General features: G+C 41.6%; 9 protein-coding genes across 16 annotated transcripts; 3 read left to right on the forward strand and 6 right to left on the reverse strand.

Moving 5' to 3' along the window:
• Positions 1 to 380: 380 nt before the first annotated feature.
• On the reverse strand, positions 381 to 17,107 carry LOC132264527 (actin-binding LIM protein 1-like). 3 transcript variants are annotated; one of them, XM_059764764.1, is made up of 9 exons: positions 16,376 to 17,107; positions 5,811 to 6,121; positions 5,332 to 5,642; positions 4,036 to 4,399; positions 3,742 to 3,804; positions 1,972 to 2,492; positions 1,324 to 1,497; positions 855 to 997; positions 381 to 657 (listed from the first exon to the last, which is right to left on the reverse strand). In XM_059764764.1, the coding sequence occupies exons 1-9, from the start codon at positions 16,377 to 16,379 to the stop codon at positions 518 to 520; spliced, it is 2,031 nt and encodes a 676-aa protein (XP_059620747.1). In that variant the 5' UTR covers positions 16,380 to 17,107; the 3' UTR covers positions 381 to 517. The 3 variants fall into 3 exon arrangements, with proteins under 3 accessions (XP_059620747.1, XP_059620746.1, XP_059620748.1); XM_059764763.1 differs by having other exon boundaries at positions 1,324 to 1,500; XM_059764765.1 differs by lacking the exon at positions 3,742 to 3,804 and having other exon boundaries at positions 1,324 to 1,500.
• Positions 17,108 to 17,229: 122 nt separating this feature from the next.
• LOC132264529 (ubiquitin thioesterase trabid-like) lies at positions 17,230 to 20,984 on the reverse strand. The gene is made up of 5 exons (XM_059764766.1): positions 19,543 to 20,984; positions 19,236 to 19,480; positions 18,882 to 19,093; positions 18,021 to 18,169; positions 17,230 to 17,934 (listed from the first exon to the last, which is right to left on the reverse strand). The coding sequence occupies exons 1-5, from the start codon at positions 20,982 to 20,984 to the stop codon at positions 17,856 to 17,858; spliced, it is 2,127 nt and encodes a 708-aa protein (XP_059620749.1). The 3' UTR covers positions 17,230 to 17,855.
• Positions 20,985 to 21,765: 781 nt separating this feature from the next.
• On the forward strand, positions 21,766 to 22,563 carry LOC132264530 (ATP synthase subunit C lysine N-methyltransferase-like). Its single transcript, XM_059764767.1, has 3 exons — positions 21,766 to 21,890; positions 21,951 to 22,151; positions 22,224 to 22,563. Exons 1-3 carry the CDS (start codon positions 21,824 to 21,826, stop codon positions 22,550 to 22,552), a joined length of 597 nt encoding a protein of 198 aa, XP_059620750.1. The 5' UTR covers positions 21,766 to 21,823; the 3' UTR covers positions 22,553 to 22,563.
• Positions 22,564 to 22,717: 154 nt separating this feature from the next.
• LOC132264526 (protein O-GlcNAcase-like) lies at positions 22,718 to 26,782 on the reverse strand. The gene is made up of 7 exons (XM_059764762.1): positions 26,532 to 26,782; positions 26,417 to 26,468; positions 25,740 to 26,349; positions 24,200 to 25,180; positions 23,637 to 24,117; positions 23,480 to 23,565; positions 22,718 to 23,415 (listed from the first exon to the last, which is right to left on the reverse strand). Exons 1-7 carry the CDS (start codon positions 26,605 to 26,607, stop codon positions 22,723 to 22,725), a joined length of 2,979 nt encoding a protein of 992 aa, XP_059620745.1. The 5' UTR covers positions 26,608 to 26,782; the 3' UTR covers positions 22,718 to 22,722.
• A 256-nt stretch (positions 26,783 to 27,038) lies between these two features.
• LOC132264503 (uncharacterized) lies at positions 27,039 to 28,629 on the forward strand. The gene is made up of 3 exons (XM_059764739.1): positions 27,039 to 27,207; positions 27,279 to 27,624; positions 28,521 to 28,629. Exons 1-2 carry the CDS (start codon positions 27,069 to 27,071, stop codon positions 27,608 to 27,610), a joined length of 471 nt encoding a protein of 156 aa, XP_059620722.1. The 5' UTR covers positions 27,039 to 27,068; the 3' UTR covers positions 27,611 to 27,624; positions 28,521 to 28,629.
• LOC132264502 (sepiapterin reductase-like) lies at positions 27,623 to 28,488 on the forward strand. The gene has a single exon (XM_059764738.1). It carries the CDS (start codon positions 27,631 to 27,633, stop codon positions 28,420 to 28,422), a length of 792 nt encoding a protein of 263 aa, XP_059620721.1. The 5' UTR covers positions 27,623 to 27,630; the 3' UTR covers positions 28,423 to 28,488.
• Positions 28,630 to 29,824: 1,195 nt separating the features above from the next.
• LOC132264501 (mitochondrial Rho GTPase-like) lies at positions 29,825 to 36,899 on the reverse strand. 6 transcript variants are annotated; one of them, XM_059764732.1, is made up of 8 exons: positions 36,329 to 36,899; positions 36,056 to 36,264; positions 35,840 to 35,992; positions 33,927 to 34,715; positions 32,713 to 33,119; positions 32,428 to 32,466; positions 31,662 to 31,745; positions 29,825 to 30,508 (listed from the first exon to the last, which is right to left on the reverse strand). In XM_059764732.1, exons 1-8 carry the CDS (start codon positions 36,519 to 36,521, stop codon positions 30,367 to 30,369), a joined length of 2,016 nt encoding a protein of 671 aa, XP_059620715.1. In that variant the 5' UTR covers positions 36,522 to 36,899; the 3' UTR covers positions 29,825 to 30,366. The 6 variants fall into 6 exon arrangements, with proteins under 6 accessions (XP_059620715.1, XP_059620714.1, XP_059620717.1 ...); XM_059764731.1 differs by having other exon boundaries at positions 32,404 to 32,466; XM_059764734.1 differs by lacking the exon at positions 32,428 to 32,466.
• A 52-nt stretch (positions 36,900 to 36,951) lies between these two features.
• Positions 36,952 to 49,349, reverse strand: LOC132264507 (lethal(2) giant larvae protein-like). Its single transcript, XM_059764742.1, has 4 exons — positions 48,081 to 49,349; positions 39,096 to 40,540; positions 38,026 to 38,801; positions 36,952 to 37,529 (listed from the first exon to the last, which is right to left on the reverse strand). The coding sequence occupies exons 1-3, from the start codon at positions 49,248 to 49,250 to the stop codon at positions 38,048 to 38,050; spliced, it is 3,369 nt and encodes a 1,122-aa protein (XP_059620725.1). The 5' UTR covers positions 49,251 to 49,349; the 3' UTR covers positions 36,952 to 37,529; positions 38,026 to 38,047.
• Positions 49,350 to 49,728: 379 nt separating this feature from the next.
• On the reverse strand, positions 49,729 to 50,835 carry LOC132264508 (ubiquitin-like domain-containing CTD phosphatase 1). The gene is made up of 2 exons (XM_059764743.1): positions 50,605 to 50,835; positions 49,729 to 50,539 (listed from the first exon to the last, which is right to left on the reverse strand). The coding sequence occupies exons 1-2, from the start codon at positions 50,783 to 50,785 to the stop codon at positions 49,749 to 49,751; spliced, it is 972 nt and encodes a 323-aa protein (XP_059620726.1). The 5' UTR covers positions 50,786 to 50,835; the 3' UTR covers positions 49,729 to 49,748.
• Positions 50,836 to 68,375: the final 17,540 nt, after the last annotated feature.

A 68,375-nucleotide genomic window follows, 5' to 3' on the forward strand; every position in this document is an offset into this window, starting at 1 on the left:
GTGAAAGAAAAACAATTCCGAGCATCAGAATAAATTCTTGGAGAAATTGAGGGAAAAATGACGATTACAAAGGAATAAAATGAAGGAAAATACACGAAAAAGCAAAGACAAGTGAAAAAAAATCACAACTGAAGGAGAATCGAACCCGCGATACTTCACGATCTTGTGCTAAATTCTCTTATATGGAATTTCTTCATATCTCTCTAAGTAGACGATTGCGAAGACACAATTTCTAGTTAGTTTTTGAGGGAAAGAATATTTCGAAAAATAGATGGGAATAGAAAGGAATGGATTGTGGAATATTATGGAATTTTTACGAATGGAAACCACTTGAGTAACCCTTGTTAAAAATGGATTCTTTCTTTCTTTCTCTCTTTTCAACAGGAGGACATCAAACAGAGTATCGACACACCACTAGCCATGATTCTAATTCTCTTTCTTTCTCATTAAGATGTTTTTCTTCAATGTGTGTTAGTTTTTTTTCTTCTAAGCCAGTTGTGAAGTGATAGTGAAAAACTCAATCAATCATTTTTTCATTGCCTTTCCAACCAGTGTCTTTTTGACTTACAGAACTGTAACCATTTCGCATTGATGCCGGTAGGGTTGATGTTTTGAAACCATATCCTGGCTTTGGCGGTGATCGATACGAGTGTATCGCTAGAGTTTATCAATTGATATCAAAAACTTTATCGTCTCTCTCTCAATGTTTCTAACTAATTACAAGATATTTTCTAATGTATTTTTCCAGTCAATTTGGCAAATAAAATAAATTATATTATTACGTTAATGTATAATTGAATTGAGAAAATAAGTTTTTGAACAAAATCCACTTGTAAATTCATCTCTCAACTTACCATTGTAACTTGGTGCACTGCCAATTGCACGACCAACTGAGCCACGGTAACTCGTACTTCGATCAAATGTCGTTTCATCATCGTAAAACGGTCGAGGATGATCCAGATTCCTCGATGGTGAAGCACCAACTGGGGATTCATATCTAACACCAGAGAAATACATCAATTAGGAATCAATTCTATGCACAAATTGCTGTAAAAATAATGCAGCAATTCCCAATAAAACTGTTAAAGAACTGTTAACAAGTGCTTTGAAGGATAATTTTTGGTTTATCACGAATTAAAAATGATCTAATCAAACTGTTTTTGTTGTCATTTGCTCCAAATGGCACTAAAATCAATCTCTGAACCTCCAGAAGTTGTTTCAACGCAGCCTTTAAAACTCCCTAACACTGTTTTAGTGAAAATAACAAGGACTGCTTTTCCTTATTCAGGTTTCAGTGGGAATTCATCCAAAAAATCGCATCACCTCAATTTATAGAGTGGCTCTTTGGAAGCTGACGGAGTCCTGGAAGCATTCCTCGGATCCAAGTGCTGCTGCTTCCACTTTGTATGTCTAGCGTGTTCCTTTAGGTCCTTGAGAATCACAGCCCCCATCCCAGAATTCATCTTGGCCAGCTCCTCCTCCTCCTTCTTCAAGCGTCTGCTGAGAGAGAAGAGGAAATTATGTTAGACTTCTAATGCTTCAATCGCTTCAATAACAAAACAATTTTCATTACATAAGACTCGGAAATTTACAAAAACTGACCAAAGTCAGCACTTTCAGCGTGATAAAACCTATGTGAAATCTTATCAAACCACCCAAAGTTATACAGCGTGTGAGATATGAGTCTCTTGATGACCTTTAGAAAAATCATAATGTCGCGAACACTTTTCAAATCCACTCATTGAAGTGTATTTTATTCGATGAGTTAACATTTTCCCAAGTCTTTGTATTTGTGTGTCTTAGAGAAAAAGTCACTCTTTCAAAATGCAAATAAATTGAGCACAAACATCCAATAAATATTCCCTCAGCGCCTACACAAAAGAAATGCCACTCAACGACTCAAAACACCACGCAAAACATGTATTAATTCCACAAATAGCACGGCGAATTCATTGAAAAAACTGCACTCACTCCGCTTTGCTGTTCGCAGCCGCCGTTGCGTCGGTTTCGTCCTCATCATCAGACACCGGAACGCCCTTGTACGAGTCCGAGTAGCGACGCCTTCGCTCCGGGTCTGTGTAAGGATATGGCGGTGCTGGGAAATCATCCCTCTCAATCTTCGGCTTCTCACCCGGCGGTGGCTTCTTGGCGCCCGGATAGTGTGACAACTCAATTGGCTCCTCATTGTTCATTGCTGGACTCTTGGGACGCGGCGTTTCCGTTCTGATGGAATCCACGAGCACCTTCATGGCACTCTTGTTGCGCGAATGAGGCCTGGACGATGGCATACTGATCGTGCCGCCGCTGGCCGAGTGGGGCCGATGGAAGTGCGGCGACACGGGCGTCTTATCGTACGGATCAATGGGCTTCTTGAGATAGTGCGGCTCATCCGTTAAATAGCTGTACGTGTAGATCCGTGAGATATCTTCATACCCATAACCATGTCGACCGTATTCACGCAACATCAGTCCCGGACTTATTGTGCGATGATACTGAAATGAGACAAAATTCACATAAGTATTTGTCTGATAATCTTTTCTGCGAAGAGAAAAACATGCACAGAACATTTAATTATTATCAACAACACAGTAAAACACAACAAACTCAGATCTTATATGATGGTTTCTTCCCTTTGGATTTCTGTTCTTTGGCGCAACAATTTAGGGGAAAATGGGGCGCAGCACTGACTGGAAAATGCTAGTTTATCATTGTGAAGATTAACAATCGTCAACTTTTAAACAAGAGGCAAGTCACAAGGAGATTTTTGAGAAAACTTAATGTTCTCTAATTAAATAATCAATTATTTGAGTAAAATAATCAAAAAATAATTATTTTCCTAAGTAAAATTGAAAAATAATCAATATCTGAATTAAATATAATAAAAAAAAGTTATTATTTTCAATCAGAATATTCTGAATATTCACAATTTTTCAATTATATTCAAATTTTGATTAAATATTCAGGAAATAATCAAAAAATAATCAAAATTTGATCAATAATAACCAATAATCAAAAAAATTATTGATGGGCTTAACTTGCGAGTGACTGTTCTCTTGCTTTTAAAGTTCTGTGAGTGATTTTCCACCGTTTTCTCTTTATCACAACTGTAAAAATCCCATCCAGAATGTTGTTCGCATTCTTTGTTTAATGATCCGCATTGATCATTCTAACGTCAGCACAATCTTCCTTCTTATTGACATTTCTATGTCGCGATAAGAGGATGTGCAGAGCCTCGAATGCTTCTAGTTTTTTATTACCCATGCAGTAATTTGAGTTTGAGGTCAATTCTGGAATTGATTTGATTGACTGACCAAATTCGCCCAAAAGATTCTCCATTGTAAGTCGAATTCCCTATTGAATCAAGTCCTGCCCAATTGGTATCCCTGGAGAACTTAAGGCGCAAATGCCACTGTCATGGCGACCTTCTCCTCCTGATGAGATTCTCGCTGTATTATTTGACACGGAGAAATGCACGATTCAGTCAGTCGTGTCATGATTGCGGAGCAGTGCTTGATTAATAAGCTTGAAGGAGGGAAAATCTTCCGAAACGTTGTAAGAAAATAAATCAAGTGCTTAAGAAAATCGTCAATTCTGTCTTTTGAATCAAATCCAATTCTAGATTAAAGCTATAATATATGAAATAATCGTCGTGATCGACGGAATCCCGTGGTCAGCGCTGCCCCACTTTTCCCTACAGAAGATGACAGAAAGTAAGGAGAAAAAGGCTCTCTTCATACTAACCTTCCTACTCGTGTACGGAGTGTTAAAGAGTGAGCCACTTGGCGTACGTGAACCAATAGAGTACTGAAAGTAAAATAAAGAAAAAAAAACACAACACACAAAAATGCAAAACATATTAAAACATGCTGATAGCAAAATTATAATTAAATTGATAAAATATATTTCTTGGTAAAGAGATAAAATTAAAATTGAAAAACATCATTATAAAATGCCACAACATCGAGAACAAGGAGTAAAAACTGATAAAAGATTCTCTGTCTTTCTAGCTTAACAAACTAACGATATTTTCCTTACCTGCAATTCACTCATTGCACTTGTGCTCATCCGATCACACTCCGTGTCAGTGAAGTGACCATTTGTGCCGTTGAGAACAGTTCCTACGTCAGCTCCTGGACCAGGACCGCAGCGCGGATGCCAAATGGCGCTGCCCTGCAAGTACATCTCCTCGCCATCCCCAAACGGATCGCCACACTTTGTGCACCTGGCGCACGTGGGATGGAAGTGATGATTGTCTCCGGCCTGCAACACTTTGCCACTGATGTAGCGATTGCAGTAGGCACACTTGACGCCGAAAGACTTCTGATAGCACTTCTCGCAGTACGGCACCGAATCCTTGCCCATGTACTCCCCATTTAGCACTGCGCTGCAACTTTTACACCTGCCAAGGGAGAAACGCCAAGAGATTCATTAGAACATGAGGGAGATTTCTGGGTCAAAATACACACATTCAATCATCGTGTTTGCTCTGTTGTTGCTAAAGCAGCCTCTCTTCTCAAATGGTATTTATCATTCAAATTCCATCGCAATAAATAATAAATTCAATTATTAGCAAAGTCAATAGAGTGAAAAGAGGCCCGAATGAATGGAGAGAGAGAGTCTATAGAACCAAGATACAGGAGTAAAACAACAGAAAGTTTACCGAAATAGACATGAAAGAGAACAAACTGATAAAGGAGGCAATTTCTTCTCCAAACACTGAATAAATACTGAATCACACACACACTGTTCAGCCAAACTCATGTGCGAAATTCGTAATTAGCAGAGTTTCAGCACAGAATTCCAGACTTTAATCGACGGGTGAATTAAATCGACACTTATTGATACAAATTGCCTCTTTTAAATACAGTTTTAGAGAAAAATTAGCCAAAATCAACAGTCTAAGGACTAATTAGTCCAAATCAGTTCTGTTTTCTCACAAAAATTTTATTAAAAAATAAGAAAATCCCATGCGATTCGTATCGATAAGTGTCGATAAATGTCGATAACTTGAAAAACTCTTGATATGTTCTGTTACTAAAGAAATTTAAAGAGTTTTAGACTTTCAATGAGACTAATATTTGATGCATTTTTAATTTTTTAAGTATGAAAAATTGAATTTTTACAATTTATTTGAATAAAATGTACTCAAAGATTATTTAAAATCGACTTTTGGTAACAAATATCTTCAATTTGTCTATTAACTTTGCCATATTTCAGTGAAAATTCCAATAAAATCAATTGGAAAATTCACATTAAGACTTTAATGAACGCAATTTTACAGTTTCACACAAGAAAGAAGAAGCACAGAGTCTTCTTCCATTATTTCCTCACCTGAAGCACCACACGTGCCACTGGCGATCGAGAGCAATGAGCGCCTGGCCCTCCTTCAGCTGATCCCCACAGCCGGCGCACTCATTGGGATCGTACTCCGTGGAGTTGTTCACGCGCCGCGGAACTTCCTGCTGCTGACTGGCCGCGGTGGCGCGCGTGGGGCTCATGGTGATCTCCCTGGCCGCGGCGGATGGCTGTGGTGATTGCGGCTTCTGCGACTCGGCGCGCGATTGATGAGTGGCAGTGACTTTGCTGGACGCCGGATTGGACACGCACGTCTCGCAGAGCACCTCCTTTCCCGTGTTCGTCACCTTTCGGACAATCAGCCGTGAGTAAAAGCAGGGAAAGAGAGACAATTTTTGCATAAAAAGTAACTTCATTCCATGAAAGAAATAGCCAAAAAGCAGAACAAATTGCGTGAAATTTTGCACAAATTCTTGGAATGAACAGACTCTTGAATTTAAAGAGGATTTAGTCACCTTGCTGCCGGACTGGAAGGACTTTTTACAGCCGCTGCACACGAAGCACTTCTGATGATATGTCTTGCCCATCGTGGACACCACCTCGCCCTCCACGTACTGTCCGCAGGCGGCGCACTTGGTGCCGTAGAGCTTCTGGTAGTCTAGCGTGCAGAAGTACGCGCCATCCTTGGAGAAGAAGCCGCCAGTGGCCAGACTCTTGCTACATGTTGTGCACTGGAAGCACGTCTTGTGGAAATACTTGTCCGTCACTCGCAACACCTCACCGGAGCACTTCTTTTGGCATTTGGCGCAGTAAATCTTTGTCTTCCCTGCAAAGCACAATCGTAAGCAAAAATCCATCGTAAGATTATATTGTTGGGAATTATTAATTAAACTCCAGCAAAACACGCAATTTTGGAGAGATTAAAAACCCCCTCACGAAACCACACTTTAAATGGTAGACTTTAAAAAAAACCTCCTAATTTTCATCTCAACACAGGGTGAGCAAGAAAATTATGAGAATATTTCCACAGTTAATAAAAAAACATCTCCCAAAATGTATTTTTGCCCAATCAAAACATACAAAAAGGAATTTGAAAAGGTGATTTTGCTGAAGATGAAGAACAACAGAGCAAATTACTCAGAAAACACCCAAAAGAACACTCAATTTGCCTCCCAAAAGACATAAAAATTCATACACTTCGCATTGCTGACGAGCCAAAATACACACAATAGAAGAAATTCGGTCAAATTCCTTGACATTTTCTCATATATCTTCGCCATTGTCTTCTTCTCTTTCGCTCTGCCTATGTTCAAATGCCTTTATTTTCTCCAGTCGAGGCGCGCTTCGTCATATTATTGTTTATTATGTTAAATAAAGAAGGTCAAGAGTCAATAAAACTATTTCATTTTGATTGTGACTCCTTGTTAATTCAATACGAAAATACAGAGATAATGAAATTTGAATTGGAATTTCTCATTTGCATTCAATCAACAATCATTCAAATGGTCACTCGTTCAATTTTTCTCTCTCTCTCTCGCGTAATTGAGAGAAAAACTCTCTTTCACTGATTCGTGATCTCATTAAAAATCACGTCTTTTCCTTTGCGCACTGTTCTTTCTCTCTTTGGTAAATGTCTTCTAAAGAACCGTCCAAGAGGCGCGAGAGAAAATAAACAAGAAAAGCAATTGCAAGAAGATTTACTCGAAGAAATTCCTTCACCATTAAACCCGAAGAGAGAAACGTGTTGTCTTATTGGTTTAAAGGACAAATAAACAATTATTATTATCATCGAATATCTCGATCGACATTAATATTATTTGAATATAACTCAAGGCGACTCGTGTAATTTGCAATTTCCTCAGAATCCAACACATTCCCACAGCGTGTTTGATCCATTTAGTGACCTCTTCTTCTTCCTCGCCATCGACATTGGGTTCCAGCCTTTATTTACAATCCCAGCCTGAAATGCGAGAAGAGCGCGAGATATAAAGTGCGCTCGATGTTGGCGAATGCGGAAATGAACACAAGACGCCTCAATGTCTGACTAGGAATCGATCCGTCCACTAACAAATTCGCCCTCTTCACCCCCTTTCCACCCCTCCGGCACGAACGCTCTCCATCTCCCTCTCTCCCCAGTGTCCAATATATTTTCTCGCATTCCAGCCACCTTTTCCCGCCGCACCTCCGCGACCGGGCGCAATAAAATATCGTGCAACAAATCCAGCAATGTGTGAAGGGCAGTGAGACAATGTTAAAAGCCTCTCTCTCTCTCTCTTCAGCGCCGTTTGCGTACAATCCTCATGCAAAAGAACACGCCAGTTGAGAATGGGAATTGTTAGGGAAAGAATACAGAAAAACAGCCATTGATCCAGACAAGAGTGAAGGAAATATTCTAGAGAACAGAAACTCCAACTTCAGAACATTGACATTGAAAGCTTTTTATTCAAAAATCAAGAAATCGAGCAACAGTAGACAAATTTTCATGAATTGTAGCGTAAAAACCATGGAAAGCTATCGTCAATGGGCGGAGCGTGCGAGTGGGCGGAGTTTCTGAACAATTTATCACTGCTTTATTGGTTAATTTGACCACTGAATTGACTTTCAATGAAGATTTTGACATCTCATGGTTTGTTATTTGTTTATTTATGACTAAAATTAACGTTCTTCTCTCGCAATTACATTATTTTTCCATGTTTTATTGACATAAAACATAAGCATAGCGATAATTGGTGACTTTTATGAGGTGTTTAAACACTTCTTCAAATCTAATTTGGCTCATATTATGTAAATTATCTGACTTTTAGTTAAATTTTCATGTAAATTTCTTCAACATTTGACTCAACAGATTCTCCAGATCATCCCCGCTCTCCCCTTAATATCATTCACAATCGCACAACTTGTTAAGTGTGTCTTTGGCTCTTTTTTTGCAAATTAGACAAACAATAACCCTTTTTCTCTCTCTCTCTCTCTCTCTCTCTCTCTCTCTCTCCAACTTTAATTGTTCTCTCGCGTCAAACACTTCTCCAAGAGACACACAAAAAACACACATGAGAAAACCTCAAACAAGAGGGGAAACCGAACAGTGGAACTTATGCACAATTGAACTCGGGAAGTGTGCAAAAAAGTTTGCGCAATTACAGCTATTCTATTGAGAGAGAGAGAGAGAAAATAACACAGCGCAAGCATGGAGAATATTCTGGAGAGTTTCTTTGAAGATTAAGTAATTTGCGTGATCTCTGCAGAATATTTACTTCTTCGCTAGAAATGCCATATAAGGAAAAAGAGACTGTCTTAATAGGAATTCCACGTCTTTTTCCCGCATTCTTTGTCGATAGAATTTGAGAAATCGCTCAAAAATATCTTCAGCAAAATCAACCACAGTTGATTCTCACATAATCAACTTGTTCTTGTAATTTCCTGAGACAAAAAGATCATAGAGCTCGTTAAGTTCCGAAATAACTGCCTTTCAGGTGAAATTGCAAAGACAGAAAATGAGAAGAGGAAGTTGAAAACATCCGAATGGCAAACAAGAAAATATATATAGTGGAAAGAGACAATTGAATTGGAACCACACATTGCATCAAATGCCCTTCTTCCCAAGTTCCCTCAACTGCGACCAAGAAGTCAAAGACACTTACGATATGTGCTAAAGCCAACAGAGTGAGAGAGAGAGAAGAATTTCGAGGCATCATCATGATCACAAGTCTCATTGAAACAATACGAGAGATTGTTGAATTCTATTAACACACAGTCGCTATTGCACACAATCAGGCCTCTTTAACATCCACCCAACGAGAGAGAGTAACGCGCGGCGTTCCATCCATCCATCCAACTGGACTGCGCGCTAATTTGAACTGACGACTCTCGAGGTCAATTATGAACATCCTGTGTTTAGATCAAACCCAGCCCACAGACAATTTCCATCGATCGAGCAACTCTCCTCGCTCTGCCTCTTTCTCGCTCTTCGATTTTCCATCATTCTCCGCGCGACAGGCTGCCAAAATCAAATAGCCACACTGTGTCGGAAAAGCCTCAAGCACAGAGTCTGCTTGTGATTCCCGAAGGGGTTGCTAATTGTAGATCTTGAGTGACACAGAAACCAATGATAATGAGTGACTCAAGTGAGGAAGAAGAGATCCTTCAGCTGTAAATTGTGTGCAGAAGGCAAAAACTGCTGATTTACTAAAGAAAAACTGCCAATTCTTGAGCAACTACTGGATTTTTTTGTACTCTTTTAAGACATTAAAGCCAAGATTTTCGTATGAGCAAAAATCTGTGAAGCTCTTCCACTTCTTCAAACGTTTTCAAAGTAAAACCCTAAATATCCGATTGAAGATTAGGATTAAAGATCTGTTTCTTGTTCTCTAGAACAACCGCGTTTTGACACTGCATTTTCAATATTCGCAACCCCTTTTGTGTATGTTCCCAAGGTGTCGATGAAGCCGCCAAACGTTAGAGGAAAAACGAGAACCACTCGAGAATTTCCCCCCCCACTTGTGTGTGTGTGTGTTTAGGCCTGATAAGAAATTACCCACAAAAGTACAAGATAATAAATGTGTATTTAATTTATCATAGACCGCGAAAAAAATTACAATTTTTGTCGCTCATTAAGATATGTTTTCCTCCTTCACCAAAAGCCACTGCCGAAGCGCGATAAAGCGCACGATTTACTCGCTTAAACACACAGTCAAATTTTTAATACTTTTTGTGGTTTTTGATTTGACCGTTTGGGCGTCATTTTGATGATTTCCCCTGAGAAACACACACACAAGACGTGATGAAGAAGAATGAACTGAGGAAAGGCACTTTGGCGACAAATTTACGATGTTTATTTTCCTCCTACGTGCCCTGCTCGCCACGGTATTTCACCAATTTTTCATTCTCCGCCATCATTCAGCATTTAAATAAACAAACAGAGAAAGGTTGAAGCACTTGAATTGCCAAAGAAGGCTCGAGCTGTGATTGATTTCTTGACAACCTCAACTCGTCTCTTCTTCACTTCAATTTCCTTACAGTCAATAAATTTGAATGTCAATTAAAAGCGGATTTTTTCACCATCATCATCGTCGTCGACAGTCTGGCAAACGTGATTCGAAGGCATTATTAACCTTTTCATCATAGAAGAAAAGTGTTCTCAGACCATTGAAAAGGTCAAAAGCACAGGATCAATTTTGCGAGTAGAATAAACGAGTGTGCAAAACAGTCAAGAAAGCCGCTAAAGTGTGAACATCGAGTTAAATTACAAACTTTTCTGTGTCTTGAGTGTGTACAGAAAAGAAAAGAAAAGAGCATAACAATTATAATTTAAAATTGCTTCCACAAATCGAGCGCGCGCGCGGCTCTTTTAGCACCGCAACAGTTTCTCACTCAATTTCTTACTCCATCAACGTCGTCGCTAAGACAAGACAAGAAAAAGCGCCCCTCAGATTGGTGTCTGAATAATTTTTATATCTTCACTTTTCCTTGCGCGCCTTGTTTTATATCCCAACACAATCTGACCAGAGTATGGATTTGACCCACAATCTCTTCAGCGACACAAACACAAGAGCAACATAAGCGCAAAAGTAAGAGTTTTTCGACTCGTCAACATTATGCAAATGACTTTTGGTCATAATCTTGGTCAATTCACATTCGTGATACAGTGCTATGATGTTATAACTCGCATGAGATCATCAGCATCACTTGAATATCTCGTTCTGTTTTTATATTCACTGTTTCTCTCTCTTTATATTCAGTCACTGGGGTATTATGTCTCGAAGTTAATTAATTGGAAACCGCATCGTGTCAAGATGATTCTTAATTTATTCTCCAACGACAAAATGCCACTCAGAATATATTTTCTTACTCTATCAAATTCTCCGTTACATTTTCCTTCACCTCTTCTCTCTTCGCAAAACCCCGCAAAATGTCTCAATTTTAACCACAAAATTGTGTAATTCCCAAGCAAATTCATGAAAGACAGATAAAACAACTTCAATTCCTTAAGGATTTCAGTTGACAGGCAATTTGTCCAAAAATCCACTACACAAACTTCCATAATAATTCCAGCCAGTGACTAATTCATGCCAACAAAAATAGTTCGTCGTCAGTGAAATCGACCAACAAAGTGTGTGTAAATCAATTGAGAAGAGTTGAATTAAAACCGCACACACCGTCAGTCTCTTTTTTCCCTCTTCCAACACTCCATTCTTTCGCATTTTATTCATTTTCTCTCACATCCATCCATTGAAAATGCCATCGCTCAACCTCTTTTCCGCCATCAAACACCGCATCCCAAAGAGAAGCAGAAAAAGCCGCGCGAGATGAAAAATAATCTATATTTTTGACATATTTACAGCTAAAACCCCAAAAACAAGAACATATCTCGTGCGTCTCACGCCTATTTTACACCCCCCAATTTGGCCTGTGTTTCGCCACATAAAATGCGTGCCCAATTAAACTCACTCTCTGTGTGTGATTTATTCTCCGTGAAAGTGATTTCCATGCCCAAACTAGGCATTGCGTAAAAATATATTTGCGCAAAAAATGCAAGCGAAATAGTCGTGAAAACATATCGATTTTGCTCTCTTTTCTCTCACTCTCTCTGCACCGCACCCATTTAATATTGTTAGTTTTATATTTGTGAAATTGGCATTTATCATTAAATGGAAAAAGAGAACAAGAACTTCATTTCATTTCATTATCCATCATAAAGAAATATTACTATTGCTTGTGATGCTAAAATTAAACTTCTGTTGATGATTTCATGAGATTATTTCATATCTATAAATCAGGTAGAAATTTTTCAAAAACATTTCTTTCTCATTAGGAAGAATCTTATTTCTCTCCAAAGTGATTAACTTTACATTCTTCACATTGCTCAAGTAAATGTATCAATTCTAGCTTAAACTGAGGAATGTTACAGATGTGTTATAGCTGTTAAAATAGTCTTTGGATTTCTGAATCATACATCAAAGGCTTCAAATGGCGATTGTGTTAACAATCTCACCACTTGTGTTAAAAAATTAACCAAAAGTGTTATTTGCTATTCTGATTTTTGACTGAATGTGTTATTTTTAAACAGTCTACAAGCAATATTTGCAGTAAATTGTTTTTATCGAGGATTTTCTCCATTTCTTAGAAAATTTCACAATTTTCCTTCTTTTAAACAATGTTCAATCGCCCAAAACTCATTCCTCAGTTTAACATTCCTCAGTTTCAGTGGGAATTGATCCAAAAATCCTCCGAAAAACACCCGTCAATCGAGACTCAACTGTTCGTTCTGAATGGTTAAAAATCACTCAGTAAAATGCACATTATGGCTCTTGTATTTTGTGTACGTGCATAAGAGAGTCTCTCCGTCAAATAATAATAAATTCTGTGTGTGAACACAAAAAAATGCCACGGAGGGAAAGCTCTTCTGTGTTTTTCATATATTGTACACAAAAAAAAGAGACCCGTAACCACAATCATTATGACGACGTGAGGTGGGAATACAGAAATAGAATTTTCTTCTCTCTCTCTCTCTGTCTCTTGGCTTGTAAATCTCCACAAATCTCCTTGCACAGCTTCTTGCTTCTCCAACTTCATCTTCCGGAATTAATTGATTACGGCGACACAGGATGAATGAAAAAAAAGACAACAATTTATGCTAAAACTTCACCATAATTCCCAACTTGCGCAACACAGAAAGAGTTTGTCGACATTTTGTGCGGTTTTTTTTTCTCCTGAGACCAAGAAATGCAAGAAGATGAGCGAATTGGGTGAGGAATTTAGGATGTCATTCTGTATATCTGTGTTGTAAATTCACCACCCACATGACCTCCGGTCGCACGCACACGAATTTCCTATCTATTTGAGGGCGATTTCAGCAGCAACACTCGCGTGGCATTCGAAGAGACAACACACATTCAGCGCGGGTTTATCATGCTCAGAAAGCAGCCGAACATGAGCAATGATGTAATAGCTTAAACATCTCCATCGCGTCACGGTCAGTCGTCGTCACGGCGTTTCGTGTGCGGGAAAAACAGAAATTCAATTGAACACATATTCCTGAGTGAAAATCTCTGGCCGCCCAGGAGGGAAAATATGTGCCCGAAAACACACTTGAGATTTCTCTTCAAATTCTCCAATTTGTCCAATTATTTTCTACACTTTAATAGAGTTTTCCTCCTTTTAAAAAACCCCCCAACAATAAGTCAGTGAACTTCCTTAATGTTGAGCTGAAATACTTGATGTTCTCTGGATTGAATAAATATCTCAAAACCGTACAGGTTAAAATAAAATCACGAAAGACGGATTATTCAATGGAGAAAAGATGATTAAACAGTCATTTATCAAGAGCAATAATTGGAAACATGAAATTCATTGCGTTAATTTTAATCAACATTCTTTTTTCCACCATTCGCACGACAGAGAGTGAAAAATTCATCTCTCACAGAATTCACACAACATGTGATTAATTTTCATCCACACATTGCAAGTTGTGTGCTTGAAGAAGTATTAAGAAGATTTTGACGTGATCAAAAACTTCAAGGTTGAAACGTGTGTCATCTAAAATTATATTTTCCTAATACACAAATAAGAAGTGAAGTGAAGGAGAAAAAGAAAAACATTCGACACCATTTATTGTGCTGAGAATGAAAATGCAAATGAGAGCTTTTGGGTGCATTTTCTCCGCACTTTGTGACCCTCAAAGCTTAAAACATTACACATTTCGATCAAATTGTGCCACTTTTTGCATAAACATGCCAAAATTCTCATTCTCACACATCATCAAATTAATTTGTCAGTGAATTAAAATCAATTATCGACATTGATTTGCAATTAAACGATCAGAGATTTGCGGTTTGACAGCCTTCCACGGTGTTAATATTGCATGAACTTCGTGAAAATCACACCGATTAAAGGCACTTCGACACCTTCGATCGCAAAACCAACATTAAGAAAGCGTCTGAGATGCTAAATCTATCGAAGTTCTAATTTCAAACTCAATCTAGACGACTTCGGGACGCATTCCCAGTCAAACTGTATGATGTGTGACGTTAAAACATGTGTTAGGATCTTTGCAAATGGAATTGCCAAAAAAGCTGCAAAATCGACCATTTTCCGCTGAAAAACTACTACGAAAGGTTATGTTTTATTAACACCCTCTGGCGGTACAATTTTCACATGAATGAAACATAAATAACATGTGTTACATGGAATATTTGATCAATTATCTCTGAAACTGAGAAATGTTTAACATTCTACATGAATAGGGATAAAGAGAAATTTGCCAAAATTCATAAAATTCAAATTAATATTTAGTTAATCCGTGATAATAAGAATTTAAGGCAAAAATAAATCATGATTGAATCATCTTTGCAAGTTATTCTGTAGCATTCGATCTGTCAATCTACTTTTGACACATTAAAAGAACTTCTGGAGATCTTTTTAAAATAATACAATTACGGAATTTACACGTCGTTCTAAAATAGGGCTATTTTTGCATAATTCCCTGATTTATTCTCTTGTATTGGTGTCAGAAGTGGAATCACGATTAATGATAGAGAGAAAATAATAATATTTTGCACAGAATTAATGTTTAAAACATACTTTAAACCGATTTCTACCGTAGTAAAAGGCGTTTAAAATTGCCTTTCACGTGTGTGAACCAGTATACTAAAGACTTTTTATAACACATATAACACATCTCTCAGTTTTAGTGAAAATTGATCCAGAATTGTGACTGAGAACTGAGTCCTTGTGAATCGCCGGTCACTTTTCTCTCATCAGCAGAACTTACGAGCCGTCCAATTACCGACACTCCTTCACAGCTGTCCACTTGCGTGGGAGTCGTAAAGACCGAATTACAGTGTGAAATTCCACCCTGAACGAACCTTTCGAGACAAATTGTCTTTCCCCGCCGCGCCGCTATCAATTCAATCACCCTCGTATCGGGGCTAAAATTAAAGTCTCTCCTCAGCTCGTGGATTTTCAACAAACTTGACTTGTCCGTGTGGTGTGCTTATTAGGACAATGTCTTTATCGTTTTCACCGCAACGTCTTATCGCACTGGTTTTTTTTCTTCTTCCACACTTTCAACGCTGTTTCACTGCACAATTTTTCTTCTCTCGCGCGCCTCACAAGCACAATTAAAATGGGGAGAGAAAAAAATCGCGATGAAGAAAGCGAGTGGCTTTTCTTGGTGCACTTGCGGATGGGTGAGAAAATGAATCATCATCTCAGGGATTTGGTGTCTTCAAGGTCCCTTCGAGGAGGTTTTCTTGTGCGCATGAATGAACGACGCTTGACAGTCTGCAATCGCCAGTCGCAGAGGCTTTTCTCCTGTGCCAGGACAATGAGGAATGTGAAGTTGCACGCGATCAGCACTCATTTTCCGGCGAGAACAGAAAGCCGGGAAGGCTTTTGATGCGTCTCGAGGAGGAAAAACACACCCATTTCCTAGCCCATTCATAGACACAGAGAGAGAGAGAGAGACACTCAAGTGGAGCCCAATTTCACTTTCTCACGCCAGAGAGTCTTTGTGGCGCAGAGGCGGCATTTGGGGCTCTCTCGGGCGCCCCCAAGTCCACACAGTCTCGCCAGGCGTCCGACAGTGTTGGATTTTTGATGGAAAATTATGTAATGAAGCGAAATCGCGAAGGAGTGCTTGGAGAGCTCTAAAAGCGAGTCAATGTCACTTCGGCGGTGTGTGTGAGAAAATTCTCCAATCCGACTGCATTTTCTTTTCTAATTCATTAGCATTTATACGCAAATTTAGCGAATAAACACCGTCTCAGGCGCGCGTTCGTGGCAAGAAGAAAAGGCAGCAAATTTGTGTGTGGAAACACACACAAAATGTCAGGAGGAAAAATCAATGGAGGAAATTCTCCTGGCGCGCCCCATTTTCACCCCCGGGGATTCCCCAGCAAATCCTCCTCACTCAGTTGCATTCTTAACTTGTGAAACTACACAGAAAGTCTGTGTGTGAAATTCTGTGTGTGAGAAAAACTCCCGGCCCGGCATTGTTTCGCCGTTTTTCACACCAGAAGAGAGAAGAGAAGAAAAAAAAACCCGAAGATGGCACACGAAATTCCCATTCGGGGCGCGGACTCACCCATTTCGGAAAATTCTCAGCGACTTTTCTCCACCACGCAGACAGGAAAATGTCACACTTTAGCACTCAGTAACACCACTGGCGGACGCAGAAGACAGGTATCACTAGGATATCAGTTGAAAGGACACATTTCCACGCGAAAAAGAGACACTTTTCCTCGCAGACAAACCGCGAACGACTGGAGATCGACTTTTCTTTTCTTCTTCTTCTTCTCCACCGCCGCAGCTGTCAGCCGAGCGACAGTGGCGACGCCAGGTGTGTGGGATCGACAGCGCGGAAACCGCCTCTCTTCCGAAAATTCACCACTTTTTTTGAGGTTTGCGCTGGATTAATTCCAGGAGGCTCAGAAATTAAGCAAGAAAAACCGAAAATTACAAAATTAGGTAAGAAAAAGATGGTCTTATCAAATCCTCCCTCAACATTCCGCAGTGTTTGACCGATTTTAGTAGGCCAAAGCCATCATTTGTCTGTGATGCAATGAAAAACGCCGCCATATTGAATTAACGCGAAAGACGCGAAGCGTGTGATCAAAAGTGTGCAAAAGAAACTCATAATTGAGAAGAAACATCCCTGCTTTTTCCATAGTTACTTTATTGATTTCAATTTTTCAATGATTTTCTCTCATTCTCAGCATATTTCTCTTTCACTTGATTTTCTTTTAACAGCCCACAATAACATTGTTTTTTTATGATCTTCTCTTTCTCTCCATTTCATTCCTCAAATATTCGCTTTGTACTGTTTCACATTTTTCCTTTTTTTAAATTTCTTATTCTCTCCATTCATAAAATTTTAAAAGCGAAAAACCCAGAAACAAAACTTAATAATCTTGGATTCAGTGTTTGCCTCTTTCCATGTTTTTTTTCTTAATCTTCTTTTTTAATTGTTATCTTTTTCACCTAAAATAATTCATTATAAGGTATGATTTATCACACAAATTTGTAGTTGTTTTTTTTCCTTTTCATATAATATATTCCTTTTAAGAATCATGTTTTCACCCCATTTTTTTTATTTCTTTTGAAAATATATAATTAATTAAATTGCAAGAATTAAGTAAAGATCTTCTTCGGGACTTCCTACCACACTTGTTTCTCCTTTTCATCACTATTTTACAAATACCTAGAGTTTTTTTTTATTTCTTTTAGCAATTTTCAAATTGATCATCTAAATATATATAATTTCGTTTATTCAATTTTTCCATTCATCTCTTTCTCATTTTCTTCTTTTTTTCTCTTTAAATTGATTATTGTTAAATATTTGGTTAAAACTTTTAAGTGGTGTTCAAATAAATTGATATTCTTTTGCAACATTTTACATCTTCTCCTCCTTCTTCTCTTTTTATATAATTTTCTCTCTTTCTCCCCCTTTCGTGACTACATTTAATATTATTTGCAATAATTAGCAATATATTCACCTTCGACAAGTAATTCATCGCAAGTAGATTCAATTCGCGAAAAAAGAAACGTATGAATTTAGCTATTTTCTACTCCTCATCCGTATCACCGTCACTCAAATATCCGGTAAGTTGTGGTCGGCGTGCAAATGGTGCGGAAATAACTTGCCTGCAAGGAAGAAAGAGAGAGAGAGAGAGGCGAAATGCCTTTTACACTTGCGGAACAAACAACAATTTATGCTCAAGAATAATTACGCAATTCTCCGATAGTGATTCAGCCATTCCTCGAGCATTTGGGCCACGAGCAGCGGACGCTTGTGGAGTCGCTGTTGCGCCACCATCAGGCCACCCTCCGTCATGCAGACATCCAGCCACTGTCGCATTATCGCCTCCTCCCGGCCCATCTGTAAGCGCACACGAAGTGGAGAGTGAGAAAATGCGAAAATGTCAATGAAACAGACTGAATTGCATGCAGATTAAGGATAAATATGCGTAGCTTTGGAGGTATCCTTAAAGAAATCTCTAATAATTAAAGAATCCCTAATATAATTCCCAGAACTTTAGACTTTATGAATTGTTTGTAGAGTAAGAAGTTTAATCGAAGTCAAAACGAGGTTATTTTTGGGTTTTTCAGCATGAAATCTAACCGAAATCTAACTCAAATCTAACTAATAACTTTTTAACTGAAGTTTTTAATACAAAATGTTAGTCGTTCAGTGAAAAATTGAGGTTATATTTGACTTTAGTGCTAGTTTTCATCACTAAAACTACCAGAATCGCAATTTCTACTGACAGAAAATGCGGAATTATGTTTAAAAGTGAAAATAATTTCATGTACAGCAAAATAATCTAATAGATATTTGTTCAAATTTCCCTGTGCATTTGTGTAAAAGTTTTCAAAGCAAACTTCAATTCTAGTTTCCATGGAAAAAGACATTTCACTACGTCACAGTTTCCAACAGCTTTTCATGCCCTTTCTGTATTAATAATGCTCCCCCAAACCACCACTCTGTAAAACACCCTCTAAACACCACCGCGAAATGCGCGTCACGACGGCCAAACACGTGGAAGACGGCGGCGGGAAAGGAAGGACACGTGCTGGCATTTGAGACTCACCTCAGCTTCTGTGAGAAAGTGAATTGGCAAGAGTTTCATTTCGCAATCCATCAGAGGCAGAAATGTCACATCCTCCGCATCATCACGCGCCCCGTCGATCCTTGAGTAGGGCTCAGTCGGCACGAGGGCACTGAAGTGTCCACGTGTGTATCCCAGCGAGATGGGTGACCGAATGCAGAAGCTTTGTTCCCACAAGAATGGCAAATAGAGTCCTGGCGAAAGGAAACACTCAATTACTCTCCACGCGCTCTAGAATCTCTCTCTCATTGTCTCTCTCTCTCTGTGCGACACTGCGGCGGAGCCTTGACATGCCAGAGAAGGGAGAGAATTGGGTCACGCAGCAGCCAAACTCACCCTCGAATCGAGCATATCCGATGTCTTCGCCCCGGAAACTCTTCACATACTTCACGCCATAGACAATGATGGGCCGCCTGAGGATGTGCGCCAGGGCGAAGATGTGCAGTTGCTCAAGCGACGAGCCCGGCTGACTGGCCAGCGACAGCAGACTGTTCCAATCCTCCTCCCACTGCGCCTCGGCGAGTGTGAAGTGCAGCAGTGACGCCTGAATCATCTCGTACTCCTTCCACCGCGGATAGAATCTGTCGAAGAGAGAGATTTTCTGGGTCAAAAGGCATCAATTTATGGCATTGGAGGCACTCACAAGTGTCCGCACTGGTGCAGACTGTCGGCGAGGGCGCGCCGGAGGACGTTGTCGCGGTCAAAGACACCCCATGTGGCCTGCATGGCGGAATCCAGGAGGCAATCGCCGGCGCTGCGATTCCACAGCACCATCAGTCGCGATCCGAGGCGCGCCGTGATCTCCAGCGACCAATTGAGCGCCGGCGGTGGATTCTCCAGCTGCTTCTGGGCATCGCGATCGAGGAGCTCATCGAAGAGCTGCTCCTGAATGGCCAGCGGCAGCTCCTCAATGTCAGCTGGCAGTGCAAAAGTCGCGTGTTCATTCACGTAGTGACAATTGAAAGCACCTTTGCGTATTCGCAGGAAGGCGGCAAAGTGCCGGCGGATGTCCGCCGCGAGATCTGGCGCCACATACGACGGCACCCGCTTGATGCCCGGCCCAGAGCCAGAGATCTGCGCCAGCAGCATCGGCAGCATCTCCTCGCGGTGGAAGCGAATCGCGAGGTGGATGAGCGTGTGGCCGACATCGAAGGCCGAGTTCCGATTCAGCAGCGTCACTTCGTTGATCGTGAGCGAGCGTCCGGGATTGCCGCCGCACGCCAAGTACGTCTCCACGGCGCCAATGTTGTTCTCCACAACGCCCATGCACGCGTTCAGCCAATTCCAGTCTGCCTGCCGCCGCAGCTGTCGCAGACGCCGCTCCTGGTGTGCGTCACAGTTGTTCGCCGCCTCCAGACAGCGCGCCTGGCCGCGCTTCCCACTGTTCACCACATTCGTGGCCACGCAGTTCTCCTCGGCGCTGAGATCGCGCTCTGGCGACGCGGGAAGGCCGCCGGGGGGCGTTTGCGGGGGCGCCAGAGTTGCCTGCGCCGCGTGTTCAGTCGGCGTGCTGGCCGGCTCCTTGCCGCGGCCGCACATGGAGCACTTGAGACTCTTGGGCCAGTTCTCGAAGGTGCAGCTGACGCAGAGCCACTTGGGCGCCAGCGCTTGCGCCTGCCGCCCCTCACTGGGACTCACGCGGGCCGCCGCCAGATTGGCCCTGGAGCCGGCGAGATTGGTGGCGGAGCCGAAGGGACTGGAGCGATTGCTGGCCATGAGATCGGGATCCGAGCGCCGGATGCTGAGCGCCTTCAGCTGCTCCTGCATGTTCTGCACGTCGGCGTCCCGCCTGGTGTGACACTGCGTGCAGCGCTGCGCCCTGGGCCAGTTCTGGTACGTGCACATGGCGCACAGCCACTTGCAGCGCGCCTCCGTGGACGGGCCGCCGGCGGCGCTGGTGAGATTGGAGTTGGACAGACTCAGCGCCGAGGACTCGATGAGCGCGGCGGCCGGCGGCGGCGAGGGGTTGAGCCGGAAGATGTCCTCGCTGAGGAGCGGCTTCTGCCCTTTGCACATCGTGCACTTGATGGCCGAGGGATAGTTGGCGTACGTGCAGTACTCGCAGACCCACTTCTCCGCCGACATGTCGCACATCGTGGCGTCCGGACGGCCCAGAGAGTCTTCCGGGTCTCACCTTCTCGGCCGACTTTCACTCGCTTCTTTGTGTCTCTGGCGAGGCGCTCAGGTGTGCTCTCTGGCTCTCTCTCTCTATCGCTCTCACTCTCTCTCTCGCTCTCTCGCGTTGCACTAGTGACGCTCCTGTGATGACTTTTCCTGCATTTTCCCACCACGAATTTCCCACTCGCACACCTGCAGGAGACGGAAAAAACCAAGGGAATTCTATTAGCGAAATCCCAGCAAAAGCCACTCAATCAATTGCGAAATGGGCGAGAGAGAGAGAGAAACACCACAAAGTGGAACAAACTTGGCAGATTTTCACTGGCGCTTTTCTTCCTCTGCCACATCAATTTCCCTTGATTTTCCCACACAAGCCACCACTCACGATCATCAGACACCCTTTCCCGCACCAACACCACCAGCACAGTGCCTTGGAAGATGGGAAAAACTCAATTTTCCCACAAACTCTCTCTCCCCAACTTTTTTTCGATTGGAAAAATGTCAAATTCCTCCTGTGCTTCTCACCTCCAATGGCGTTTTCACCCGCAATTTTTCAGCACTCTTCACCACCACCAGCTACACCATCTCGCGCCACCTCAGCTCAAAAACCCTGCTCGCACCTTCCCCGTGGCCACACGTGTGATTTTCACCCCTCGAAAAGCAAAACTAAAGTGATTTTTTGCCAATTTTCCGCAGAGTTTCTCGCGAGCCACCTAAAATAAAATAACACACCATTACGTCACAAAAGTCAGGCAGTTTGACAGTTCTTCCGGACGATCGGCCATAACCTCGCATTGCTGGTTGCAATGTCCCGGGAAACAGCGAAAAAGTCCTCGAATTCAGTGTCAGGGAAGATCCTGCTGGCCGTGACAGGTAGCTGAAGAGTCCTTCTACCCTTCCAGATTGTGTGATTGGTAAATCATTGCTTTGCAGGTGGTTTGGGAGTCGCCATAACATGCATCTCGATTCCCTTCGTGGCGCCTGCTTTCCGGAAAATCTGTTTACCTTACGTTCCAGCCACTCCTGCCCAGATCTCAAACGTCCTCACCGCTCTCCAGCGAGCTGGCGGTGTGGCAAAGCCCCCGAGGAATCTCCTGCTGGACATAGGATCCGGCGATGGAAGAATTGTCATAGGTTAGCAGGAATTGAACATGGATTTTCTGACAACAATTACACTTTTTATTCCCACAAATTTGATTTGATCAGCCGCTGCCCAGAATGGCTACAAGTCTCACGGTGTGGAGCTGAATAGGTGGCTGGTGCACTACTCGAGATTCTCCGCCGCCAGGGCGGGAGTGTGGCGCGATGTGTCGTTCTTCCGGCGCGATCTCTGGCGCTTCGGCATCTCTCAGTACAGTCACATCGTGATCTTCGGCGTGGATTGCATGATGGAGGAGCTGGAGCGGAAACTCCTGGCTGAGGCGCAGGACAAGTGCACAATCGTCGCCTGCAGATTCCCCTTTCCCACCCTGCGGCCGGCGCACACCATCGACGCGGGCATCGACAGTGTGTGGACATACACGATAGGAAGCTGAGAGCTAATCTTCTGTAGTGATTTAATTAAACATGTTAAATATAGTATCTCGTAAGATCACAATGCGTGGGTTAAAAGGGGGTGAAAATGGGGGGTAAAACGTAAAAAAAAGAGAGAAGAGAGAGGAGACGAATCGGATTGAGAGTGCGGCGGAGGAAGAAATGCAGAGAGTTAGAAGTTCCTGCCCAAGTAGATGCGCATGTTGTCCTGCAGGATCTCAGCGAAGCCCAGTTTGGTGTAGAACTGATGCATGTAGCGATCTGTGCGATTGATGCACACGTGCACGCCGAACGATCCGTTGGACCGAAAGGCGGCCAGAAGCACCGTGACGAGCCTCTTGGCCACTGACGGATCGTGCGTGAGTTGCTCCTTCAGCACGCAGCACGTCATCATCGACGGATAGCCGTTGAGCACCTCCTGCGGGCAGTCGTACTTGAAGTTGTGAAAGTGTGTGATCGTGTCCTTGGCCGTGGGCGTCAATTCCGGCGACTCCAGCAGCTCAATCGGATACTTGAGACACATGGCAGGCAACCAGCACATCTGCTGATTCTTGTAGAACACCTTGGCGTCCAGGGCGCCACAAATGTACCCAATCAGCCCCAGTGAGCCACACTCCATCACCATGCAGAACTCCGGATTGATGGTGATGAACGGCCCGACCAGGCGATCCGCCGGAATGCCCTGCAGATTCTCCGGGAACAGCTCCGAACAGTCCGATCCGTCGCGGCAGGTTTTGTGGCAGATTGAGTACACCGCCTCCTCGTCCGTGAACACGTACGGACGCACCGTGTAGAAGTTCGACGAGGGCGCGTCCGGGAGTTTGTACAGGAATAAATCATTGCCCGAGTCCACAGGCAGAAGTCTCTGCGGGAAGAAGATGAATTTTACCATCAAATCCCCACATTTACGACGCTCTCAAGACTCTCACCTGAAGATCAGCCGTTAATCCTCCGCGGAATACCCAGGGTTCCTGCTCGCCCGACATAAAAGTATCCTTCCATCCTTTGCTGAACCCTGAAAAGACAAGAAATCCTCAAATCTTCTGCCCAAAGCGCTAGAAATAGAAGAAATGCCAAGAATCTTACACGTATAACTGCCTTGCGTGTAGGAATTGATGTTGGACGGAAAGTGGGCGAGCGCCAGCCACTGGACGAAGGCATTCAGCAGCGCCACGATGCCCGCAATGTCCCACACGTACGAGTAGAGATCGTAGAGCAGCTCCTTGTTCACGCACACGCTGAACTTCTTGGCCAGCGCCAGAATTGACTGGCAGAGCGAGGCGAACTTCTCACTGCGCTGCAGCCACTCCTGCACTTCCGGCTTCACACTGGCGTCCGTCAAGGGCTTCTTCGGCGCGCCCAGCAGCACGCTGGCATTCGTCTTCAGCCAGTGGAACTCATTGAGTATCACCAGACCTTTGCTGCCGTGCTCGAATGGCAAGTAGAACAGATCACAGAGAAGACTCAGATCCTCATTGCTCAGCTCCTTGGCCACATCCTCACCCAGATCCACATTCGAGTTGAGCGAACCGTCAGAAGTCTCCACGTGCATGCTTCCGGAGCTCGTCTGGGGAAGAAAAGACAGACGGAAGGACGTAAGAAGATCATTACAATCTGACTAAGAATATATGAAGCCGACTGAGACTTACCGAGACACTCTCTGACATCACGACATCTTCCGAGGAGCTCTTCTGCTTCGGCGAGGAAGACAACACGCTGCTGCCACACTCCATTGGCTCTGTTGTGCTGTGCGGCGAGGGATTCTCATCGGCAATGGCCATCACCTCAGTTCCGGCCTCAGTCTCAGCCCCGGACGCCGACGGAAGCGCCTTGCCGTCCACCTTGTCCACCATGTCGTCCTTCTCCGTGATGTCCTCCACCTCAATCGGCTCGCTGATCTGCACCTTGGCCGCCACGTCGCTCTCCTTGTCCTCCTCCACGCTCTCCTTCAGCGCCATGATGGGCGCTTGGATGCACGGCACGGGAATCTTGTCCGGAATGGACAAATTCGAGACAATGGGATTCGGGATGGTGTCATTCGTGACAATCTTCTTCGCCGACACCAGCGAATTCATCACGACATTGGGCAGCGGCGGAATCGTCTCGCCGCCCGTCACCGTGCTGCACACCTCGGCCAACGCCTGCAGCTGCGTCGTGTTCACCTCCGGCACCTTCATCGTCTGCGTGCACGTGACAGTGGCCGTGGTGGACGTGGTGAGACTCATGCACGTGTTCACCGACGGGATGATGGGGATGATGGGCATGACCATCGTCACGGGCGGATGGGGCTTCGTGATGGGGCCCCACGCCTCCTTCTCCACCTGGAACTCCGGCAGCCACGCGCGGATGGCATTCTTGAGCGCCTCGCGCGGATGATAGATGTTCTTGGCCAGGCAATTGGGCGTCATCTCCTCGCCAAAGCCACCCTGATCGCCCTCAGTCTCTAGTTTGATGTCCGCCGATATTGCATTGTCGATGCTGGCCTCGGTTGTGCACTTGGACCAGTGCGCGAGCGTGTGAATGGCCACGGCGTTGGCGTGATACTCGCAATTGGGATTCGTCAGGACACCCTTGAGCAGTGGGATGAGCTTCGGCGATCGCCCAGAGTAGGGCCCGAGGAAGAGGCGCTTCTGCAAGGGAGAAAAACAGCAGAATAAAGTTAGAATTGTTACTAGAAGATCAGCGAAAACAGACGAAAACGCCATCTAGCGAGAGTAATCTGTTTTACACAGTTGCAGGCCATCTCTTTCCCATTCCAAAACACCAATTTTCTTGAAAATTGGACGAAAAACGGAGTTTTTGTGAATGTTTTTACTGCAAAATGCACAGAAAACTCTAATAACCCTAAAAATTAGGTAAAGCTGGGCTCTGACACAAATAATAGGTTCTAGAGTGTTGTAGGTCAGCTTATCTTCTCTCCAAACCACCATTACTTTTCAGGATCCGCCGAAAAATGGCGGCGCTTTGAGTGTTTTTAGTGCAAATCGAAAACTTATTATAAAAAATAGTCATTAAGACTGTTTAATAGACTTATTTCGATCTCGATATGTTCTAGAGAGTTGTAGGCCATGAAGTGACCTTTCCAAATTCATATCGTTTTTGGCAATCGGATAATTAGTTTAGAAGATATGAGGAGAATTGGGTTATTGACCTAGATTTCCCGGAATGGGAAGGGAATGAGATACTCACGCTGCAGTAATCATTGGCGTGGAGATTGTCCCAGATGACTGGCGGCCTGCGCAGCACCTCCGTGATCTCCTGAATGCCCTCCACGGTGAGGAACTTGGACACCACGCGTGGGCCCGTCCACAGGATCTCGATGTCCTGCGCCAGCTTGCCGCCCACGGTGTTTAAGTACTCCGAGCGCGTGACCGACGGCACGGCGCGCGAGCTGCAGTACTGCGTGGGGCAGAAGAGGAAGCGCGGACAGTTGAGATGGTTGAAGATCTCATTCGTCACGGACACCTGGGCGTGCGCGAAGCTCTGGAACACCTCCTTATCCGCCTTCGTCATCTCCGGCTCGATGTCGTCGAAGAGCAGCGCGAAGGCTTCGCAGCCGAACTGCGACACCTGCTCCAGCTTCCGCTTCAGCGTGGCCGTCTCCTTGGCATTGCTGTACGTCATGTCCAGGCCCGGCGACAGGGCGTAGTAGAAGTTGATCTCGTGCTCCTTGGCGGCCGCGATGAGGCTGCTCAGGTGATCCGCCTCCTCCACCGTGTACAGCTCCCGCCAGTACGCCCGGTGCTTGTAGTCGTCCTTCGGCGCGTACACGTAGGAGTTCATGCCCCACTTCTTCAGCCTGCGAGAGAAATTCCCCGTGATTAGAGGCAAAAAGATCAACAAAACAGCCAAAGCGCGCTTCTCACTTGGCAAACAAGTCCTTCCGCTGCTCCGTCGTCCACGGTCGCCCGTAGAAGCCTGCAAATACAACAAATTAATCACTGAAACTACCCATCAAGGTGGGATTCACAGCGGGATTACCTTCCACAACGCCACAAATGAATTGTTTCTCATTTTTCATGTTGAAATTCCCATCAACCGGCGCCTCATTGGCCATTATCTCGTCCGCTTTCACTCACACACCGATTCTATCACCTGTCCTTGCTTATGTACAATTACAGTTAACACTTTAGTGCACAATTCTTCACATATTCCATCTAATTCGAGGGCAGGTGAGAATATTTGTTGGATTGTTTTTATTTTTGGGCACTCGCACTAATCCGGAGGAAAATTCCACTAAATGTCTCAGTGACGCAGTCAATCGCTGTGCGTGAAGTTGGCTGCAAACGCGTGCTTCGGAGATATTCCGGAGGGTTGTTCGGAAAAGTGTGGAATTTTCCATGAATTCACAGAATTTCAACTAAAATTCCCATCAAGAATAACTTATCAGTCATCAAAGAGTGTCTTTAGTCCAATTTTGGTGATAATCATTGCATTTCTGAGGGAAAACAGGTGGAAACGAGACATTGCTGAGCTTCTCTCATTAGCGGATAGAGGCGCTGTTGGTCAGTTGTCAGAATGAATCCGTGGCTCGAATCTGAATCTCAGAAGAGCAGCGATTTCCAAAGCGATTCCACGGCCGACATTGGCTTCGAAGACAACTTCCAGCCCAAGAGTGAGCGTCTTCCAGACTCACAGGAGTACCTCGACAGACTAGGTGAGCGGTGGTTGGCTTCCCTCGCCGGGAAAATGCCACTGATTCCGGGTGTATTTTTGCCGTTTTTGCAGAGTCCAAGTTGAGGCGCATCAAGAAGGATCCCAACGTCCTGAGGCAGTTGGCGGAGAAGCGCGAAGCCTGCCTGCAGAGTCTACTCGTGGATTGTGGTGACGGAGTGCAGGCGAACAGGGAGATTGACCTGAATCTCGACGCTCCAGTGAATAGCACAGATTTCCGGGCTGCGCAGGAGATTGCCAGGTTTCTGCGTCCGGAACAGGCACTGTCGGTGGGTGAGGTGGTGCATCTGGTGAAGCACGATCAGCTGCAGGTGGAGAGTGAGGAGGAGGAGCAGCAGCAGCAGCCCAAGGAGGCCGAAGGCGAATCATCTGACGGAAGTCGCTAGAGAAGAACACACAGGTTAATATGTCCTCTTTGGCGGTGAATCTCAATCGGGTGGGCTTCCTGCTCGTCACCGGGGCGTCCAGGGGCATTGGCCAGACGATGGCCATTGAGTGTGCCAAGGAGATGAAGCCGGGCTCTCTTGTTCTCCTCCTGGCGCGCTCTGCCGCCGGCCTGGAGGACACCAGGCGCCAGATCTTGGCCCAGAATGATCGCCTGACCATCGTCACGGTGTCGGTGGATCTGACGGAGCCTTCGCGTGAGGAACTGGAGACTGTCGTGGCGAAGTCTCTCGCCAACAGTGCCAAGGAGTCCTTCGAGTTCGCCCTGGTGATCCACAATGTGGGCACTCTGGGCGACGTGACCAAGTGGAGTGTCGATCACAACTCCCAGGCCACGTGGCGCGAGCACTTCGCCATGAATGTCTTCTCCGTGGCCATTCTCAATGCCGTCTTCATGGCCAGCTTCCCGGAGACGCAGAAGATCGTGGTGAATGTGACTTCCTTGGCGGCTCTCGAGCCCTTCGCCAGCATGTCGCTGTACTGCAGCTCTCGCGCCGCCCGCGAGATGTACTTCCGCTGCCTGGCGGCGGAGAATCCCGGCGTGGTGGTGCTCAACTACTCTCCAGGTCCAGTGGACACGGACATGCAGACGGAGATCCGCACAAAGTCCACGGATGAGCAAGTCAAGAGCACCATGGCGAATCTCCACGTGGAGAATAAGCTCGTGACGCGCGAACAGACCACCCGGAAGTTCCTCCAGGTGCTGCGCGAGGGAAAATTCACGTCAGGCGCTCACGTGGACTACTTCGATTGAAAAGCCACTTAACATTCCCACACTTTTGTTGCAATGAATTTATTACGAATATATGATATTCCTATTGGCTCAAGAGCGTCTTTTATTAATCATTGCAGAGATTCTGGGCAGAGAAATGGATTCCGTCTTCGGCCAGACATTCATGTTCCTCACGAAACTCGCGTGGAACAGTCGCACGACGCTTCCGCTTCTCATCACTGCCTTCTTCATGGCCATGGACTTCCGTATGCAAGTGGAATTGGACCTTCATCTGCAGAATGACGTGAGTTTCCTCGCTTACTTTCGCCTTTCTCCAACCTTTCTCATAATTGAGTTGAAATGCGTGAAAATTGCATTACGTTCTTAACGAAATTGAGGGTGAAAATCTCATTTCCTTAAGACCGTCAATAACAAAACTTCCACTGACGGCTTGGCAATTGCAAAAGAAGTATCAAAAGCATTGTGTCAGCCCTCGATGGAGTTACTTGTTTTCTCATCGCCAGTCCTGACAGCTTCCACTTAAAATATGCCACAAATGTCTGCCTTGCTCGTCTTCGAATATGTTTTTCTGCTTCATAAATTTAAATTATGAGGATCATGTCCTAGCGCATCCTGGTAGGACACCCAGGGATATTCTTCAGCAGATACTGGCTGAAGTGGAAGTAACACCCTGTTTGCGCAGCTATTAGCCGCGTTGTTTGCTAGTAAGCTGGCTTTCAAGGCTTGCAGCGCATCCTGTGCCTTATCACTTGACTGGGCAGGTCTTCCTGCTCATCCACTTGAGAGTTTTCCTCCTCCTGAGCGTCTTTCACTCGAGATTCACTCGTAATCGTCGCCACTATTATAGCTTCAGATTAAACAACTTTGTTTCGCCGCCATATTTATTTCTGAGGCGGAGGACTTAGAATTGGGCTGCGTATATCTTCTTCTCTGTTTATAGCGCCAACTGGTGGCCAATTTATCGGACAATCGGGACAATCCCAATACAAGTTGCAAGTGACCTTATGATCGTCTGATATGAAGCAGACTTGAATTCTAGAGAATTCAATGGTCGCAATTTGTACAATTAGCTCAGGTGTTGTTTTAACGAACTATAAATTCGATTATCGCGAATTTTCATCATGCGCATTCTATGATCTTAATTGCCGAACGAATAATTGCATTAATCGCTGCTGCCACGCTAGAACTCTGAGTAAAATGTGTTCGACGATTGATTATCACGTCCTTTCTCTGTTATCTCAGCAGGCCGATCGTCCCGTTGAAGTCTACGATGAGGACGAAGAGAGCGGCTCATCTGACTATTACTACGAATCGACAACTGAGGTGGAATCCGACGAAGAAGCGGAAGTGATTCACATTCAGCGGATTTACTAACATTGGCGCAATCATTTTGTTGATATTCTCAATACTCCATTAAAATATAGTTTTATTCATCTCACAAATTGTGTCTTTATTTCATTTTCTTTCTCTCTCATCTAAATTCCAACTACAAATTCCTATCGATTGACTTAAAAAGAAATATAATAATAATAATGAAACATTATGAATGTGTGTCGCGATAAAACCCAAGAGAATGAAAAAAGCCTTTTTTTCCTTCTGTCTGGAAGTTGTGTGACGATTATTTTCTGGGAGAGAAATATTATTTACAACGCGCAAAAAATTTTTCGGAAAAAAAAGAGAAGTGTTGATAAAATCTACAAGACTTCAAAGATTTCTCTCACAAAAATACTTCAAGAAAAAGCTTCAAAGGGACACAATCTCTTCGCGACGCTACGCTAATTCTTTTTATCATTGAATGACTGACTACTTCGGCATTTTTTACTTCAAATTACTTAATCATTCTCCTCACTCTGGCCAGGAGAGTATCTCAATGGTATTTTTTTTTCTTGTCTTCTGCCTCAATTCAACACACAATTTCACAGTTCTTTCGCAGCGAAAAAAAGATTTACTCCATGTTTTTCCACTTCACCGCGCTCCGTAGGTCGTCGTGTTCCTCTGGAAGGCCCTGACCACGTACCATCCGACCACAGTGATCGCCGCGATGCCCAGGCCGGCCTTCCACCACACCAGCGGATCTCCGGGCGTCAGGCCGAAGTGCTTCAAGTGTCTGGATTGTGAGAGAAAACGCCCATTAGAGCCCAATGGAAAGCGGCGCTTCATTCACACACGCCCAAAAACAATCACACAATGCAAGAGGAAAAGTGCTGAGAAAATACACTTGGACAAAAAGTGTTGTTAGCGGATTTTTTTTCTACGTGAATTCAGCCGGATTATTATACAAAGCATTCCTCGCGCGTCTCTCTGACACCGTCGAAGAATTTCTTTCATGCACAATTAATCATTTTGCCTTTTTTTACTGCATTCTTTGCATCTCAACAAAGCTACTAATAAAGACTGGCAATTAAACACAAGACATTCATTAACAATCTGCAACATTTACACTCAGTTTTACTACATAATTATAGGAGAGAGCAAGGCTTTTATGAATCCTGCCGCTTAAGGAATTAATCCTTAAAGCGAAACTTTTTTTTATTAGTTAAGAAACCTTTGAAATATTCACAAGAGATTTTGATCGACATAAAATCAAAAAGTGAATCGAAAACTATGAAAAGTTGAATTTTTTCATAGTTTTTAATAGATTTACGGTTTTTTTAAAAATGTTTATTGATTTTTAATAAGAATATAAAAAAATTTTCTTAATTTCTCGATTTAAGATCTCATAAAAATATTTTTAAAATGAAAAAAGTTAGATTTCCAATTTTTTTTTTTTAAATCTCGAAGACTATTTAAATTTTCATCTTTTTCCCCTGAAAAGTTACGAAATTTGAACTTTTCATACTTTTCGATTCACTCATCAAAATATTGATCCTAATCTAGAGTTGAAATGTTAGCGAAAAGACAAACAAGAAAGGTTATCAAGAAAGTCAAGAAGGCTTAATTTTTCTTAAGAAATTGCGATTAATTTAATTTCGTCATAAGTTTGAATGAAAAAAGAGTTGATCAATCAAAATATCCGCATTTTGAGATCAAAACAATCAATTATAATCCCGAAAACATTTTCAAAAATGCCCAGCTCTTCTCTACAAGTTTTCCCATTTATTTTTACTCACTAAACTAACCCCAAAAAAGTGCTGACTAACAAATCAAAATGATCGTGCGAAAGTGCAAAAATCTAGTGCAAAACGCCGAATAAAGAGAAGTCAAGAAAATATGTGTGAAAAGACGAAAGAAACGGAGAGAAATTGAATGAAATTCTCAACCTGTTGACATTGAAAGGTTGGGACCAAGAAGACATCTGAGTGTTGGGACTCATGAAAAGGAAATTCACGACGCGTCGAATTGGACTGAAAGTACAGAAATTTTTTCATCGACTCACTTTTGCATCAAAATTTCATCTTCTTCTTCTTCTTTTACATAATTTCAGCTAAGCTTTTTTGAAGGAAAAAAAAAGAAATAAATGTAAAATGAAACAAAAAATCGAATGAGTGAAAAATCTACGTGATTTTGTGGCTGAATCAATTTTTTTTCTACCTACAATATTAATTAATCTCAACTAGAATTCATTTGAAATGCTAATTTTTCTTCTTCTAAATAAAGTATGGGAAATTTTTCAGTTATACGTTAAATGAAAATTCAAATTTTGACGTTAATTTATTGTCCGAATCGTCCGAATTGTTACGAAAGCAGCCGAGAAATGACATTAGATCAATTTTTCAAGCATTTTCTGTCAAATAATGTTTTTTTTTTTAACACAAACATCAATTATTTCGCATGATTATTTACACAGGATGTACAAAGAAAACTTATATTAATTTGTGAGTTTTAATGCAAAGCTCTGTTAAAAAGAAAAATCCTTTAATGTGTGGATTTCGCGTGCGATTTTTCGACTCTTCAAACTCAAAGGAAGAAAAGAATCAAAATAAAAAGAGAGAAATTACTGATTTTGCTCGCAGCATTATTAATTATTATTTTGCACAAATAGTTAATTGAAGCTGAACTTACGTGGTCTCCCACAGCTGTACCAACCTGTGCTTGTAAAAGAGGATCCAAGCCGCTTGGAAGCGACTGTTTTTTGTTTTCGTAGATATTTAAATACATTTTCATCATACAAAACATATTGTTTTTTTCCCCCGAACGAGTGTGCGTGTGATCAAGAAGATAAATACAATAATAACGTTAGAGAAAGAGTGCTTCAAATGTCCCACTTTTCTCCCTCTTTACAAATATATTATCCTCTAAAAGTGGATTAATGTTCAATTTCCCATCGCAAAAAAACCCCCAGAAAAAGAACAAAGAAAAGAAAATACTCACGGAAAAGCCGCCATTGTGGCCAATTTGGTGAAGAGATCCTTCTTATTGTCCCTCAGACTGAAGATTTGCGGTGGCAATATTTTGTACTTGCTGCAGAACTCCGTGGGCTGCAGCAGATAATTCTGAGGCACTTCCAGGAGGTCACCCTTCGTGCCGACAATCAAGACGGGTATTTTGCTCTCGGCAAAGTACTTGATGTAGATCCGGGCGATGTACTCGAACGAGTTGGGATTGCTAATATCATAGACTAGACAGGAAACATCACAGTGAACCTCATTCGGCTGGAGCGGATCCAGTGCCTGCCTCACATCGATGTCGCGCAGCACCAGATGCTTCTCCTGCCCATAAACCTGCACAACATTGATGCAGTGCTGAACGCCGCCGCGCAGGTCCTTCTCACTGATCTTCTGCAAAAGAGGCAAGAAGAGGTGGAAATTTGGCCTTTTCCAACACAATTTCAGGGGAAAAATGGGTAAAATCGACAGTCTGGGACTAATTAGGCCCATTTTCGCTTAAAATCATATTAAAAATGGGAAATTGGAAACTATATTTGATTCGGATTTTTAAAACACATTAAAAAGTGGATAAAATATCAAACATATCGGCAGAGGTCAATCGAAAACTATGAAAAAAGTCAGAAACACAATTTTTCAAGAGATTGAATTGAAATTTGAACGTTAATTTTGCTTCGAAATTCGCCAAATTTACTTCCAAAACACTTTCTAATCATTCATTTAAGCGATTTAAGCGCTATTATTGCTCTGAAAAAATTACTTTGTTAATATTCTAGTTGTTTTTTTTTATATTTCTTGGAATTCTTGGCAAAATTAATAGAAAAACTCGAAGAACTGAAAATATTACATCCCAAAGTTGATTTGCGTGAACATTTTACGTGAAAAAATGAAAAGATATGAGAAAGATTCAGTCAAAGTCTAACAAATATTAAGAGGAAAATTCTAAAAATCTAAAATTAATTCTCAAAGAAGCTTTTCATGCGAATGTTTGCAATTTGAGACGATTTTGGAAGCAAAAATGTACGGCGTAAATGATGAATAAAATGACTTTTTATTAGTTTCACGCCGAAAAGCATGAAATTTTCGATGGAAACCCGATTTTTCAAATTGGACTAAAAATCATTCAAATCATATAATTAAAGCCGGAATTATGGCATAAAATCAAGGGTCAGGAAGGTCCTTAACCGGACGCCAACTCACCTTCATGTCATCGTAGATGAAGGCACGACAGAGCGCCGTCTTGCCGGCGCCCTTCTGCCCAATCACGTGGCACACGTAAACCGATCGGCTGCTCTGCTTCTTGGCAAAGTCCAGTCGCCGCTCGCGCGTCACGTGGATGGCCGACAGCTGTGACTCATTCTCGTGCACATTGAAGCCCAGCCACGCGAGATACTCCAGCGTCTTGGGCAGATCGACGAGCGTCATCAGCGCCCATCGCGAGATCCAGCCGTGCAGCGTCAAATGGCCGTTCTCGTTGGTCGACACCGTCCACTTGATGTCCGACATCCACGGCGGACTTGGGCAGGCGCTGAACAAGTTCCGGAACTCCTCTGGCGACAGCGCGCCGTCGCCGTCGCGATCGCTGCGCTCGAACAGCGCCGTGAGGAACTGCTGGCCGCGGTGCGACAGCTCCGTGCTGCTGCCCGGCGGCACCTTCACCGCCGGATGCAAGTACTCACCGGACATCTGCAGGTGCTCGTTGTAGCCGAAGCGGCGCAGCACGGCCCACGTGGTCTCGTTGCGGCCGCGCTGGATGAAGAGGCAGTGCAGGAAGAGGAAGCCCTTGAGCGTCACGGCGTCGTGGCGGATGCCGTCGGGGATGTTCTTGATCAGCACCGCCTTCACCTCGTCCAGCACCTGCGGCTGCAGCGGCGCATTGAAGCAGCGCCGCTGGAAGTGATTGAGCTCGTAGTCGTTGAGCAGTCCGTCGCCGTCGATGTCGCACACCTTGAAGATCCGCACCAGCGCCTTCTTGCACTCATTCGTCAGCTGCAGAGGCGATGCAGACGATAAGAAAATTAACACTTCAGAGACTATTAAACAGGCTAATGAGAAATTCGCTTCAGTGTTACTTGAAATGTTATGCAATGCAAATTCTGCACACATAAAACGCGTAAAACATTTTAGCTTCTTTACAGTATTTCTTAGACGGTAAAAAACGGATGTCGGTATTTTTTTTACTACGTAAAATTAGAGTGTAAAAATAGTTAAATTTTGGAAAGTGTCCATTTTGAAAAGTTTTGTTTTCCACTGCATATTTTCCAAGGTTCTCATCCGATTGCTAAAATCGGTACGGATTTAGAAAGGTCACTCGATGGCCTACAACTTTCTTGAACATGACAAAATCGAAAAATGACTCTCAAATAGTCTTAATGACTAATTTTTACAATAAGTTTTGGTTTAGTGCATTTGCACTAAAAAACACTGAAAGTACCGCCATCTTCCGGTGAATCCTAAAGAGCAATGGCGGTTTGGAAACAAGAAAAGCTGACCTACAACTCTCTAGACCATTTCATTCGTGTCAGAGTTCAGTTTCACCTAATTTGTAGGGCTTTTCTATGCATTTTGCAGTAAAAACATTCATAGTGACCCCGTTTTTCGTCAGATTTTCATGAAAATTGACGTTTTGCAATAGGCAAAAGACGGCCTACAACTCTGTGGAACACACCACTTCCGCCAGATGGCGTTTTGACGTACTTTTCGATAGAAATTTAGCCAAATATGTGGAGTTTCTCTCATTTTTACACATTTTTCACACAAAGGACAATAAAGAAGAATCTGTGAACAGTGAGAAACGCTGCTTCTTCGCCCCCTTCGTGTGACTACGCCACTGTGAGAAATTAATTACATCGTGTGAGGAAGAAGAAGGCTTCTGAAGTGAAGACTTTCCTTGGATTGTATCCAAGATTTTCTGGTGCATCAGAAAATGCGGGAAAAGCCACTTGAAGTGCGTGCAAAATTACATTTTCTACCAATTCTAATGTGTGTGCAATAATTCAGCTGCAGAATATGTAATGGAGATTAATTGTGAGCAAGGGAAAGACGCTGTTCTTGCGATGGTTCTTGCAAGACCAACGCGGAATTGCGAAATAAGAAATGGTTTTTCAACTCACGTCTTGCTCCTCTGTGCTGTACAGCGGCGCCGTGGGATGCAGCACGGCCTTCTGTGCGTAGTAGAACATCTCGGAGATGTTCTGCAGCGTCTTGGCGGAGCACTCCACGCAGCTCTCCACCTCCGGATACTCCTCCATGATCGAGAGCACTTGCTGAAGGGCGGAAAAGAAGACTTTCAGCGTGTGTTACGTAAGACAGGCGCGCGGGGAACTCACGTCGATGGTGGAGAAGTCCACCAGGTCCACCTTGTTGCCCACCAGCACCACCGGCTTGCGCTGATCCATGGGCATGCTGTCGCGGATGAGCGGCAGCCAGTGCGACGCGATGCGCTCGATGGTGCTGTCGTCCTCGACCGAGTACACGATGCACACCACGGAAGCGCGCGCGATCTCCTCCGTCAGCGCGTCGTCTGCCTGCTCGGCGGCTGCAAGAGGGCGGGCGGCGTCAGGCGACCGTGCAGGGAGAGAGGGAAGCACGTGCGGACTCACCTGAGTAGTCCACGATGTTCGTGGGCACCTGTTCGGGCGTCACGTCGGCCGGAATGGTGATCTCCTCCGCCTTGGCGGGCACATCCTCGGGGAACTCCTCACTCACCAGCGACAGGATGAGTGACGTCTTGCCCACGCCCTGATCCCCCACCAGCAGGATCCGCACCAGCCGCGAGTTGCTCCACGCCACCATTCTCCTCACTCACACACTCAGTGTCTCTCTCACCCCCCCCCGGAAAACTACCCTGCGGGAGTCCCCGCGACAGTGGCGCCACGCCGGCCCCACACACACTCACTCACGCACCCGGAATTGACTCTCTCCCCCCCGCGGGAGTCTCGCGAAAAGCGCCCACTTGTGAAAAAGCCACACACACACGTCAATTGCGCACTTTTCTCCGGTGGAAAAACTCCTCTGCACACCAATGAAATGTCACTCACTCAGCATCAGCGCCTCACATTGATCACTCCTGGGCTGCTATCACAGCGATTCTCAGCACTTTTCCTCGCCCCCAGCTGCGATTCCCTGTCTCCGTCGCGCAGACACACGAGCGCCCCTGAGATTTCTCGGTTCAGTTTGACAGATTGACAGCCGAAAAAGGTGGTCGACGCCGTTGGCGGGTTTCCACATTCGAAAACTGGTCGAAAGTCAACAGTGCGCGTCAAGTGAATAGAAACACTTTTAGATTACAATCAATATTTCAAGAAAATATATTTTAAAAACGAAAATGCAATACATTATATAGATGGAATCTTCGCACTTACTAACATTACATAAAAATTCTATCATCTCCAAAAATTCATCATTGATAAATTCATCGAAAAGTATAGTTTTTTGTATTTCTTTTTTTTAGGTCCATTTCTGAAACATCCTTAAGCATTAATTGGGGGATATATTTCTTATATAAAAAAAGGATCCTTAGTGATATTTTTTCATCCTGTTTCTCTCTTCTCGAAAGGAATATATATAGATATTTTATAAGGCAATGTTTCATTACGATTAATTTCTAAACATTAACATCTCATTTCTCCGTCACTAAACATTAAAAAAAATTACATTCTAAGTAAGTTGTTGTGTGTGTGTTATAAATGTGAAAAAATACGACACATTGAAGGATAAACTGTCCTGAATAGGAGACCAACTCCGTCTGGTGATTTCTCTCTTTCTCTCGCTCTTCTCCTAATACTGCGGAAGTTGTTTGCACTGTGAAAAAGACGGTAAAAGATATTTTTATTTAAATTAAAATCAAATAGAAATAGTGAAAAAAGTAATTTTTTAATACAAAATATGACAAAAGCAGGAAAATTTTATAAATTTCAGAGGCTTTTCCTAACTATTGCAATGGAGATGAAAAGAAATTTTTTTTCTGTGTGAAAAACGGAATTTTTCATGAAAAATATGACAAATATAAAAAAATTTCACATAAGTTTTTAAAATTTCAAAACCTTTAACTAATTACTGTTGAAAGCAAGTCAATAGAAATTAATTTCTCCATTTAAAAGGCAATTTTTCATGAAAAATATGACAAATGTTACTAAAAATTTCATCAATTTCCAAAATGTCATTCGAAATGTCCAAAATTACACAAAAGTTTCAATTTGTGCCAAACTTCAGGTCAATCAAATAACGTTAAATGATCGAAGTAAGCGTTGAAGGTGAGAAAGCAAAATAAAACTTTGGAAAATGGCGCTTTTCTCACCTTATTCACGCCGTGGCCGCGCCTAGAACTGGCTCTCCTTCCTGGTGGTGGAGGACGTTGTGGTGGTGACGGTTTCCGGCTCGCCGTTCGTGCCGCCGTGCGATATCGACGTGATGACGGACTTCACCACCACGGACGTGGTGTTAGATTCTGTGGTGTCCCCAATCGGCGAGAGATCCTTGAGATTGAGGGAGTTGAGGTTGTCCAAGTCCTTGATGGTGGCCGACGTGACTTTGTCACTGGTGCGCGTCGTCAGCACACTCACGCGTCCCACAATCTCCTCCGTGGTGGTGGAGCAGAGCGTCGTGGTGGTGCTGTTGAGGTGATCCCGCACCGAATCCACTGTGATGTCGCCCATGGAGCTGCTGATGGTCTCATTGGCGCGATTGTTGCCCTCCAGCGAGCCATTGGTCAGACCCTCGGCGTGATGGGCGTCACTGCTGGCGCCCAGGGAAGCATTCAAGTCACTCTTCACCTCCTCCTCGTCCGCCACCACCACTGGCGTCGTGTCCAACTCCTCGGAGCCCACGTACGGCTCCAGATCAATCACGCCCTCCGGACAGATCATCTTCGCCGACGACAGCGTGACGCGCTGAATCTCCGACGAGGACATCATGTAGAGAGCCTCGCCGTGATTGGTGAAGCACAGCGAGGAGATGCCATTGATGTCCTCGCGACGCACAGCGGCCGCATTCAGTTGTCTCTTCAGCTCCGGCACGGACAGCACCAGACAATCGCCCAGATTCGTCAGACACAGCAGCCCAACTTCCGTGTATCTGTCCAGAGAGAAAGAGTCCAAGAATTAGTATCAAGTCACCTTTGCTTCCTAAAATTTAGGCTCCTGACGAACCTAGAACCTAAAGTAGAGGTCCATTGGAAAGATCTTGAGGTCAACTACAACATACTGAAATTTGGGATCAATCCATGCCATAGAGCCTGAGTAAATGAGGAAAATGTCTTTTATTGGTTTTCAAAATGGCGGAAAAAAGGATGTAAAATTGGCTTTGACAATACCATCTTCTGAGTATTTTTCCCCCATTTTTCTTAGAGAATTTCCTGAATTTACTCACCTCTTCTTCTCATCCGTCTGATCCTCAGCCTGAGCTCGTCCTGCTCCTCTCGCCGGACTGGCGGCATCAACTGGCGCCGGACACGAGAACAGCCCGAAGGACATGCGCCTCACACGAGCGCCCTCGTGCGCCGTCAACTTGTACTTGGTCACTGGCTTCAGCTGCGGCAGGGAGAAGACCTTGAACTGCTCCTCGGACGCAATTAGCACCCGATGCGGCGCCATGCCGGCGCCCGGGAAGTCCAGCGGCACACCATTGTGATCCACCACGGCGATTCCCACCACAGGCGCCCGATGCTTCAGCTGAATCTCCTTCGCCAGCTGCCCCGTCACGGACTTGCGCTGCTCCGGCGGCAATTCCTCGTCCGACTTGGGCGGCAAGTGGACGACGAAGACGGACACGCAGCTGGAATTGGTGGCGGACCAGAGAGTGGGCACGGTGGAGTGGACATTTGTGATGTAGGTCTGCGCGAAGGCCAGACAGCGCACCATCGAGCCCATGCCGTCGTCCACCGGACGCGCCTCCACCTGTCGCTCAATGGGACGCGTCTCCAGGATGGGACTGGTGGTGGTCTGGCCAGCAGCGGCGGCCGCTGGGTTGTTCCTGGTGGAGCGTCCGCGACGCAGACGCCTGAAGGACTCCCTGAGCGTCTTCTTGAAAGACTTCTTCCTGGACAACGTCTCACCGGCGCCACTCAAGTCATTGGGATTGAGTGTGCACTTGTGCAACACCGGACGCTGATTGAAGTAGTCGAACAGCACGAGTCCGTGCCCCGTTCCCGCCGCCACGAGATTCCACGACGACTCCAGCGCCACGGCGGTGATGCCCGCCGGCGGCAGCACCTGCAGCACACTCACCACCTGAATCCCCTCGTCCGTGGTGTACGTGTCGTCCAGCAGCTGCTGGCGCACATTCAGCTGATCGTGTCCCTTCCACACGAATCCGTCGCGATCGCTCACCAGATTCATCGTCGTCACCTTCAGCGGCACCTCGGATTGCAGGATGTCAAAGCTCGCCACCACAATGTGTCCCGCCGTTCCGGCCACCACCAGAGTGCCCGTCTTGGGGCACAGCGCCACCTTCTTCACCGCCAAGCGTGGATCGTCTGAGTAGGGATCAAAATTGCCCGCCTTCCTGAATGGCGGCTCAGAATCGTCCAGTGGCTCTGAATTCTCCTGGCCATGCTCCGCCTCAGGCTCGCCGTGGCCAAACAGCGGCGCCGTCTTGAAGTTCAGGATCGGCGTGAGAATCACATCACTGCAATTCCAGAATCTCACCGAGCCATCTTCGTGGCCCGTCAGCAATATATCGTACTCCGTCACCTCGCCACTCTCCTTGAATCGCTCCTGCAAGCGTCCTCCACTCACTGGCCACTCAATCAGGCTGTTCGCCTGCTGCTGCTGCTGCCTAGCAATGATGATCTTCTCATAAACCTCAGCTGACACCTGAAATCAGAGGAAATAACGAGATAAAGCAAAAGCAGTTCAATCTTAATTCTACGGTATTTAAAGAAATCTTCAAAAAACCTTGAATTTCAGTTGTTTCTAAGTAGTTTTATAGAGTTTTGCAAGTCATAAGCCTAGTTCTAAAACAATCAATGGAAAATAATGACCTATTTTAGGGACATTCTAACCTAGACTACAACATACTACAATCTTATCGAAATACGTAACAAATTTGCCGAGATACAGGCGTTCAAAGTTAATTCAAAATGGCGGCGTTCTTGATAACGTCACAGATTAATGGTGGATGTGACCTAATAAAGAGCGTCAAAACACGTCTTTTGGTGAAGAAATGATCAAAATTGGAAAATAAATAACTGAGATATAGGCTGATAAAGGTGTGAACTTTGACCTTCTATATCTCCTTTCCTGAAACTTAAGGTCCCATAAGTGGGATATCGTCGGAAAAGTCTGGACTTCAGCTCAAACATATTAAAATTGAAGAAAAATCCACCGTCTTGGTTTAGAGATATTCGATTTTAAGGTTTTTAAAACCGTTCTTTCGACTTTAGCGATCTTAGGTTTAACTGAGTTGAAATTGTGTGTATTTTAGTCTAGACTCGAAAAGGACCTCTTGATCCTCAAGTTTCGTTGGAAATTAGGCCTTTCTGATGTCATTTTAGTCGATCCAGAGAGAAAGTTCAGTGATCATGCAATTAAATTCCGCCCAGTTTTGTCTGAACGTGCAAGAATTCTAAGACAAAATCGTGATCGACAGATTCCATGACCAGAGAAATTACTCGTGATCTCTATTTCATCGCCTCACGATCATCAGCATAAACACAAAAGTGTTATAAAAAGAACACCCACCCAATCAAATATTCTCTCTTTCTTCTCTCAATTCTACGAAAACACAAAACAACGACCCAGTTTTTATCATCACACAAAATTTTCCTCACTTTAATATCTATCTTTGCGCCACGCGAAAAATATTGTTGAAGAAAATTCACCTCATATTAATTGTTGTTGTGATAAAAGAAAAACACGCATGCGCATCAGAAAAAAAGCAAAACCATTGGCTTTCGTTATGCTCCAGAGAATGTGAAAAATTATCACTTAAGTCACAAATAAAGTTGATAAAATAGTTTCATGGCAATTTTTTCCCTCACAAACACACAGAAAACCAAGAGTTTCGAGAAGAGAAATAATACAAAAGAAAGAAAAACAAAGTGTTGTAAGATTTCTGGACAACACACAGCAAATAATCTGGCAATTTTGCGTATAAAAAGGTAAGAAAAAAAAACTTGTTAGCACTCGCCGTTCATTTGAATATTGATTTTGCTAAGAAATTCCCATTCGCTGTCTTTTTCTGTGTGTCACAGTCTTGAAACGACAAAACGACACACTTCTTCTCTTTATGGCTTTTCCCAAATGCGCGCGAGGGTGTTTTATTGTCACAATATAAAGCTAAAATTTACATAGAAAACATCTCCCTCGGAAATTAACATTAATAATATCTATAAATATATGATTTCATTGTGGTTTCATTAATACATATATTTCGCATGTCGTTTTCTGACCTTCTTTTAGAATTAACAACTAAAAATACATGACAATCGATTGTCTTCGAAGAATTTCGTCATCATTCGTTGGTAAATTTACTGTCAAAATTCAAATAATAACGACGCCAAATCCCCCCAAATTGCAGATAACGCATCGCAGAGAGAGTTGAGGCAATATTCAGGTGTAATTGGGTGGGTCTCTCGCCTTCACTTGTTTTGTGATAACAGCCGCGTTTCTGACTCACGACGCAATGTTACCCATTTTAATAACAAAATATCATATTTTCACATATCTTCACACACTCAAACACACACACATTCTGCCCGCCTATCTTATCCTGCGCGATTCTCGCACAATTCCCAACTGTGTGCATTGCAATCAAAATGATGTGTAACCTGGCCTGATAACAAGTGCCGAGAGATAAGATGTTGAGCCCTACTCATAAATAGAGTGTCTTTTTTTTCGCCACAAATTTTCCATTTATACCATTTTTCTGGGGGTCTTTGAGGAATTTTCCCTCCCAATAAAAAATCAATTTTTCCCTCCCAAGAAGTCATTAAGGAAGTGATGACAAAATTTGTAGTCATAAAAGGCGAAAATAGAGTGAAAATTATGAGTAATATCAACTTCCTCTATATATTGTGAGAAATGGAAATATTTATACTGCAACTTAGCGCTCATTGAGTGGAATTCAACACAATCGAGTCATTCAGTGCGAAATGGCAAGAAAGAAAAGAAGAGGGAAAAAAACCACGACACAAAACCACTGAGAATACAATAATAAATAGTAAATTCTGAAGAAAAACATTGTAACAATAGAAAAATTGATTATGATATTGAAATGTTTGTTGTACGCATTTCAGGATGATTCTGTAATTGTGGGAAATCAAGTGTAATTTACTATTAAGCATTTATTGCACGACAAAATCTCCCTTTTTTTTCTCTCAAAACTCACCCAGTGACGTTTATTATTATATAAGGAAAGGCGGGGCAGAATTGGACAGAAGTAAAATACAAAAATCGCGTTTATTATTCAAGATACGAGTTATTATTGCGCTTATACAGTTTGATAGCTTGATGTTTTAATTTTATTATTGTCTTGCAAGAATGGAAGAAAATTAATTTTCTTCAAATGTGTCTCTGCTAAGGAGGTGTCTTTGCTACAATAATAATAAATTGACCATTTAATATTCTTCAGCTATTTTTGGGCTTTTTTTTTTATCATTTCCTTTTGAATTATGCTCTAAGAATTATTAAAAAATGCAGTCTAAATGTGCCTAAAGTGTCCAAAAAACCCTAAATTGGGGCAGCTTCGTACAGCGCCTTTTTCTAACACAGAATTGAACTATAATGGTGTATTATCAATCATTATAGTGCTTTAAAAATTTGATAGCTCGCTGTTTTTTTATCTTATTATTATCATTCATTGCGAGAAAGGAAGAAAAAGAATTTTCGATCAAAGGTGTCTCTGCTAAAATGTTTGTGCTACAATAAGGAATTTGCCATGAAATATTCTTAAGTTATTAAAAAGCTTTCTTTGTCATTCCTTTCTGCTTAAACTCTAAGAATAACTGAAAAATTGTAGTCAGAATTTGCTCCAAAACAGCCCCAAAGTGGGGCAGCTTTGCACAAAATGCCGTGAAATGAAAAATCTTTGATTTTCAAGGCAGAATTCAAAGGATCGAAAAGAATTCTCCTCCAAAATCCCCCGCTTTCTCCTACGAACCTTCTCATTGCTTTGTAAAACGTGACTCTTGTTCGCTGTCTTAGAAGTGAAACAGATGAACGTTTTTTGTGTCTGTTGGCCATCGAGAGATGTTTTTTGGGTAGAGGAAAAATTGAACGTATTCGCGCGGTATTTGTGGTCGTTGATCTCCAACGCTAGAGTTTAAACCCGATCGCGGAATTGAATGACGAGGCGGAGTAAGAGAAGTATGATTAACTACAAACCGAGACGCGATGACACAATCAAATCTATGCAAATTGAGGAATTATTAGTCATCGCCGAATATTCTGGGAATCTCAGAGAAAATTGTCAAGAAAATCTCTCAATCGAGTAAAGATTTCTGCAATTTCCACTGCCTAAGAAGAATTCTTTTCATTTCTTGCAGCGCCAGAAGCCACAAACAGATCCAAACACAGATCATAAGGGCAAATCTTGAGATCTCTCAGAAAAACCATTGTGTGAACTCAACATAAATATATGAGCCAACATGAGCACGAGTCAGTGTTTAACTTCCACTGTTTCAACCTTTGGAGAAGTGGAAGAATGACGGCCGAGCAAGAGCGGCACAAGACAATGATTAATTAAATTCACACTGATGAAATTTTGTGTCTTAGATTTACATTTTAGTCGGTCAAATTCTATGTCTTAACATGTGAGAATTTTCCTCTCAACTCCTTGACTTCTTTCTTTATTGAGCATTTCTCTATTCAGCTGGCAATAAAATGTAATTTATTTTAGTGTTGAATAAAATCTCTTTTGTCAGAAAATTCTTGCAAATGTGTTTAATTGTTTCCAGTGCAAAAATATTACCTGCAAAAGAGAGTCAAATAATACTCACTGAAATTGCAAAAGACCCCAAAAAGAAACACACACAAACACTTAATGATGGGTTTTAGGGAGCTTTTGGCAAATATTTTCAGTTCCAATTAAGGGCAAATAATGTTAAACACCCATCAAATATTGACTCAAGACAAACATTACTTTAAAATCTTAACCCAATTTCGACATTTACGCAATTTAACTATCTGCAAAACACCCACAAAATCCACAAATTGCATTCAATGAAGCGGAGAGAAAAGTGGAAATTTCCTCTAATCAATCTCCGTTTATTTTCCACCTTCCCAAACAGAAGTATTGCTCAAGAGGTGCTCGAAAAATGGTATTAATTTCAACATAACTTCTCTCTCCTGTATTTACTCTTGTTCACACTCACAAACATAGTGGAAAAATTACGACAGATAACATACTTTTGTGGTGGATTTTCGAGCAATCAGGGAGAGCAGAAGAAGAAGTAAAAAACTCTGTCTGATAAGATTACAAAACACCAAAAAATTGGGTGGGTTTCCAAAAAAAAAAGGTGCTTCGATTGAAGAATTCCTCTAACTTTGCACAAAAATCTACCCAAAATATTTCTTGCTCAACAGGAAGTCAATTTCATAGGTTGATTTCGTTTCTTTTCTGTGTTTCTTCTGAAGAAACCTGATAATTTAGCAATCAAGTCATTTCTTAAACAGTCACCAATTTTTTTTGCTCACCTTTTGAGCGAAGTTAGAATTTACATTTTGATCATTTTTGAATACAATTTTGATGTTGAAATTTTTAATTAAGTGTAACATAAATTTTACTTCATCAAAAGAGACCAAAAATTTGCCTCTCTAAATGCATTTTCAGCCAATACAAATTGAATTAATAATCGTGAAACGCCATTGAATAATAAAGCCAACGAATTGTTTGATTTATTCTCAAAAACCATTCATTAAGTCAACAGTTTCCTTATCAGCATCAGATAGTGGAAAAGCCATTTGAAAGTAAAACAAATCCCCAGGAAATACACACTGAATCGACAGAAGAGTTCAATTCTCCACGAAGATCCCAGTGTGAAAAAAAAATCAACTATTTTAGCTGAAAAGTGCTAAAAAGACTGAGCTAAAATTTTAGCAGCTTCAAAAGTTACAAATGCAGCAATTTCAAGCAAAATATTCAGCTAAATTTTTATTTTGCTTCACTTAGCTGATCTTTCATCAATTTTCTTAGCAATATTCCTGAACTTTTCTGCTGTTTCTCTCTGAATATTTTGCAAAATTTATAATTTTTTCCTGATCAGACCTTAGAAAGAAAACAGGAAATCCAGTTTCTATGGACTAAAAGGCTTGAGATCATTAAATTTCATTCAATTTTGAGGTTATTTGCACGGCTTTCTCTATACAATTAACTTGAGTGTTTTTATCATGAAGTATATTATTGAAATGGCGTGGTTTCACATGAAGCGACATCTATTGACTGATCGCCGCTAATTCGCTAGTGCATCAGCCGAATTGCTAAGATCTTAGCGAAAGTAAGCGCAAAAATTAGCTTTTTAAATCTCTACTTTGAGTTCTTAGCATTTTATGTTCGCTAAGGTGTTAAATCGAGTGTGTTTCCAAATCAAACATTCACTGAATATTTTGATTTCTCCCAATAAAACTGTAAAATTCACCAAGAAAAAAAAACTAAAGATAAATAAAACATTTATAGGGCTAAAGAATTCCTCAAGTGATAAGAATGAAGCGAACAAGTTCTTCAGCAACACATTTAATCAACATTCAAACAACACTCGTCAACGCAAGTTGATGGAAGACGCGAAGCCCAGATAAAAAAACGCACCTTATCAGCCAATATTTGTGGTCATTGATTCCCCTCGATTGATTCTTCGTCGCCTTTTCTTCATTTGCTCACACATTTCAAGCCCTTCCCTTCACTTCTCTCTTTCTGAACATTTCCATAAATTCCCAATATTTATTCTTTACGATACGCGCGATGCGTTTTATCGCGCGCGACAAGAGAGGAAGAAAAAGTGCAGAGTCTTCTTTGGCGCTTCTTCTGTGAATTGCGCGAGATTTTTGACCTTAAACATATATTCACTCCTACACTTCTCTTCATCAAGCAAACTCATGCACTGAATTGACGCACCCAAAATTATATCTGTCCTAATCTTATCATCAATTTTCTGCTTGCGGAACACAAAATGGAGACATATCGATCGTCTTTTGATGTAATTTATATGGAAACACCAGACAATTATTGGTGAATTTTACACCTTTTTTTTCTTCTTCTCCTTTAATTCCAACTCCGCGCCAATCAATCGATATTAGTCATCGCGGTGTTTGCTATGCAGGAAAACATGCTTCAAATCAAATATTAGACATGAGAAAAGAGAAGCATTGATATGATCTCTAGCGTACTGTTTTTTTTTCAGTGGGTCTCTCATGTTTTATGTATTTTCACACCGATTATTGCACCTTAAACACTGTCTTACTCAATTTCTCGCGAAGGTGTTTCAACAAGAAGCACGAGAAGTGACTCATTTCGGCGCGACGTGCATAATTTCACTCGCTTTGCATTCATTTCTCTCACAATTAAACGCGTCATTTCCCTAAACTGACGTCATTCTTTGCGGCGTCGAGACTCAATCTGAATCATTTCTGGGACAAAAACACCTCTTAAGACTTAGAAAACCCAAACTTTGACTTTGAATTAATTGAATTCAAAGACAGCAAAGGCAAATTCTTCGTAAAATGCTCCTTTTCACGTTAAACTGATTGAAGTTTTCGACAATTACCGACACTTATCGATACGAAATAAGTGAAATCTTCTTTCTAGCAGAATTTTAGGAGAAAAAATAGGACTCAAAGGGATAAATTAATTCTTAAATTGTTGGTTTTCACTATTTTTCCCACAAAAATTGGGTCAAAAGATAAGAAATTGTACGAAGTTCGTATCAAAAAGTGCCGATAAATGTCGATAACTTCAAGTTTACTAAAGGATTAAAGATTAACATTGAATATTAAATTGTCATAAAATCAAGTCTTTTGCAGTGTGAAAACATGTTAAGAAATGAATCTAAATTTTCTCCCAATCCAAACTAAAAAAATAAAGAAATTTCTTCACTAATTCCCAAGCAAAAATACAGTGAATAAGTTGAGAATAAAAAATGAGATCGAAGATTATTCTTGGCCAGACGAAATTGACTCTCTGTGTGGATAAACGAGTTCCTGAATTATTGACAGCAATGCGGCGTGCGTAAACGCAAAGAAACAAGACTCTCGCCGCCTCTGCACGTCTGAGGTTTCTGGCCGAGTGCCGTTAACCCTGCCGAAGGAGGTCAAGAATCTCTCGGGTGAGTCAAAACACACCCCCGTGGGAGCGCCCCGCACGCGATGCACGCGCAACAGGTGCCCGCGGAAGGGCAGGAAGAAGAGCGAAAGTGTGGCTCACCTGGGAGACGAGGTGGTTGCATGTCACGGCGGAGGCGTGAATGGAATGCATATAAGGTGTCTTCACGACAGGCACTTTGGGATCCGTCAAGTCGTACGCCGCCAGCTCCTCCTCCAGCAGCACAATCAGCACCTGCGCCTCCTGCTCGTCGCCGAACGTGACGAAGAAGTCCACGACCTTGGACGTGAAGTCCAGGGCGACTTTGGCGCCGTCCGCGCAGTGCACGGACACGCAGTGATGGTCGCCGTACGCGGAGCGCGGCATGCCGCCGGAGAACACCACGAGGTCCTTGCCGGCGCGTCGCCCGGACACCAGCCGGTTGATGGACTTGCAGGGATCCGGGCCGTAAGGCACGTAGTTCTCGTTGTCTGGCACGCCGGCGTCCGCGATGCGCCAGCGCGCGTACGAGCCGTCGGCGTGATACCACGTGAAGTGCTCGCCGTCCGAGGACACGTGGATGCCCACGCTCTGGCCGTGGCCGGGGGCGACGAAGGAGCGCACGACGGCGCCGCTGGTGAGGTCCCAGAGCACGCACAGGCCGCGGTTGTAGGTGATGAGGAGCTTGGTGGCGTCCGTGGGCAGCTGGCGGAGGCACTCGATGGCGCCGGGGTTGAGTTTGTACGTGGAAGGCACTTGCTCCAGCACCACGTCGTGGTAGATGATGGGCTCGCGGATGCTGAAGCTCTCCAGATCGAACTGGTACACGTTGCCGCCCTCCGTGCCGATGAACACCACGTCCTTGTCCAGCGAGCAGCACAGCGACGACACCTTCTTCAGCTTGCCGTCCAGCGAGAAGGTCTTCAGCGGCACCAGCATGGCGCCGGCGGGCTCCCAGAACACCAGCTGGTTGGCCGTGGTGAGCGACAGGAGGCGCCCCGTGCCCGGCACCCACTCCAGCAGCTGCACGGCGCACTCCTGCGCCCCCGCGGCGCCCGGCGACGCCGCGGCGGCGTGCTGGCCGTAGAACTCCACGCCCGGCCGCCCGAACACCTTGATGGAGCCCGAGTGCGTGCCGATGGCCATCAGGCGGTGCCTCTCGTCGTACGCCAGGGCGGAGGGCTTGTGCGGAAAGCCATGCTGCACCGTCTTGCGGTACGCGAACAACTCCTTCTGCAGCCTCTGGCGCTCCACGGACACCTGCTGCCCCTTCCCACGGATAAACTTCAGCATTTCTGCACAGCGGAACCGCACCCAAAACTATCGCGGAACTTTTCTGCTGCCTTTGCGGACGCGGCCGATTTCCGACTGACTTTTTTTTCCACCGCGAACACCACGACAAAACCAGTCGATGACAAATCGACGAGACGCGCTCGGCCTCATCGACCGACGCAGCGCCGCCAGACGGGGAAGAGGGAAAGCTTCGCCAAATATAATTCGTTTGCTGGTTTTTTTATTTGCCAGGAAAACAGGAACTCCTGGACCGCAGGACTCCAGCGATTCGGGATTCCCGGGGGCAACATAGGCGGAGAGTTCCAAATGGATCAGGTGAAAATACGGAAACAGCGGCAATTTTGAAGCGCTTCGAGGATTCCGATTTGATGCCTTTAGTTTGTCCAGGAATCTCTGGAACGTCGTTTTGGACGTGTTGGCGGTCGAAATGAGGATCTCTGGTACTTCTGAGAAGGATTAATGAAAGATAATGTGTGTTTGCGTGCGGATTTATTGGCTTCACGGCTTGTAATGCTCCCACTTGCGGTGATCCAACTTCGTGAAGTCCTCGCAGTGCTCAGCGATGTCCTTGAGGTACACAGCCAGCTTCAGGAGCTCCCTGTCCGTGGAGCGATTCACGTGGGCTTGACGGAAGGGCCGAATTCGCAGTCCGGAACGTGGATTCATGAGAAAATTGCGCCGAATGTCATCGAACATGATCGTGTTCTTGGCGGAATATTGCTTGAATTTCCCCCAAATCACGCCCAGAGGCTTCACGTCGATCACTCCGTGGTCGCCGGTGTAGATGCTGATCATGGCGCCGCTGTCCAGATAGAAGAGAATCTTGTAGTTCTCATTGGTGCTCACGCCCAAGAGGCGCATCTTCTCCTCGATCCACCGCATTCCGGTGGCGCTCCAGATGACGATGTCGTAGTTCTGGTGAGCTGAAGTGAGGAACTCATGCAGGAACGGCCGCATCAGCTCAGTGCCTTGCTCTGCCGTGGAGCGATGATCGAAGAGAGTGTAGTCAATGTCCAGCACGAGGAGTTTCTTGCCCTCGCGCGGCTGATTCCTCATCTCGATCTTGTAGTCACGAATGCGCTTGTTCACCTTGGACAAGTACACTTCCTGCTTGTCATACGACTGCTCCTCGAAGGGATTCGACGTCTCGAAGTCATCTATCACATCCTCCTCCTCAGGCACTGTGCAGACCTCCTCAATATCCGCCTCAATTGAGCCCACCATCATCAGCTTGAAGTTCGGCTTGATCTCCAGCGCTGAGAGCCTAATGTCGTCCGACGCAAACTTGCCTGGACCACGAGAGAGGAAATCTCTGAAGCAAAGGAGAGAATTGAGGTGGAAAAATGCGAGTTACCTTTATATTTGAGGTTGAGAAGTTTCTGTCTGTTGGGCTGAACGTTGGTTCTCTTGCATATCTCATGCTTGAGCAAGGCCACTGTGTCCTGTTCCGTGAGATCTCCTATTTCGTACTCCTTCCCACTCCATTTCACGATAATTTTGATCTCCTTGAGGCCACTCATGATTCCGCAAAGCATTCACCGCAACTTGTGTTTATGTTTACCCACCGCGCCACCTTGGCTGTCATCAAGTTGGCTCCTTTTGGAGCATTTTCGGTGTTAGTTGACCTCTAAACAACACTAGATGGCGCACTGTCACCACATGCACGCTAGTTTTAGTTCCGAACTTCACCACACAATGAATCGTGGCGAGTTTCCGGGATGTTGAGTGCGTTTGGTATACATTTCGGCGATTTGGCGGAATTTGCATTTAAACGATTAATGCGCGCATATAAATTCCAAGACATTTTAATGCTTGCGATGAAAGGAAAGCACCGTATCTCTCATGAATCGCCAGATAAAAGTGATATTGATGGTAATTGTTGATTCGTAAAAATCTCCGCGTAATTCTCAGGCAGAAAACATGCACAATATTGCATAAGACACTCTTTTTTGTCTTTTAATTATTATTGGCTCTTCATCGAGTATCGCCGCGGAGTGAAAGAGATGTGATCATATTTTCCTAGAGAGCGGCACCTTTGTGGATTAGCACGCCTCGCTGGGCTCTCAATGGATCGTGTCCGGTGGCTTCGAAGTGCACCTGAAGATCTCTTCAGTGCCGTTTTCGATGCCGGCAAACACAATCCATCCGGAGGAGTGACATCCCCGGAAGATCACGATGAAGGCGAAAGTCTCCTTATCTTGGAGTGCAAAGAGTGTTTTCCCTTATCGCTCAGCACAGCTGCACTTTGCTGCTCTTTTTCGCGGGCTTAGCAATCGATGAAAAATGTTTATGCACACAATTTATTGTCTTATTCATTCCCCTGCGGATGCCGAGGATGAAAAGCACGACTTGAATGCCCTTTCTGTTGTATCAATTTGCATAAAATTCCCTCTCGCGATGCTCGCATGCGAAAATGGACAGATCTTTGGCCAAACACTTGCGCGCCCGTCCATTGTCGCGCCGAATCAATGATATTTGGTGTGTATCGCGTCATAAAATCCAATGGATTTCTGCAAATTGCTAATGCAAATTGAAATGTGTCGAACAGGCCATTAAAGAGAGATAAAATGCCACGTGAATGTGGCGAAAAAGGGCGGCCGAGTGTCGGTTTGCAAAGTGAAGTTACAATTTTTATTGCGCCACATTTCTTCTCAAAATGTCCAGGAGGGAAAATCGAAGGAGGAAATAATACAGTTTCCTGCTTAATCATGCTTTTCTAGGTTATGTGAAGAATTCAAGATGGATTTAGTGAATAATTTGCATGAAAGAACATCAAATCTTTTGCTTAAATCGTAATCAATTCTGATTTTCCGCAGAATTACGCATTTGCAAGTTAAGAAACACTTAAAATTCAGGATAAGATTACAGATAGAGGCAACATAACCTCAAAAATGACGATTCAAACTGAGAAAACGTTCATTTACAAAGCTTTCTGATCTTCAATCATAAACACTTCAGACATTTCTGAACGCTTTTAAAGGTATTTTTCATTGCTTTTTACACCTTTCAAACTGCTTTGCCTTCGCCAAGTGCTGAGAAAAATTCTTATCAAATTGTGAGGTTATGAATCCTGCTTTCAGACTTGCAAATGATTAAATATAATGGAAATCTCAATGATTATATTAGATAATTAGGTTTAATTTCCCAGTTAAAGTGCTGAAAGTGTTAAGAATTTGTAGAGATTTCACAGAATAAAAATTATCTCCTCCTTGGCAAAAAATTAAAAAGATGTCACGATTTGGAATTTTCATTGAATTTCAATTCCATCGCGAAATCGTGGATTCTTCGAGCGGGCAAAAAGACTCTGAGACAGTCACATTTTCTTTCAACTCTCTTGATCTTTTTCGCCTTTTTGGCGAAGACTCTTTGCAATCTAGTTTGATTTTTCGGGGTGGAGATAAAGCCTTCTTTGCCTTCTTTGCCTTCTTTTTTCCATGTATTCATAGAGAGACAGCGAAGAATCTATGTGGAATAACGCCAAAATCATGTTTTCCGGTGAATATGACATCGTGAAGATCGAAAGGCGAAACAATCGAGTGAAATGTTATTTTTTTCAGCAAGAGATTTATGTATCTTCACATGCTCAGAAAGCCATTTATGCATGCAGATTGTCGAGTGATTTGTGATATTGTAATAGTGAGAGAGATTTTTAGTTTTTGGGAGAATTCTTTTGAGGGAGTTAATTCGGTGGCTTCAGAGCTCTCATTTCGTCAGTGAATTCCCAAGTGTGTGTTTTTTAGAGTGAATTTTGGAATATGTGACATTCAAAGGTTGTGAAAGTGCTCGTGACTCTATTGTATCAGCTCAGCAAAAGTGCATCCGCTCTTTTGGAGCTAAAGAATATCTCGCGGAGAGCGTCTGTCTCGGTTGTGCAATCGTGCTTTTCTGGTGCAACAGCGATACATATTTTTGATTAATAACCCAAAGAGCTCTGGTGCCGATAAAAATGTCACAAGTGCGCGCATTACGATGATGAAAAGTCAATGATTGGGATCTCCAGAGGGATTTTGCCACAACCATTCGCGACAGTCGACTTTTATTGCTCGTGAAATCATCTTTTCCTCTCTCTAAATCCACAGTTTTAATGGGATTATGAAAAAGGGCGCAAAAAAGCGAATGATTTGGCATTTAATTGAACTTTAGCAAAACTGTCTTTGGCATGAGATTCAATATTTATCCCAACCTTAATTAGCTATTCTTAGATAAAAGATCTCTTGTGAAGAATTTTATCACACAATTCCAGACAATCTTGACTTTCACTTGGCGATGGAATTGCTACAGTTGCTAAAACCCTTCCTAATCTACCTTCGAGTGTTCGGAATCTGCTTGCAAACACCGGAAATGACGAGCAGAGCTAAAAAGTGGATGATTTCTTTGACTGTGGCAAATCTCCTTTATCTCATCTTCACTCCAATTCTTATTACATTCTTCGCCTTCTTCACGCTTCAACGCATCAGCAGCAGTTTGGATATCAAATCAATCTTCCACATTATCATCTACTACGGCGCTTTCGTCATTCACAGCATTATCATTGTCGAAACGCTGATGACGAAGGAAAAGCAGTACAATTTCTGGAACATTTTACTGACAATTGAAAGAACTTTTGCTCGAGACAAATTTCGCCTTCAGACGGCAAACAAGCTTCTCAAGAGGAAATTCTTTAACGGAATATTCCTACTTTCATTCTCTACAATTGCGTGCAAAATCGCTTTGTGGACGAATAATAGATTCTCAGACACGCACATTAGTTGGATTTTAATTGATATCAGCACTTTTTGGTGTCAAGAATGTGGAAGACTTAATTTCTTCAGTCACTTTATTTTTGTGGAAATCATTCGATTGCACGTGATTCTCTACAACGACAAGATTAGAGAAATTGCGAAGAAAGCCTGCAAACACAACGCTAGAGATCTTCTTCGGGAGCTGAATCTGTTGAAAATCAGACACAGTCTTATCTGGAAGCTGAATTGTTGCTTGAATTCGTTCTTTGAGTGGTCGCAAACACTCAATTTCCTCTACTACTTCTTCAACATCACTTATTTTCTCTATTGGCTCTATTTTCTCATCAATTCCAGTGGAACGCAGCAAATTTTTCGTAAGTTAAACATTTTAGGATAGTTTAATAATTAAATAAAATATTCACAGTGTTTTCCTTGCATTAGTCGAGATGATTATCTTCCTCACGCACTCCGTTGTGGGTTTAATCTATTTCTTCTTCTCGTGCGAAATGCTCAAGGAGGAAACTAAGAAAACGCCTTCGTTAATTCACGAAATCAATCAACAGATCGCGAATCCATTTGATCAGAACATTCACGGCTCAATTATGGCGTTATCAATGCAAATCCATCACGAGGAGATCTTTATAAGTTACGGAGGATTTTTCAACGTCGATTTGGCATTATTAACAACGGTGAGAAATTATTCACTGTGAAATGAGGATAAATTGAATAAAATGCTCATTTTTTTCAGATAAGTGCAACAATTGCAACATATTTGGTTATTTTAATCCAGTTTATTGGTTGAACATTGAGAAAATAGACATCAGCAATAAGAAACTGGAAGCATTCGAGGCTCTTCACATCTTCTTCTCGTGACATAGAAATGTCAATAAGAAGGAAGATTGTGCTGGCGATAGTATAATCATCACCATTTGGTCTGCAAATAGAGTGAAATACCCTGTAAAGTTAATGAATGTTGTAATTGCGTATGGAAATTAATTTAGATTCAATAAAGATTTGATTAGTGCGTGTAATTGTAATGATAAAATCGTCATAAAAATTAGATTTTATGAAATTCCACTCAGTTGACTTTCATTGCTCAACAATGGAACTCATAAAGCTTTTAAAGCCTCTTTTCACATACCTTAGATTTTATGGAATTTGCCTGCAAACTCCTGAAATGTCTAGAAAAGCGAAAAAATTCACTTTTGCCTGCGCCTCAATCAATTTAATTTACATCGCAATAATACCTGTAATTCTATTATTTTACAATTCAGACACTTTTGGTGATTTGGCAGTGACGAAGAGAACTCTCCTCAATCTTATTCTGTACTTTGAAGTATACTTAATTCACATTTCTGCTATTCTTGAGATATTTCTAACGCGCAACAGGCAAATTGCCTTCTGGAACACTCTTTTTGTCATAGAAAGGACATTTTCTCGGGACAAATATCGACTTCAGGATGCAAATAGAAGACTTGGGAGAAAACTGTGCTTTAGACTTTTGCTCTTGTGCATATTTGTTGCAATTTGCAAAGTGATTTTATTTGTTGCGAATAGAATCTTGTTTAAATTGCGCGGCATTTGGATATTCATCGATCTCTTGTCGCTGATTTCTCAAGAGTGTGGAAGATTGAATTTCTTCAGTCATTTTATGTTTGTGGAAATTCTGCGAATGCATTTGACGCTCTTCAATGAAAAGACGCAACAAATTATTGACAAGGCGAAGAGATCTTCCGACGCGGAAACATTAAAAGACTTAAATATCCTCAAAATCAGACACAGTTTCATCTGGAGACTCAATTGTCAGCTGAATTCGATTTTTCAGTGGACGCAAACCTTCAATATCCTTCACTATTTCTTTCACATGACGCATCTTTTGTATTGGATCCACTTTATAGGCTTCTCGGGAGGATTAAAGTACACAATTCGTGAGTCCAGAAGGTGATTTCGATGAAATGCTTTGTTAGTAAATTAAGAATTCGCTTACAGGAATGATTATCAGTCTTACTCTTGACGTTGTGATTATGTTTCACCTGATTTATTCGTGTGAAATGCTGAAGAGAGAAAATCAGAAAACACCTTCGCTTGTCCACGAGATCAGCCATCAAGTGAATAATCCGTTTAATCAGGAAATTCATCACTCTTTAATGGCAATTTCCATGCAAATTCATCACGAGGAAATATTGTTGACCTACGGGGGATTCTTTAGAGTTGACATGAATCTTTTCACCACGGTGAGAAGTTTGATAAGAAGCTAAGAAATGTATTTTTTGGTGCCTAAAAGTGTTTTCTTTCAGATGACAGCAACAATTACAACGTATTTGGTTATATTCATTCAATACATCGGTTGAAAAAAAACACGCAATTAAAAACAGTGTGAATAAAATGGAAAATTGACATTCTAATAAATTAATTCCGATCAAAGATAAGAGCTTAATTGAACTCTTAATCTCTCTAAAAGCGCCTGGAAATGTTCAGTAAATTTCCATCACTCAACGATGAAGCTTTCAAAGTTGCTAAAATCCCTCCTGAAATTCTTTCACGTCTTCGGAATTTGTCTTCAAACGCCAGAAATGAGGAGAAGAGCCAAATATTTAATGACATTTTGTGTGGTGCTTAATATAATTTATTTGCCATTTGCCGTTTATTATTTAGTCATGAATTCTAGCAAGACATTCAGAATGTCTGATAAATCATTTCTCTTCATTTTCATCTATTACGGCGTGTTTGCGACACACGCAATTGCTATTCTCGAGACGTTCTTCACGCAGCAGAAACAATTCAATTTCTGGAACACACTCATGAATATTGAGAGCACTTTCTCACATGACAAACACATCCTTGCCAAGGCGAATAGAGCGCTGAAGCGGAAACTCCTGCTCAGGATTCTTGCTCTGTCCGTCGTCTTGTGGATCTGCAAGATTGCAATGTGGATCAGCCATAAGATTAGGGGATTGCGGGGCGATTGGCTGATGATTGACATTGTTGCGTTTGTCGCTCAAGAAAGCGCCAGGCTCAATTTCAGCAGTCATTTCCTGTTTGTGGAAATACTCCGAATGCACTTAAAGCTGTACAATGAAAAGACGCGTGAAATTGCTAAGATGGCTAAAAATTACAGCACAGAATTTCTCCTCAACGAATTAAATCAGCTGAAATTGAGACACAGCCTCATCTGGAAGATGAACAGACACATTAACTCCTTCTTCCAGTGGACACAAATCTTTAACTTTCTTCACTACTTTCTCTACATCACAAACTTGCTCTTCTGGATCTACAAAAGCAGCAGAGTTGGCAAAATTGAATACAGTTAAGGACGAATGCTTAATCATCCTTTAAGCATTAATACAATTTTCTTTCGTGGCTTTTCAGTCAAAATTTCCACTCTCATTCAGTGTGGCGTCACTCTGGTGAACTTAATCTACTCGTGTGAAGTGCTGAAGAAGGAAAGCTTAAGAAGTCAATCTGAGATTCATGCGATTAGTCAAGAAATTTCCGATCCGTTTAATTTGCAAATTCACGATTCAATTATGGCAATTTCCATGCAAATTCAACACGAAGGAATATCAATAACTCACCGAGGATTCTTCAATGTGGACATGACATTATTAACAGCCGTAAGAAAAACAAAAATGCATGGAAAATAACGTCATTTCTGTTTTTTGTGCTACTATTTCAGATGTCTGCAACAATAACAACATATTTGGTGATTTATATTCAATTCACTGATTAAATGCAACGAAAACACTCCTGATTAATCACTCTCAAACATGCACATTTTTAATTATGATTAAAGCATTGCGCAACTTTATCTGCAGTTGGCTTTCAATTCTTCAGCAATGAAGGCTGTAAAATTGCTGAAACCCGTCTTTGTTTATCTTCAAATATTTGGCATCTTCATTCAAACGCCAGATGAGACGAAAACGACCAGAAAGCTTTTAATTGCGTGTGTTGTGATCAATATTATTTACTTGCTCTTCATTCCAACGCTGGCAATTCGCTACAACATCGCTTTCCTTGGGAGATTCATAATAACCAAACGATCTCTTCTCTACATAATCATTTACTACGGCGTTTTTGTCATTCAAGCACTTACGATCTTCGAAACGCTTCTCAGTCGTCGTAAACAGTTCAATTTCTGGAATACTCTGATGTCAATTGAAGAGACTTTCGCCAGAGATCGACAACAATTGGCAGAAGCGAATGCTTTTCTCAGGAGAAAACTCATTTCTCGAGCTTTTCTTCTCTCTGGCTTTGCGATGTTGTGCAAAATCCTTGTGTGGATCACAAATAGATCCTTCGGAATGGACGCACACTGGATTGCGATTGATTCGATGACTTTGCTGTCTCAAGAAAGTGTCAGATTGGGCTTCTTTGCGCACTACATCTTCGTGGAGATTCTCAGATTGCATCTGACATTGTACAATGAAAGCGTCAGAGAAATCACGAAGATGGCCAGGAAATACAGCGAAGGAGTCTTGCTGAAGAAGCTCAATCTGCTCATTCTGCGTCACAATCTCATCTGGACACTTTGCAATCAGCTGAACTGCATTTTCCGTTGGGCTCAAACGCTGAGTTTTCTTCATAACTTCTTCCACATCACGAATCTGATTTACTGGGTGAATTATGGCGCCAATAAAGGATGGATGGAGTACATAATCAGTAAGTTTATAAATCTATAAGTATTTGAGTGAAAATGATTAATGAGGGCAAAATCAGAGAAATTATGCAAATTTTACTATTAATTATGGTCTTATGTGCTGGAAACTTGAAAATAACTGAAATCTGACTGAAATCTAACCAAAATCTAACTAAAATCTAACTTACAACTCTATTAGTGAGATTTTCAAACAGTTTTCTTACTCTAATTACACTTTTAGTATCTTTTTTGACGATAATCTTAGAATAACATTGAATATTCTTCATTCTTAAAAGAAAATTGAGGTTATGTTTGACTTTAGCGCTGTTTTTTGCCACTCAGCTTCTAAAATCACGATTTTCATGGACAGAAATGCGCAATTTTACTAATAAGTGCAAATAATTTCATTTACATAGCAAGAATTTGTATTTAAAACTATTTAAATAACATAACCTCAAAAAATTGATTTCTAGGAGGAAAATCAATAGAAATAGACCTATTATCTCGTCCTTGGCTAGAATAGAAGCCAAAGAAGTAACAATTACTCAAAATTCTTCCTTACGAAATGCTCTAAACCTCATTCAATGCATCATGACAATTGTTTATCCCATTTATTTCTGTGAGGACACAAAGAATGAAGCTAAATTGACATCAACTCTAATCCATGAATTTAGCCAAGAAGTTCCGAATCCTTTTGATCGGCAAATTCATGACTTCATGATGGCGATTTCCTTGCAACTTTACCAGGAAAAGATCTCGATCAGCTACGGAGGATTCATCAATTTGGACTTATCGCTGTTGGCAACTGTGAGAGATTGAAGAGAAGAAAGTATTTTGCAAAGACTAATTGCTTTGTTTTTAGATCAGTGCCACGATAACGACGTATTTGGTGCTCTTTATGGACTTTGTTGATTAGCTTCATTGCCTGAATCTGGAAAGAATCCTTGAAAGAAACTTGTTTGTGTGGTAAAATTATGCACAATAATCAAAAATCCATCGATTTCAATCAAAATCAATTCGTTATAAATTGAAAATTAATCAAAATAGCTCGTAAAATAGACAATTTTGTGACCTGAAACAATATTTTAGAGGTGATGAGCAATCTTAGCGTAATTAACACAGTTTAATAGTCACTATTAATGAAGAAAATAGTCTAGAAATTCTCAAAGTATTGCGATTATTCACCACTTCTGACCATAACATTTCCCCCTTGCTAATTGTCATGACATGTTATGAATTAATATTGATAAAGCGCGATAATGTCAGATGAATTAATGTTTCTATGAAAATTTAAAAATATAGAATGATTGCGAGAATTATTGCTGTTTAGTTGAAGATTAGTTGCTTTTCACGGTCTTTCGATGGAACTTGTTAAGTTGTTGACGCCGATTTTCGCGTATTTCCGAGTCTTTGGAATTTGCTATCAAACGCCAAATATGACAAGAAGATCAAGAAATCTAATGATTTTCTTTGCCATCTTAAACGGACTTTACTTATTGATTATTCCAGCGATGCTTGTCAATAATTACTTGAGAAAAGCGACAAAATTCACCCTCACAGAGAAATCAATTGTGAATATTGTCATCTATTTCGGAATATTTGTCGTTCATGCAATTGCAATCGTGGAAACTCTTTTCACGAAAAAGCATCAATTTAAGTTTTGGAATAATCTGATGCTGATTGAAAGGACTTTTGCGACTGATAAAAATTGTGTGATTGAAGCTAATTTGCGGCTAAAGAGGAAAATTGTCTTGAGACTTTGCGTGCTGACAATTTGGGTGATGATCTTCAAGACCATTTTACTGTTCATAAACAGATACTTTGATTTTGATAAGATCATGGTTTTGGTGGATTTGATAACATTTCCATCGCAAGAATGTTCGAGACTCAATTATTTCTCTCATTTTGTATTTGTTGAGATTCTTCGAATGCACGTCGCGTTGTACAATAGAAAGATTAAGTATATTGCAAGAATGGTAAACAGTCGCAAGATTCTTCTGAAAGAACTCGACATGCTGAAAATCAGACACAGCATAATTTGGAAGCTCAACAATCACCTGAATTCAGTCTTTCAATGGGCACAAACCATAAATATTCTTCTGTTCTTCTTCAACAAAACCAATTCGCTGTACTGGATTTACTACGGCGTTTCAAGGGGTCGATTTCAGTATATAATAAGTAGATCCGTTAAATGTTTCAATTTCTTTACCACAAATGCTAAGTTGTTCAATCTTTCTAGGAATGATTGCCAATTTAACCGTCTCGATTGTCGTTTTCATGCACAATGTTCACTCGTGCGAAATGCTGAGGAGAGAAACCAGTCGAACGCCAGCTCTTGTCCATGAAATCACCCAAGAAATGACCAACGCCTTCGATCTGCAAGTTCGCGATTCACTAATGGCTGTCGCGATGCAAATCCAGAATGAAAAGATACAAATAAGCAGCGGTGGATTCTTCACCATCGACATGTCCCTTGTGACGAAGGTGAAAAGTCCTTTTCTGCAGAATTCAGCGCTAAATTGATAATCTTCTTGCTTTCAGATGGCTGGCACAGTTGCGACATTCTTAGTGATTTTCATTCAATACATTAAGACAGACAAGTAATCCAGCAAAGCAGTCAAAGTTGAGATTTCAAAAGCAAATTTCTTTGCTTTCTTTCGCTGATATTTTAGGAAATCTGTGTGAAATCTAACGATCATTGCTGAGATAAGTTAAAGTGCTGATACAGCACTTAACTGCATAGATGTCGCATCATGCAAAGCCATGCCAGTTCAATATTATACTTCAGGATAACAACACTCAAATGTATTTTATAAATAATGACATGCAAATACTCTTAAAAATAAGAGATTTACGCGCTTTTAGACTCTTAAAGCCACACAAACAATTTTCCTGTTTTTTTGCTGAGATCTGATCAGAGTAAAGCATTTAATTTAACAAGAAATTTAGTCAGAAACAGAAGAAAAAATAGCTTAATATTTAGCTTTAAATTGTTATACTTAAATTTAGCACTTTTGAGCTAAAATGTCTGCTTTTTCTAAGCTTTTTGTGGTTTGCTGGAAACATTCACTGTATGTCAAAGTAATTCAGTTACAACAATAATAAAGATTTTTATCTAAATTCAATTAAATGATTGCTTCACTGATAATTGCTGTTGATTCACTAGAAACATTTAATAGTCTTAATAGAATATCGTGAGCTCCGCGGCAGTGAAGAAGTGCAAAGATGGATCTTGTTAGAGTCACAAATCCGTATTTGAATTACTTCCGATTTTACGGCATTTTCTTTCACACTCCGCAAATGCCGAAAGGCATCGAGATTTATTCGCGCGTCACAAACTTCTTGGCCATTTCCTATTCTCTGTTCTCGGGTTCCATCATTTACTTCCTCACGTCGCCTTCGTCGGAAGAAGACATGATGAATTATGTCCTTGCGATTGGATTTCTGCTCTCGCATTTGGCGATAGCTTTGGAGAGTCTCTTGACAAAGACAAGTCAATCGGAGTTCTGGAATTACTTGGCGAAGCTTGAAGTTCTCTACAAAAATGCGCCAATTGGCGTTGATCAGTCTTACATGAAGCTTTCCAGAGTGATTAAGAAGAAGTTCTGGACAATTATCATATTGTCGTACGCCATGGAAGTCCTTACATTCGGACTTATGGGCGCTTACAGCGATGGTGAAGAATCTTCGCAAGTTTGGGTTTATTGTTGGCTAGTTTGTCTCTACGCCACTAAAGCAGCACGATCGCGTCACATGAACTTCATTTTTGTCATCGAAATACTCAAAATGCACGTGATTCTGCTCAACAAATCCCTCCGCAAATTGAAGACAGACTTCAAGACATTGAGCAAAGTCAGCGCTATTAAGGAATTGAATCTTGTCAAGTTCAGACACACTTTCATTTGGGAATTGTGCAGAAGCATTAATAAGACTTTCTGTTGGTCAGAATTCATCAATATTTCTGTAAATTTCTTCCATTTCACCTGCATGAGTTACTATTTATACACTCACATCACAAATAGAGACATAATTCACGTGACGTGTAAGAAAAATTAAAAAATTCAACTAGAAAATATGCCATAATTTTAAGAAATTACTTTCATTTCAGTCACAATCATATCGATGATTCCACTGTCGTTCCTTCTGTTTGTCCTCATGACAATTTGTGAGGATTTACTAGGCGAATCATCGAAATCACGTCATTTAATACAGGAATTGCAACAGAAAGACAGTAAAAACATCGATTATTTCCTCAGGAATTGCGTGAGAATATTCAAAATCAATCAGATTTTAGCAGTTTTGCAAGGAAATTCTCTTTGGGAAATTGCAGATCTTGGATTTATCACTTCAAATGACTCATGAGAAGATTTCCATCAACTTCGGAAGGCTTTTCGTCCTAAACAGAGCCTTCATGATGACGGTAAATCGATAAATTCAGGTTATAAAACGAAATCATTCAATTAATTATATATTTTCAGATGATTGCAACAACTTCAACGTATCTCGTGATTTTCATCCAATTTCTAAATGATTAATCAAAATTGATTTTTCAATAACTAAATTCAATTTATTACACGTAATTGAGTTGACACATTTAAAAAAGGGGTTTTTAGTGCACTAATTGCAAAATCAATAATAACTATTGAGAAGTGAAAAATGCTTCTCGATGAAAAGCCATTGCGAGTTAATATTCTGAGTGAAAATGGAGCTTTCGCGACATCTTGGTTTGTTCTTCAATTTCTTCAGGGCTTTTGGGATTTGTCTTCGCACTCCGGGAATGTCAAGATTGGCCAGAAATCTATCTTTCTCCTGTTCAGCTTTGGGAATAATTTACCTCATTTCCACATCTTCGTTATTGTATCCTTTGGCCAAAGCAGGACACAATAACGAAATAATTGACTTGTTTCAAAGCATTGGACTTTACGCCACGCATTTTGTCGTGATCGTCGAAACTTTATCGACATGGAATCGACAATTGGATTTTTGGCGCTTCATCAGAAGGATCGAGAGCCTCTATGAGAAGGATTCAGAGCAGATAAAGAGCTTCTATGCTGAGTTAAAGAAATCTGTGGCGCGCAAAACGTGGATTCCGTTTGCAATCTCGATTTTCTGTGAAGGATTCATGGTGGCATCTTATCTATTGTCCGATAAAACTCCTCTTGAAACGCGGGAAGGACTGCGAAATTGGCTGATAAACATATATCCTGTGCTATCGGGAAGACTTCGTCACTTGACGCACTGTTTAGTCGTTGACATTCTCAAGACTCACGTGGAATTGCTCAACGACTCCTTGAGGAAGTTCAAACGCAACTTCAGAAATCTCAACACCGAAGCTGTTATTGAAGAATTGAATCTCGTGAAATTCCGCCACACCTACATTTATGAATTATGCAGAAACATAAATTCTTGCCACAAATATTCACAAGCTGTGAACATTTTTGTGAACTTTTTCCAACTCACATGCATTTTCTACTATGTTTACTTCTTGGCCGTTGGAGGATTTGAATTCATGGTTTTGCGTAAGCTAGAAAAATTGTCTTCAATCTGTAAATGTTAATTTTCTCTATTTTTACAGCAGTTGCATTGCTTGCCGTCGCACTGACAAGTCCTCTGTTTACGCTCTTGAAGACTTGTGACGATCTGCAAAGTGAGGCAGAAAAATCAGCTAATTTTCTGCACGATATTCACAACAAGAACAATGAGAAGCCAAATCGAATACTCAAGAATTGCGTGAGTGCAAATTGAATGTTTTATGTGTATTGTAAGTATTTTGGGGATTTTCATTGCAGATTGTTGATTTATCACTTCAATTTCACCATGAGAAAATTGTCATTGGCTTTGGAAGACTCTTGGTGTTGAATATGGCCTTCATGACAACCGTAAGGAAATTCCTTAAGTTTCTGTATTGCACAATGAAATTTATAGTCAGTTCCCACATTAATCCTCAAATTATAATGAATTTCTTAAGTTTCCACTCGATATTTCCGCAAAAATACATTTGAAATCACTTTTTTCTTGGCTTTTTTGGGTATTCTTTGCGATCATAACCTTAAAATATCAGTAAGTGATCTTCAAAATCTCCATTTAGGAGCTTCCTATTTGTGGAAACTGATGAAAACTCTGTAAAATGTTTGCAGAGATCATGTTAATATCGTCAGTATAATCTTCATTCTGATTGACATTTCTATTTCCCGATAAGAAGATGTGAAGGGCCTCGAAGGCTTTTAGTTTCTCGTTAGAAATGCTTTTCAGACAACAAAATCAACCTTAATGATTTGCCAATTAACTCAAAATAGCTAATTCAAGAGCAAAATCGTGCAGAAAGTTGCTTAAATAACAATTTTCCAAATCCACAATATTTCTTTGCGGTTATGTTAGACTTCAACACGATTTTCAATGTTTTCTTCGGCTGAGCTGTACATAACTTCTGACTAATCTTATGAATATTTCAGATGATTGCCACCATTGCGACATACTTGGTGATTTTCATTCAATTCTTCAAGCCTGCATTTTAAAAATAATTATCATGATATGTTTCTGTGTAATAAACTAGAAGTGAGTTTAATAAAAAATACTCAAAAGCATAATTGAAAAATCGATAGTGGTTGAAATGCAATATAATTAGTTGAACGAGTGGAATTTCTATTCAATATTCAGTTAAACGGCGATTTGCAATGGAGCTTCTGAAGCTCTTCAATTCTCATCTGAATTTTTTCCGGGTTTTCGGAATTTACCTGCCAAATCCCGGAATGTCTCGTCGGTGTAAAATATTGTCTGTTTCGAGTGCAGTTTTGGGTGTTTTTTCTGCATTGTGTCTTGTTTGCATTTCTTACATTCTCAACAAGCCGAAGGGTTACGAGATCTTGAATTTTGTTCAAGGAACTGGTTTGATTGCTATTCAATTGTTTGTTAGCACTGAAACTCTTCTAACTACGAATCAACAATTACGGTTTTGGAGTTATTTGAAGAAACTTGAGAATCTCTATGAAAATGACTTTGATCAAATCCGAGTGAAATACTTGGGCGTGAAGAAATCAACAAGAAATCACTTAATAATTGCCATAATTATTACTATTTGTGTGGAATCAGTTCTGACAAATTACATGTTTTGGTTCAGTAGAGGCAATGAAACACTAAAATTCTCCATCATAGGCTGGTCAATTTACATTTTGCCGGTAATTGTTGGCCGATTGAGATATTTGGATCACTTGTTTTTCCTGGAAATTCTTCACGCGCACATTGAATTATTCAACGAATCCATCGCGAACGTGAAGAGAAATATGATGAATATTGAGAAGGTGGTGATAATTGAGGAACTGAATAAGATAAAGCTTCGTCACACATTCATTTGGGAGCTTTCGCGAAGCATTAACTTTTCCCATCAATGGTCGCAATTCATCAACATTCTCGTGAACTTTGTTCAATTGACCAGTCTCTGTTTTCGGGTTTATTCTTACGTGATTAACCATCAGTTTCTCCAATTGTTCCGTATGTTTTTAAGACTAAATATAGCAGAGCTTTGAGATATTAATAAATAATAATTTTCAGCTACTTTCATTTGCTACGTTCCTATGACTCTAAATATTTACAACGTGGCGAAATGTGGTGAAAATATTCAGTCAGAAGCAAATAAATCAGCATCTTTGTTGCATCAAATGATTAAATTAAATCCATGTCAAGATGATTCTTTAATTAAAAATTGCGTAAGTTGAATTTAATTCCACTGAATTTTGTCTGATAAAAGGGGCAAATCGCACGGAGATTTTATGATCTCATGATCTTATTATTTGAATAAAATAATCAAGAAATTATTATTTTCCCAAGTAAAATTGCAAAATAATCAAATCTTTAATAAAATAATAAAAAAATGGTTATTTTTCAAAGTAGAATTTAAAAAAAACAAATTTTTTATAAAAAATTATCAACAAATTATTATTTACCAAAGTAAAATTTAAAAGTAATCAAATATTTCATAAAATAATCAAAACAATGTTTTTTCTAAAGTAAAACTACAAAATAATCTAATATTTATTAGATAATCAAAAAATTGATATTTTCTAAAGAAAAATTTTAAAATAATCAAATTTAAAAAAAATGTTTAAAAAATTATTATTGTCCAACGTAAAATTGCAAGATAATCAAATTTTTATTAAATATGCAGAAAATAATGAAAAAATAGTCAGAATTTGTATGAAATAATTAAAATTTGAAGAAAAAAAATCATAAATAATAAAGAAAAGATTGAATAATCATAAAGTTATTTGTTGATATTTAGTAAAATCCTTTCTTTCAGGTCGTTAACTTGTCTCTGCAAATGCATCACGAGAGGATTTTCATATACTTTGGTAAAATATTCACTCTAAACTATGGTTTCCTAGCAAAGGTTGGCATTGCAAGTCATATTTCACAATGATGAATAATACAAATTAACATCTTCCTCCAGTTATTGGTGACCATCGCGAGCTATGTTGTGATCCTCATGCAATTCCTGGACACCACATAAGCGGAAAGAGATGGAAATTTGTGAAATATTATCCAATACAGTCCAAATAGAGTGCTGAACATGGAGACATTATGTAAAGTAACATCAAATACTCTTGTTCAATTTATGGACAATGTTGACTCGCGCTTCTGCGGATCGAAGAGGAATTTTCAACTCTCAACATTCCCGCCATAAATGCAATGGTTGGAAAAAATGTCTATTATTGTGCTTATTAAATTTTCCATCTGATGCTTTCATGCGATTGCGACAATTACTGTACTTATGTGATCATCTTGGCTGAATGCCGCGAACGCCGATGGAGTTCAATGAGTTTTTGCCAGCGCTCGAGTGAAGAAGTTATTAAAATATTAATCATATAAGCAATAAAAGTCACAATGAAACCCATTAAATAAATTGCATCATTATCGATTTCCAATGCAAAAAGACATTTTTAGCGTAATTTCTTCGTTCGACTCTTTTTTTTGCTTAAGATCCCTTTGATGAATTATTGTGATGAGAAGAGTTGAATTAAAGCTAATTTATTGGTTTAACTAAATTCAAGCCAAGATTCGAGCTTTGTTGAGATATAAATACCTTTCATGTGTGTTAAATTATTTACCAGAATATTATGTAATTTAATCGAGATGTTAATTGTGTTGCGGCATAAAATATTCATGGAATAAAACTTTGCCTCAATCAATAAATATTTATATAAATAAATCATCGAATTGTTGCCTTTCAAATCAAACCGTTGAAATATGTGCAGTTTATTAACAAACAGTTTAAAAATAAGAAATTAATAAGGCTAGAAATTGGTTCAGTGAAAAGTTTTGTGCCGCAAAACCACTTTTCCTCAATTATGTATATTCAAGGGGTTGCTAATATTGGGGATGCAGTGTCACATAGCTCGAAATGCGCAGAAAGAACAATTTCGCCGCTATTCTGAATAAAAAAGTAGATATTTTATTATTATTTCTACAAAATTTTATTATAATATTATTGAACATAATTTTGAAAGAGTAAAAAGCGAATTCTCAGCTGAAAAGCTTGCAAATATCGCAATGAATAGACAACATTGCTTAAATACTTAATCTTCAGTCGTATATTTACGGTTTTACATTAAAAATGTTTGTGACACTAGAAAAAATTCTAATTTTTACAAAATGAAGAATCTGGTAAGGATTCCAAAACCGTAAAGAGTTCCTTAATCGTTCAGTGCTTAAAGTTTCCCACAGCTTTCTTTTTACAACCACAAAATACATTTTCCTTGCAAAATCTTCTCCTAA

The sequence above is a fragment of the Phlebotomus argentipes genome, unplaced genomic scaffold (genome assembly GCF_947086385.1).
Source record: "Phlebotomus argentipes unplaced genomic scaffold, Phlebotomus argentipes genome assembly contig_27, whole genome shotgun sequence".
Lineage (NCBI taxonomy): Eukaryota > Metazoa > Arthropoda > Insecta > Diptera > Psychodidae > Phlebotomus > Phlebotomus argentipes.

Bases quoted from the DNA above. Each gene is read 5' to 3' on its own strand.
- LOC132264501 (XM_059764731.1), bottom strand. From the start codon at position 36,521: ATGGTGGCGTGGAGCAACTCGCGGCTGGTGCGGATCCTGCTGGTGGGG. The intron at 34,716-35,839 runs GTGAGTTGAAAA...TCGCCTCTGCAG, and splicing joins ACAGCACAGAGGAGCAAGAC to CTGACGAATGAGTGCAAGAA. The intron at 33,120-33,926 runs GTGAGTTGGCGT...CCTCTTTTGCAG, and splicing joins TCATCTACGATGACATGAAG to AAGATCAGTGAGAAGGACCT.
- LOC132264502 (XM_059764738.1), top strand. From the start codon at position 27,631: ATGTCCTCTTTGGCGGTGAATCTCAATCGGGTGGGCTTCCTGCTCGTC.
- LOC132264507 (XM_059764742.1), bottom strand. From the start codon at position 49,250: ATGCTGAAGTTTATCCGTGGGAAGGGGCAGCAGGTGTCCGTGGAGCGC. The intron at 40,541-48,080 runs GTGAGCCACACT...CTCTGATTTCAG, and splicing joins GCAACCACCTCGTCTCCCAG to GTGTCAGCTGAGGTTTATGA. The intron at 38,802-39,095 runs GTGAGTAAATTC...CTCTCTGGACAG, and splicing joins CAGACGGATGAGAAGAAGAG to ATACACGGAAGTTGGGCTGC.
- LOC132264503 (XM_059764739.1), top strand. From the start codon at position 27,069: ATGAATCCGTGGCTCGAATCTGAATCTCAGAAGAGCAGCGATTTCCAA. The intron at 27,208-27,278 runs GTGAGCGGTGGT...CCGTTTTTGCAG, and splicing joins GGAGTACCTCGACAGACTAG to AGTCCAAGTTGAGGCGCATC.
- LOC132264526 (XM_059764762.1), bottom strand. From the start codon at position 26,607: ATGGCCAATGAGGCGCCGGTTGATGGGAATTTCAACATGAAAAATGAG. The intron at 25,181-25,739 runs GTGAGTATCTCA...TCTCCCTTGCAG, and splicing joins ACGCCAATGATTACTGCAGC to AAGCGCCTCTTCCTCGGGCC. The intron at 23,566-23,636 runs GTAAGATTCTTG...TTGTCTTTTCAG, and splicing joins CACGCAAGGCAGTTATACGT to GGTTCAGCAAAGGATGGAAG.
- LOC132264530 (XM_059764767.1), top strand. From the start codon at position 21,824: ATGTCCCGGGAAACAGCGAAAAAGTCCTCGAATTCAGTGTCAGGGAAG. The intron at 21,891-21,950 runs GTAGCTGAAGAG...ATTGCTTTGCAG, and splicing joins GATCCTGCTGGCCGTGACAG to GTGGTTTGGGAGTCGCCATA. The intron at 22,152-22,223 runs GTTAGCAGGAAT...TGATTTGATCAG, and splicing joins CGATGGAAGAATTGTCATAG to CCGCTGCCCAGAATGGCTAC.
- LOC132264527 (XM_059764763.1), bottom strand. The intron at 2,493-3,741 runs GTTAGTATGAAG...GTCTCATTTCAG, and splicing joins CTCCGTACACGAGTAGGAAG to TATCATCGCACAATAAGTCC. The intron at 658-854 runs GTAAGTTGAGAG...GATAAACTCTAG, and splicing joins CAGTGCACCAAGTTACAATG to CGATACACTCGTATCGATCA.
- LOC132264508 (XM_059764743.1), bottom strand. From the start codon at position 50,785: ATGCTTTGCGGAATCATGAGTGGCCTCAAGGAGATCAAAATTATCGTG. The intron at 50,540-50,604 runs GTAACTCGCATT...CTCGTGGTCCAG, and splicing joins TCTCAACCTCAAATATAAAG to GCAAGTTTGCGTCGGACGAC.
- LOC132264529 (XM_059764766.1), bottom strand. From the start codon at position 20,984: ATGTCGGCGGAGAAGTGGGTCTGCGAGTACTGCACGTACGCCAACTAT. The intron at 19,481-19,542 runs GTGAGTGCCTCC...TCTCTTCGACAG, and splicing joins CTGCACCAGTGCGGACACTT to ATTCTATCCGCGGTGGAAGG. The intron at 18,170-18,881 runs GTGAGTCTCAAA...GTGCGCTTACAG, and splicing joins ACTTTCTCACAGAAGCTGAG to ATGGGCCGGGAGGAGGCGAT.